The sequence below is a fragment of the Tauraco erythrolophus genome, chromosome 9 (assembly GCF_009769465.1).
Source record: "Tauraco erythrolophus isolate bTauEry1 chromosome 9, bTauEry1.pri, whole genome shotgun sequence".
Classification (NCBI taxonomy): Eukaryota; Metazoa; Chordata; class Aves; order Musophagiformes; family Musophagidae; genus Tauraco; species Tauraco erythrolophus.
The window spans coordinates 19,200,704-19,261,651 of record NC_141473.1 but is presented as its reverse complement, the minus strand read 5'-3'; the positions used below and the strand labels follow the sequence as shown (position 1 = coordinate 19,261,651).

Here is a 60,948-nt window from a genome sequence, read left to right as displayed (position 1 = left end):
ATCTTTGCCTCTACTGTACTGGAAGGAGGGACAGGACTGACATCCCTCCTTCACTGGGGGAATCCTTCATACTGTAAATGTGGTAAATTTTGTTTAGTTGAAGCAAATAACACTTGAACTGTGACACTCCTCTGCTTGTGGAGGTGCTGCATGAGAATCTTAGCTGAGGCCAGAGTTAATTCCTTTAGCTTTTAAACTTGACGTTTTAACTTCATGTCTTTCTAACACATTTAACTGTGAGCCACCAGTACTGGAGTCAATTAGATAAGGAGGTTTATTTGTGCTGTTGTTCGTATCTGTTGTGATACTTCATTGGTTTTCTAGGCTGCGTGACTGGGAGGGAGAGGTAAGGTCTGTCTGTCTCCTGCCTGCATGTTAGCTATGCCAGGATGGGACTAACAGCACTCAAAATTATTACTTCAATAATATCTGCAAAACACTTTGTCGTCATTGCTTGGGTATGTTGGAAATCATTATGGCTTGAAGCAGAGACTCAGGGCCTGGGTTTCCTTTTCTTTTTTCTACATCTGCTACTCAAAGTCCTTGTATTGCGAGAGTGAATAATCACCCCTAATGATCTCTGCAGACATGTTCCTACTTGCTGCCTATGTCCTTCTAATGTCATAGCCCAGTATTGAGTTAGTTCCAGGATTAACAAGCATTTCCTTAACATGGAGAAGTGGGACATCACATGAATATTATCTTTGAATTGCCTCTGGCAGTTTTTGCCAGCCATCTGTCTAAACTGTGCAACAACAGTCATTTGTTTAGGCTGAATACAGTGCTCTGGTTCAGATCTGTGTTGCTGTTCCTTTCCATGGGATCTGACTTGCTCCCTCCACTCTGACCAGTGCATCCCAGCACAGAGCTCTCTCAAGACATGTGAAGTGCTTAAATCACATTTTTGCTGTATGTCAGAAAGAGACGGCTGTCACTCAGAGAGACTTGCTCCAGAATGGCCAGCAGCCCAGTGCTTAAGGCTTATGCACCAGGAAGGCAGCAGACCTAGGGCGAAGCCAGGGCTCTGCCTGATGGGGAATGAGAACTTGGCCTGGACATCCCACAAGTACCTTGAATGCCAGGCCACTGTTGTTCAGAAGGTTTCTCTCTTTATTTATACCAAGCAGAGAAGCTTTTTTTTTCTCAAAGCTACTCTAAAAAACAACCAGAAAAAAAATAAATCTACCTTTCTCTGGCAACTAGTACCAAAGAGCCTGGCAGTTTAAGTTCCCCTAATAACATCTATGGGAAGTAGGGAAGTCTGTTTGATTGCCACTTAACAGACCAGGAGATGAAAACAAGCATCCTGCAAGATAAAATAGCCCTAACAAAACAGAGCACTGACACAGCTCTTGTCCTAGCTGAACCAGACCATACGTCTCTTGGTCTCATAACCTGAGCAGCACAGGCTATATGGGCAAACATGCTAACCACTGAAACCTTTATACCTGGTCCCCCTCTGAGGTGTACCCCATCTGGATGGAAGGTCTTTCTAACTTCTACCCCTGCCCACGTAACTGCCAGTCTGGCTCTGCCCTCTCATGTCTGAATAGGGATTCAGCAGTCAGGTTTGTACATATGTTTTGAAAAGATGCTTCTCAAAAGTCTCCTAGTAAGGCAAGCTAAAAAGGCTACAATTTCTACAGGAAAAAACACAAGAAGTATGCTTTTTAAAGGCCTAAATATAGTGAAGTATAGTAGTTGCCAACATGTGTATCTTATTTTCAAACTGTAATCCAGCCAATTTCAGTTAATAAACTGGATCATGTATTTGTTTACAGTACTCTTTGTTTAAAAGAAAAGTCACATTTGTAATAATCTCATACACATGGAAGTAATTTTATTCCTGTCTTATCAGTTGTTCACGCTTTTAGAATATTCCTTATTTCAGTTTCACTGAAGCAAGAATTATTTTAGTTCAGAAGCTGATTAAGGAAAAATTAGTGAAACAAGTTTGTTTGCTAAGCACCATAGATGAAGTGAGAATTCTTTCTGCTCAGTACCAGATCTATCCTGGGGTTTCTGCTGATGTGCAACACTGGTATACTCTTTACCTGCCTTAAAACTCAGCCACGTGCCAGGTAAGACTTCGTAGCTGCAGCTGAATGACCAGCATCGCCTTATTTTCCTCGTTTATTCCAGTCTTTCGCAGAGTGAGTGCATGTTTCAGGCATTTGACAGATCAAAGTGCTGCTGTCACCCAGCACAATCTTGCAAACAATGTCTTTCAAACACTGCTCTCCAGTTGTCCAGATTGCATCACTCCCATACACATTAAGCCAAATTAATGACTTTTTAAAGTTCCTATTACAAAAGTGTAGAAAGTGTTTATGTAGGATTTTAAAGGAGCAAGGACTTGCTGCCAAGACCAAGGGAAAACTTAACATCATATTCAATTGTTTTTAACAGTTGCAAAACAGAATGTTCTTTTTTCCAGTTCATTTAAGTGTTATGATCGGCTTAACATAAACTGTGATTATATTAACAGAAGGAGGTAAATAGTGGTGGATTTTCTGCTGGAATATAAACTTGTTCATTGTTGTGCTTCAGCTTTCCTGTGAAGAATCATTTTCATTAATCTAGTCTGTATCAAATTAATATATTTATGTTCCCTGTTTTCCTGTATTTCGCAATCCCAAAATAAGTGGCCAGCAGATTGAGGGAGGTGGTTCTGCCCCTCTACTCTGCTCTCGTGAGACCCCACCTGCAATACTGCGTTCAACTCTGGAGCCCCCAACACAAGAAGGACATGGAGCTGCTGGAGCGGGTCCAGAGGAGGGCCACGAAGATAATCTGAGGGCTGGAGCACCTCTGCTATGAAGACAGGTTGAGAGAGTTGGGGCTGTTCAGCCTGGAGAAGAGAAGGCTCCAGGCTGATCTTATTGCAGCCTTCCAGTACTTAAAGGGGGCCTACAGGAAAGCTGGAGAGGGACTTTTCACAAGGTCACGTAGTGACAGGACAAGGGGCAATGGATTTAAATTGAAAGAGGGGAGACTTAGATTAGATATAAGGAAGAAATTTTTCACTCAAAGGGTGGTGAGGCACTGGAACAGGTTGCCCAGAGAAGTTGTAGATGCCCCATCCCTGGAAGTGTTCAAGGCCAGGTTGGATGAGGCTTTGGGCAACCTGGTGTAGTGGAGGGTTTCCCTGCCCATGGCAGGGGGGTTGGAACTAGATGATCTTTGAGGTCCCTTCCAACCCGAACCATTCTATGATTCTAAGTATTTGACCATACAAAAAGGCTTTTCAGTATTTCTGTCTGCTGTTGCTCCCCTAACTTCCACATTCCTAGGAAGTGGATCAACTGTGAGATACCCTTATTCCCTTTGAGCAGTGCCTTACTTCACAAATAGCTTCACTGACATCAGTGGATGTCCTTGTTATGCCTGGCAGCAGCTGTTGAACTGCTGTTTATCAGCCCAGTGAGACTCTGGCAGTTCCAACAGGGTGACTAGCCTGGCAGAAGTAAAGTTGTTAATATAGTTTATATCATCACAAGACTAGCAGAAGTAGGATAAAATGGAGGAAATTTTGGGAGTGGCCAGCGTAAAAGCTAAATAGCTGTGAATACAGATATTACATTCTGGCCCTTGGTCCTAAACAGTACTGTTGAATGCTGTAGAACAACTGCAAATGTTTTGTGATGCAAAATAGAGAAGCAATCTTTTGCATTTGAAGATCATCTGTGCATGACAGGATACTTCATACATACAAACATCAAGTTTGCACCCCAATGGCTATCTGCAGATACCATTTCAGCTTTGTTGCAGAAATTGTTGAAATTGCTTCTATGGACAACTGGAAAATTGCCTTGAATTTTTCTGCTACAATGTCATGAGGGATTTTTCTTTATAAGAGTCAATCCTACTCACACCATGTCTCCACAAAGTATCCTATTTGTTTTGCTATTTCAAAAGAACGACCTTACAAGCATTTATCCTTGTATTTGCTAAATAATACAAGAGCTCAGTTCAAATACAGAGACAATTCCACAACATTTCCTTTCGTTTCAGCTAGTTTATTGTTTCATCATGTTTCTTAAGTGTTTAAGAGGCCAAAGTCACTATTGTAATAGTCAAGGAACAGGAGTTAGTTAAGATCCATATGTAAAACTGATAAGGCCTACAGGGCCTGATAATAAACAGCAAGTTGTTTTGTGATGATGGTTCCATCCTTACAGAAATCCTGCACTTCATAAAACCGGAACGGAATTGTTAGTTTCATGTGTCTGTGAATATGGATGGTGGGTATCTGGTAAGGGCAAAACCTTCTAGTTCTCCTTCAGAAAACAGTGTGGATGAATAAAGGCCATATGTAGATATTGAGGGAAAAGCAGCCTAGAGTATTTGAAGTAGTGAAGTGTGGTTCTTGTGAGTATCAACATTAGAAAGTCCAAATTGATCTAGGTCATTCAGCTCAGAGGTTGGAGGACAAACAGTGGAAGTCTGAAACTCTGGGTCTTTCCTCCTTTGAGGTGTTTCCTCAGCTTAGGGCTACACAGTGACACAAAGAGTAATACGGAGAAATTATTGCCACTGTTGTTCGTAGCAGTCACTGCTTTTTGGCTCCACTGGTCTTACTTTACGCTGCTCTGGCAACACAGAGCAGCCATCAGTCCTTAATGCTTTCACCTGGAGGATTACACTAGCAAGCGGCAGGCAGAATGCCCCCATGACCTCCCATGCTGTTCTCTTGTAGGCCGTTCCCAGCAGCTTTTGTTATTCAGGTTCTCAATCTGAGGGTCCACCTGGATGCTCAGCTAGACTTCCAGAGTCAGGCAGGAGCCAGTACAAAGGAATACATTCTTTCTTAATTGCAGCTAGTGAAAGATGGACTGCTGAAGGCTGAGTATGAGTAAAGGAAGAAGAGGGAACTTCGAAGGGTGAGATGAAGAGCCTGGATGTTGCCTTGCACACGTTTACCTCTGTGCACACAGTGCATGAAGGAACTGTGGCAAGAGCTTCTGAAAGTGTGTCTGAAACACTGACAGGTTGTACATGGGGTTGTCCTGACCTTGGCCAAGGTACACAGAAAAGATTTCCAGCTTTACACTGCACATCTTTCCATTTGATTAAATGACATAAGTGTTCGGTTTGAGGGGGATTATTTTATTACCTCTGGGCCCATCAGATTGTGAAACGAATACAGGTGGAGGATTGTTTGGGTTTGCCTTTTTTTCACTATGACAAGAAAAGTGAGGTCTAGTGGAAACTCTAAGTTTCTTAACTCCAGACATATAGGTATCTAAGCAGACCTCGCTTCCTTGCTCAGGCAATACATACTGTTTCAGTCTGACTGGGAGGATTAAACGTTACTTTGTTTATGGATACTGCTCTGGGATTTTCCAGTACAGGAACTGAAGGTGGCTTGGGCTTGAAAAGAAAGGGAAGTAAGAATTAAATTTTAGTACTCTTGCTTTTTTTAGTAATGAGGCCATAGCTGGTTAACTGCAGGGTTTCCAAACTCTGCATCTCTTCAAACTGTGTCACTTCTTTATGGGAGACACTAAAAAGTGAAAATGAGACAATACCAGAAATGAGAACTTTAACTGTCATATGAAGCTGGTTTTCTAGTGTTAATGCAGACAATATAGAGAAGTGACAGGATCTGCCTTTAGTATAGGTCTTGTTGAAATAATTAGCAGTAAAGAAATGAAGCTTTGAAGAACAGAGTCCTGATATGCCATGAAATATTCATTTGTAGTAAGCCATTTAAATTAGAAGTGTTGAAAAGGAAAATTGTTCCAAGACTTCTCACAAAGTCTGTTGAACAGTTAGATGAGAATCAGGAGGGGGAGAGGGGAAGAGAGAGTTGTTTGGTTTTGTTTTCTTTTTGAACTTAAAACCTGAGATGTAGCTTACTGCTTACATTATTGATGAATCCTATGACGTTTCTCTCATGTAGTCATATGATGCTAACCAAAACTAGGAAGGAAATGTTTGAAATGTGTACCTAAGCCCCTTCTCCCACTTCAGCAATTTGTATTGTGGGATATAGAGTAACATGAACAAGCGAAACTGCCCAAAGTGTTGGTTAACACTGTTCCGGAAGATTTATTACCACCCAAAACACAAGAAATTCTTCTCGATTGACTGGCTTTATAGTAATAAGATCTCAGCTGAAAAAAAAAACACCACCAACAACAAAACAACATGTACTGTGGCAATGTTTGAAAAAATTCCCTTTGTACTACTGTGTTGTAACAGGCTGCCAGACAATGTCATCCACATGTCTGCTTGGTAACAAAAAAAGATTTTCAGCATTTCTTCTTACTAAAATGAAATATTTTATATGTATTTCAAAGCCATCTTGTAATTTAAAATTAAAACACATACATTAGGTTTTACTTTGAAAAGGAAAACAAGGTTCACACCACTTATAGTTTGGCTCCACTCATATCACTCACTTTTCTCTCCGTTTTCAAGCATCTCTCAGCAGAAACTCCACTATGTCAACCAATTTTAAGCAGAATTGCTTAGATTAAATGGGCTCAAGTTTATGCAGCAGAGAATAAAGGGCACAGTGCTACAACTCTACTTAAGGAAATGCAATCAGTGGAGTTACTCCCACAGACTGTGAGTGTCTGGAGTCTTACTTACCATGTGAGCCGAGCTCCCATGAACCCCGAGTTCATCAGTTAATGCTTTGCCCACAAGACTAGAACAAGCCAAGAGAACAGTCAAATAGTCATTGGAGACGTTTGCATCATGAGCAATGGAAAACTACTGAGGAAAGGGCGTCTTGTGTCCTTGACCTGTGTTTTCAGTTGTACAGCAGTATGTTATCATTAATAACTCTTACTTGTATTGTGGAGCTCCAGTTTGGATTGGGACTGTGTTATCCTTGGTGCAAAGACCCAAGAGATTTTTTCTGCTTGAGATATATTTGCCAGGAGCCACAGACACTGGCAGCAGCCTGGTCTCTTGCCTTATGCTCTTGATAAACGTACACCAGAGCCAGAGGTGCTGGATTTCAGGCTGCAGACCACCACCACAAGGTACCATTATGAACTCTGGTGGGACTAGATTCAACCTTAGGACAGATCCCTGGGGTTTAGTGGTCGCTCCTTAGTCCAGAGAATGCAACTTTGTGGCCACCCAAGAGGGTTCCACAACAGTTCATCAAACATGCATGAAGTATAAGATGAAGTACTTTGAACTCACTACTCATCACTGTCAAGAGGAATTTCCAGCTAGACCATAAAAAGATACTGAGCAAAATCCTATGTAGAAAGTCTTTTTGCTAGAAAACAGTAAGTTTTTACCCCCTCTCACCTTCCCTGCATACCAACTCTTCAGATTGTAACAGAATTATTTCATTATTTCCATCCATTAGCATTCATTTATTTTCTTTTGTGTTACACACAGATTGCCAGCTTCGTTTGGGCTTGCCTTTTTATTCCAGTTCTATACAACATTCAGCACAACGGATTTAGGAGCTCCAGAGACAGGGATGAATAACGCCTGTACACAACTTCTTAAGTGTGACTCTTGGAAGTGTGGATAAAAATTCAAATAAATATCATTTTACCTCACTTTTCCCCTTTCATAGGGGCAGTAAAGTGAAATGTCTCCCTCCAGAGCTATTGCACAGCTAAGCCATATGCCTTCTCAGTAATGCTCCTGAGAAGAACAAGCACAAAGAGAGTCTTCTGGAGTGTCACTTCTCATGGACAGAATAAAAAAACGCCAGCCACTTCCTAAATGTACCATTGTTCAGGAAAGAGATGTCACCCACAACTTCATACAAAGTTCTGCCAGCTCGTTTTCGCAGAATAAGTCTTGTACACATGCATATTAAAGATCATAATTTTTTAGCTAGCTATTCTCCTGAATAGCCTTAAGTACTCCACGAATAGTATAAAAGAAAATACAAACAACTCTTTTAAAGAAAACTCACTGCACTAAGCCATGCATAGCCACCCCTTTACCTATGTAGCATAGAGTCACTATAAACATAAAAATGTGACAAAACAAAAAATATTTATAAAACACTTCATAGATGTCACTCAGTACTTTACTAAAATTGGTACATACAGTATAAGAAAATGAAGAGTAACTTTTTCCAAATTAATTACTAAAGTTACAAAACCTTTATCTTTGTACAAATTTTGGACTGTTAATTTGGGGAGCACACCTTTTAGATGCAATTATAAGGCACATCTGTTTTTATAGCAAACAAACGTTTACTGTGTACAAACCTAACCCCGCTGGTGTTTGCACGGTATTATGTTTCACAAGACATGCAGTTCTGTGTGCTCAGCATCTCTCTGGCACATATCAGATGTTGTCAACTTTTTGGCATGGAATTCACTCAGTCCCACTTTCTGGATCCCCACTCATGGTCCCGAGGTGCCACATTGCTGCGGTGGGCAGAGTGAGCAGGGAGTTGCATCATCCTGCTCGTGCACCTGTTCTGGGTGTATTTACTTCTCCTCTGCCTCTTCTGTGGATGCTGTATTGACACAGACAGAAAAGGGAGATCGAGTGGTTTAACAGTGATGTGAAGAGTACTTTGCAACAGGGGAATATAAAAGCACAAGTTTTAATGGTTATGACTAGAATTATTAAAATGCTTACCAATAGAGAAGCAAAAAAACAAGTTTAATTGTTCTTATTATAACTGGCAATTTACTAAGAAGCAGATTGTTGTTAATGAAACTATTCATATGGGTAAAATGGGCAGAAGTTGTCTCTACATCTCTCTAAGGCTGAAAACTAATATCTTTGGTTAATTTGTTATTTATCTAGAACATTTTGTTTATTACCTTATTGTCCTTCACAACTAACTCTGCCTATGAATTTCTCTGCTCCCTCTCTTCTGATTATATGATTGTAGAACCTGAATGTATCAATTTAAATAATTCAGCAGATGCCACTGTCTGTAACCACAATTTCAAAGAGGGTCATGGGTACTTCTTCTAAAAAAGGTTGTCAGAACAACTCTTCTCTTCTGGCTGCTCTCTTAAATCACAGTCGTTGTGTGCCACCCAGAGTTGGGATAGCAGTCAGGGCACAGAGAGGGTTTAGAGGGGAGGATGAGTCACCACAGTCCTTGCGTGTCAAGCATCCCCTCCCGTGTTTCCCTAGAGATGAGTGACTTTAAATACAGCTGAAAAATAAATGCATCTTCCCATGACAAAACACAGGGAGGAAAACAACATCTTCAGTAGCTACATAGATATGATGTGTGGCAGAAAACTGATACGTAATTTGGTGCAAATGCTTACTCATATTATGTTTTATTCACCTATGACTCACTTCTAAACAGATCATTTCTCATCCTGTGAGGGACAGAGGGGAGGGATAAAGAATGGCAACCCAGTCCCAGCTTATCTTGCTGGCAACACAAAAAGGCTCGCCTTAAAGTGTTCAATGCTACATTTTCCCTCTTCTGTGGTGACTTCTACTGGGACTGACATTCCATCTCCCTCTCTGCGTGCAATAACACTCTGCATTTCCATGCTCCCAACAGTATTTTTAGCACATATTGCAATTCCCTAGATGGGAAGCAAAGCCACAGTGTTGTATCTCAGTCCAATGGTATCACTTCAGACCGCTGCCATGAGCTGGTACTTAAGTCATACATCCTTAATTACATCAGATACATACTAGGATCGCATTCTTTGCCCTGGAAAGTTGCTGTGGTGTGTCATATGTCAAATCACACCACGAGCAGAAAATATTCACTGTCCAGTTTTTTGGGCAGTTCTTGCAAAATATAACCTACATGCACATTCCCTTTCTGTGCTGTAGGCAGCCGGGCACCAGAAGTGAATGTGGGCTCTGAATCTCAGGGGTGCTCTGTTTGAGTACCCCCCCAGGGGTTGATTTAGTCGCCCTTTCCTGTACAGCACCTACATCAATGTGCTGAGTTCCAGCCTTGCAGCTGGTGCCTGACCTTCAGGCTCTGCACCAAGCCGCAGCTAAGCCCAGGCCCTGCTGCTGGCCCTAATGGTCTTTTCATGAATGATTCACCAACCTTTGTCGTTTTTTCCCTGGTTTAAGCACTACCAGCTCTCCATGTGACCACACAAAATGCTCCTGCAAACAGCAGGGCAGGGGAGCGGTGGGATGACAGCAAGTAGCTGGAGGCTGGGGAAGGGTGGACGGCTTCTTTCAACATCAAAACTAGTTCATGTTGCCTGAAAGCATTCACAAAATCATAGCCACTGCTGACTATCAATAGGATGAGCAACCCACCAAAAAACCCCAGCTTCTATTAGTTTCACTTGGAGACAGGTACAGAAGAAACTATCGGGAGCTAGAAAGCTCTGGCGTCAACCACAATGTTTCCTTGAGGGGAAACGTTACAATGCGACCTGGGGTTCGTGGGTGCTGAGGAGACACAAAAAGCTTCTGACCAAGCTATGCTTCTCCGGCCCCTTCCCCCCATATGGCTCAGCTCTGGGAGATGCGTGGAGCTACCGCTGGCGCACACCACCTGGGGCACATGCAGCAAGCACAGGTGACACGCTCAGGGCTGCGGGCTGAACCGCGTGTCCCAGAGAGCCGTGCTGACCTCTGAGAGTGTGAGCATTCCCTGCTCCTCCCTAACTGTGCCTAGGCTTCCTGAAAGCTCTTTCAGAGGACAGCGCAGTGCTAAAGAAACACCAATTTGTGCCCACAGAGCAGCAGCAGCAGATGATGTACGATGTGAAGATCCCTGCATTCACAGAGCTCCAAGAGGTGGACACAAACACAGATTCTTCTGCCTGTATTTTTCTGGGCTGTTTCATTTTTATGCATACTAGGAAAAAAAATGCAATCTCTAAATTTTCATATGTCTTTTCAATAGCAAAGGATTGATAAAGAAGAATCCATTGTGGGTTTGGGGTTTTTAAGTTTCTTTATTTGTAAAATGAATTTAACATTAAGAAATTATTCAAAAATATTCAGATTTGCACCACACTGAGGGTTGTTTTTTTTTTAACAAACGTGGTTTTGTTCAACCTCCAGATCTGTAGAGCTAAGAAATGGATCCCTGAGTTTTATGGAAATAAGCATTTAGAGAAATAATTCACAGAGCATACAGTGACCAGAAAACATTTGCTATTTCACAAGCACAACTGTAACAGGAGGGGAGGAGACTTCCTGACAAAGTTCTCATCAAATGATGACATAAGGTAGGTGACCCTCCTAACAGTATACTGGAGCATTTGTTTGAAGAATAACTTCCTGCTGCTATGATCTCAAAATTTGACCATAAATTAGTTCTTATCCACAGCTGTCTGAAACCCAAAGAAATTAGCTCAGGTTCTTCACATTGCTTCATTCTGACAGGAAGGACTAAAATCTTTGTATGCCATGAGTACTGTAGGTGTGTGTTTTTAATCTTGGTTACTAAGTAGAGCTTGATATGGTACCATTATCTATTATTTTGATACAGCTGAACATTATATGGAGTAAATTTTAGAGGAGAAATTACTGATTAAAAACCTCTAAGAAGACATATAGCCAACGAATGTTGAAATTCTACCATTTCTCAGACAAAAAAATGATTAAGTAGTGAATATATTGTATTACATATGAGCAAATGCTTAAAGCTTACAATCTTGTGACTGGTTTATTCATATTTGGGTCTAGTCAGATTCAGTGGAATGAAAGGATCTAAACTTAAAAATATTTGTCTGCAACCATTGTGTCAAATTCTCTTTGTTTTATAAACAAACGGAGCACACTTCCCCAAGATGGGGTAGAATAAAGAATAGTCATGCACATTAACTTGGCATGACTATTGGCATGTATTGGCACAAGTGCTTCTACCAAAAGTAAATTGCTCACTGGAAAAAATATAGCTATGGATTTGAAGATCATGGTAAATTAGTAAGTTCAGTTGAAACCTGATCACAATCTTTGCATCCTGCAAGTATTCTTAGAAAATTAACAAAAACCTACATATCATAATATGAGACACTCTTTCTTTACATTTAAACATGCTTGCAAATAATTATGTGTATTTTACCTCTATGTGTTATAAACGGGAACTTGTGCTGCAGACAGATCTCTGACTAGGCAGCATCTCCCTGGCATTGTTCTCTCTCCCATCCTGTCTTTCAGGGTACTTAAAAAAGAAGGAAAGAAGGAGAATGGGACACATGCCACATTTACATTGATCTGCCCTCTCCTGCAGCTGTTTGCAGTACATTTTGCATGAAGGTCCCGTGTTTTATAATCTCCTGTTTTTATTCTGTAGTCTACCAGAACTCAGGTTTATTAACTTCAGGATATGACAGAGGGCACTTCTTCACCTGTGCAAAATGGAGCAAATGGATTCACCTGTGGGTATATATTTGGGTTTGTTTACTCTGTGAGGGGCGGTTTTTTAGCATTCAAACAGTGGTGTAGATGACTGAATGCAAGTTATGAGTTTTCTGAATTGTGATGACTTAGACTTTAATACACATACTCAATAAATACCATGGTGGATGTAGAGCTGCTCTCTACAGTGATTACTGCAGAGGAGGAGGTTGCTGTGATCATTGGGAGGATTTTCTTCCTTGTCTCAATGGGAGTGTCAGTGACCTCCCCACAGTGCTGAGTGTCTTCCCTTTCACTATCATCATTCTGGGTAATGTGTTCACTTCAGGTATTTTCCTAATTTTTTTTTCTTTATTGTGACTCTGTTCTATTTCACCAAAAACGACTGTTACTTACGCCTGTTTCCAAGGCACACCGTCCTTGGATTATTACTCCAGTACAATTACTTGTCTTTTTATTCTTCGCTGTTCAGGACATTGGAGAATGGAGGAGGGAGGGAGGCGATAGAGTAAGCTTTTGTATAGTTGAAAAAACCAGAAAACTAAAGCATCTGCAACCAGTGCATAAATAAGCCTTTTGACACCTTTAAAAGCTTTAATACGCTCTATTTTTGGAATAAAACTAGCATCTGTGCTGACAGCTTACATACCAAGTTTCAGCTTGATGCAAATTTGAAAAGTCCTGAATAAAAACTGCTAAAAATCAGGAGTGTATAAACACTACCTGATCCTAACCGCCATTTAAAATAGACAGTAGTTAAGCTGCAGTATTTATATAGTACACGACTTCATACCCTGGAACGATGGAAAGTAAAGTAATCTCCTTCTTTAGAAGTGCTGTACTAAGTAGATGATTGGGTCACCTGAAACGTTATTATAAATAGAACTACTTGGCTGAATACAAATGACATTATAACTTGGCTCCACTGTCTTGGGAAGGAGCCTGTACTCCTGCAGTGCTCTCCAGCAAATCAGACACCTCTATCCTCAATAACAGTAAATTCTGCAGTTTCAGCTCAAAGTGTGGGAGACTGCTATAAGCCTTGCTCAGCTTCCTCTCTGCACCCTGCTGGAGTGGGCACCCCTGCTTACCCCTATCCAGGTTTTGTGGCACAAGGAGGATCTATACACATCTTATTGCCTCCTCTGCTGAACAGAGTGTTCACAGGAAGCTCTGCAAGACCTTTCCTCTGCCTCTTTTCTTTTTCCAGAGAGGTCAGGTGGAGTGGTGTGGGGTGGAAGACTTGGGATGAGCCTATTTCATCACTCAGATGGAAAAGGAAAGGGATGTCCTGCTCGCACTACCAGCACTGGCCAACAAAGCCAGGAGCTGAAGCCAGTCTCAAGAAAAATGATTCCAGATTTATTTTTAGTAAACAGTATTCAGTTTAAGAGCTGTAACAATTTATACAGGGACCTGGTACAGCTGTTAGTTTTAACATCTCCTATTTATACATGAAAAGTTTTTTGTAACTACAGGATTGTCTACTGCCTTACTGTGTGTCTCGGGGATTCCAGTGAGTGTGACCCTATTAGAGATTATGTAGAGGTGAAGATCTTTGTGAAAAATTTGGAACATTTATTTTTTAAGGAGAGTAAGTGCAGGGAAAATACAAAAGGAAAACGTTTCTTAAAAGAATTATTCAGGAAGAAGTCAGATGTACCAATCCTATTATCTAAACCAGTGCTTTGCTTTTGTAAAGTTTCTACCACTAGAGTCAAAGACTGGTGGGTTTTTTTTTAATACAGGGATTTTTGTGTGGGGCAGGGCAGTAAATGTGATTATTAACCACTTGGTGAACATCTCTGAAGACGACAGAAGCAAAACAGTGTTTTTTGTTCATTTATTAAGCAAATTCAGTTGCCATTACATTAGTTGTGTTTGCATATCTCCTTTCCTTCCACTCATGCCAAGGGGAAGTTTTTGTGCTTTATGTTGGACAAGGAGGCTTTACTAGAATAGACACTGTTTAGGAAGGAACAAGTTTTGAATGAGTATGAGCCTTTATGTAAAAGAAGCTAGCCAGTATCTATAAAAAACATCTAGATCTTATATACTTACTTGTATGCATTTATTTTAAAAGGCCTCTGGGGAGGACACTAGTGCAACCTGCACTGGAGCGCCCTGTTTGCAGCCACGTCCAGCTGTTCAGGGTGTTCGAATGGCATCCACGCTGCACAGCACAGGGACGCCCTTGGCACACATCTGTTCCCATAAGCACTTCATGACAGGGAGGTTGGATTAGATGATCTCTAAGGTCCCTTCCAGCCTATGCCATTCTATGATTCTATGATTCTGGTCCTCCTGGAAAATTATGAGTTGGGTCTCTTGCTGGTATGCAGGGAGCTTCTGGAGTCAGAGTCCACCCTGACTAACGATATATCCTGAAGCTGCTATCTTCCCCCAAAGCTGCTGTGAAACGTCAGGTGTGCTCCTCAGAGGCATGGTGGTCATTTCAGTATGTACGTGTGATGGGCCTATGCTGACACTACAGCACAGTTTGGGGTCTTGCTGGGAGTTTTTCTCTCCCTTCTGTGGTTTTGGTCTGTGGCTGCCATAGCACAGCACGATGTTCCTCATTTCCAGCCCCTCTCACAGCCACTCCAGGCAAGCTGTTGTAAAGTGGCCAGTGGGTCTATAGCAGTGTCCAAGGGGAAATTTGCAACTGATAGCACTGTAAGAAAGTTAAGAAAATCTTGTGAAAGTGGAAGAGTTGGGTTTAGAACTGATAGTGTTTATAGGAGGCAAGGAGGAAAAAAAAAAAAGAAAAAAAAAAAAGAAAGCCCTGGGACACATTTTGAAACAAGGGACTTTCTCAGAGAACTTACCCTGAGCAGGGAAAAAGGGAAAGTAAAGCAGCCCTGGAAGAGGGAAGGCTGAGCCTGGGAAGCCAGGTACCTGCCTGTTTGACACAGCACCTGACAGCCAGGTGCTGAGCTGGGGCACATCGGTGCCTGTACTACAGATTCGCAGGTGGATCCAGGCCTGGCTCCAGCTGCATGTGAAGAAATGCATTTCGGGAGAATTGTCCTCAGGGCTTGCTCTGCTGCAGGAACAGCCCCACTAGCACTGTGGGAGAGGCTCCCCCTCCACTGTGGGTTCCCACAGGCTTTAGTAACAGGTTAAAAGCAGCCCTGGTTTATCTTACAGACTGGTCTGAAAAGTGTGGCAGGAAAGGAGCAGATTCATTGGCAAGAACAGCACCGTTCCGTTGGTGGGGGCAGTAACTGCCCCAGTGCTCTTATTTCAGTTACGGTTGTATGTCTGCCAGAGGCCTTTCCTCCTTGGGAGATTCAAGACCTCTGTAAATTGTTCAGACATCACTCCTATCTAGCTAACCAAGATATTGGAAGAAGCAGGCACTGTACCCATCCCATTTAGACATCACAAAGGAATACCACATACTGCATCAAAGATATGAAATTCTCAATAGTCTTCAAGCATCTCGCTCTTAATCCTGTCCAAACTAACATACGAGATTAATTTTGTCTATGCCGTTTGCCCTGCCAGTTTCCAGGATACTCATGCAAATTAATCTATACATGATCGGATCCCACATCTCTTATCGTTAAAGCTCTACGAGATCAAACATGTCTGCGAGCTAACAAGTACTTTCCAAACGCCGGGAACGCGGAGCGCAGGCGTGTGCGGTGCCGTCTCAGCCGGGGCCGGCTCCCGTCCCGGCGCGCCTCCGCGGCTGGAAACGCCGCCGTGCCGGCGCTGGAGGGAGCTGCAGCCCCGGTTACCGCCGCCTCCAGCGGCACCCCTCCCTTCGGCGAAGCCCTCTCAAACAAAGAGGATGAGCATCTTGAAATTATTTAAATTTTATCTTTCACTGTCACTTCAGCTCAAGAATGTTCTCGTTTTAAAGAAATCAGGCTAGTTTGTCAACCCACAAGTAAGGAAATATTTGAAAAGCCATGCTAAACAGAAATGTGAATTCTAACAGTATTTTACAATTTTATAGGTTATACGATGACAAAGGTACAGAAGCAACTTTCTGAATTAAACGTTGTATACTGCCTCCTCATTTGAACCTTCTTTAGTATGGCATACTTGTTTCTTATTTCCAGCTTCACTAGAAATTGGATAAAATTCTGTGTCTAATATCTGACTATCTCATTTTAAAATAATTTCCAGATCAGACGCAACAAAGATAGAGGGTTATCTCCTAGCCTTAAATTTTGTCCTTTGCTATGCCTTGGGGAAGATCATGCTACTGTTATATCTTGTAAGACTTTAGGTGAAATTAACTGAAGTTTAAAGATTTAATAACCAACACCAACTTTCTGGAGAGAACAAATGGAAACCTTAGTAAAAGTTGTGTGATCACTAAGTTTATTCTCTTCACTTGGTGAATTTTTGTCTTGCCATGTCTCTCCTAGTGTTTGCGTACACTGCGTTATCACAGTCAACCTCACTCTGGACATCACTAAAATAGCCATAGTGTTTCTAAAATAGAGGCTAATGATATCTTTCAACCCAAAGACCCTGTTCCATGGCAAGGGGTAATATAATATTCAGTTTACTCAGGCAGACAAAAAAGAGTTAATCACTAACATAAAAAATCAGCTGTTGCCTAGGCACCAGCATCCACGAGCCTTTCACAGTTAGCTGGTACAGCTGTATTGCACCAGTCAGTGATGACAAGTAACCCAAAATGCAAATGTAATGATGCGGATAAGACAGAACTGCTGATTACCTCTTCCTTCTCAGTACTAGGAATTCCCAAGAAGGATGCATGCCATCTGATGATGTACCTTCAATCAAAAGTTTACCATTTGCCAAAGAGAAAGATACTATTGAGTATCTGCCAAGACAAAACAACAGCTGGGCAACTTGCATGTAAGTGCCTCAGATGAATTGGCTGAGGAACGATTTTTGCACCACTTTTCTAAATGTTTATAAACTCTTTAAAAAATGGGGCTTTTAAAGTACTGGATGACAGCCAAAGGGTAAGTGAGAGCTATAGATTCATTCATCTAATGTTAGCCATAGGAGAAATAATATGGACTTGGCTCAGGAGGATCCGAGTGCACCTTGCACGTGTGTTCCTGGGAAAGAGGGAGTTTTTCTCCCTCGAAGATGAAGGCATATGATCCAGAGCCTGACAGACAGAGTAAGACAAGCTCAAGTTTGACATAATTTCCTATTCTCAGCAAGAATAATAAACATAATTGGACTAACTGGTCAGCAATGGCAGACAGATTCATAATTGTTTGGATCCTTTAGGACAAAATTCCCCAAATGTATACCTTAGTCCAACTTCAGGGGAAACGGATGGCTGCCATAGGGGAGGTTGGATGAGGCTGGGGTCATCCTTTACAAGCTCTGAGACTGTGCAGTCTCAGAACAGTCATGACTTGTGGGCAGACATGAGCTTCCATCTTCCCTAATGGCTGGTGTGGGCAGGTGGCACAGGAGGGTAGAGCAGCTCAGGAGTTAGCTGGCTAGGGAGTCCAGAAGTCATGTAGTCTCTGATTTTGATGATTCACACAGCAAGTGTGGCGAGCTCTCCAACTGAGTCGGCAGAGTAACAGGTGGATTTTGATGGCATCTTGCCTGAGTTTTGCTAAAAGGTCACTGAAAAAGATGCTTCTTTGTAAAACATTTCCATTTCAATGAATCAGGTCTTTCTGTTGAAACCGAAATGTTTTGCCGAAAACCTGTTGTGTTGGAAAACTCCCAAACATCTATCTCTCTCCCACTCCCATAGAGAGGAAATGCGTTGTCTTCAGGCTTTGCTTCCCCTTTCAATGTTTCAGCCATTCTGTGCTGCTTCTTGTGCCCACTCAGGGTCCATCTCACAAAGCACACATCTGTTAAATGGTCCAAATATTTTGTACTGAGAAGTGTACGAGATCTTCAAACAGTATGATGAGAAAGAAATAGTACTGCTTAGTAAAAGAGAAAGACACAGTATAGCTGTATGATGAGCGTGTATCACCAACTGAACAGGAAATTCAGCCTACCTTTTCTAAAGGACACAGGCCACTTCAATTCCTGAAATGCCAGTTTGCATCAGGGATCTTTGATATTCTTTGATTGCAAACACTAGTAAAGCATTTGAGGGCCAGGGAAAAAACCCGTAATGGATCAAAACCACCCCTAACGTTACTGAATGAAACCCGGGCTGGTTTTGGCTATGGCTGCATTTTGACTTCTGACCGCAGAGGAACGTCTGAAGTATACTCAATTATTCATCATGAAAATACTAGCCAGGGAATTTATTCCTTTTTAGTTTTTCTCATTTGTGCATCACTCCCAAATGCCAGTCTCTGCGAGTGTATCTATCACTTGTAAGCATTTACTAATCATTTGTGAACAAATGTTAGCATTTGGTTTGTTTCCATCTGTCATTCCTAGTGGCGGTCTGTGCCTGGCCACGTCATTGCACAGAGATGTGCCGTTGACTTTTTCCCCTTCCTGACAACTCAAACTCTTTGGATAGAAGAAATATATTTCTGAACAATTTTAAAACAAGTTGTCAAGGTCTTTTTCTGGTTGAAAGGACTAACACCTGCTAAGGAAGGATTGTTCTCCCATAAGTACAAGAAAATACATTCAGGGTCACATACTGCCTGTAGTCATTCAGCAGTGTACGTACGCTTATCTGAGCCAGCAGCGTGGCATGCCAGCGTGGGGTCCAGCGCAGGCTGCAAACTCATCCAGGAACCAGGGTGGCTGTGTAGGCCTAGGCAGCAAGTACTTGGCAGGAGCAACAGTTTTTGAGTGAACTTTACCTTTCCCCCACTCGCCAAAAAATACTGTGAAGTAGCTGGCACCATGTGATTTGAGATTTTTAAGCAGCTCAGAAAAGATTTAAAAAATAAAGGAAAGGGTCTCTGGAAGGATAAAGGAGGGAACATAACAACAGTTGAGGGTGGAAAAGCAACCACTGAGGTAAGCGAAAGCATTATCAGCCTCAAAGAAAACTGGAAATATAATGAAAGGTGATGCGAACAAAAAGCCTGCAAGCACTTTCAAAATAAAAGGTGTTGAGTGTGCATGGCCCTTTGTCAAGGCTCCCAGGCCATCTGGCCAACAAATTCGAGAAGTCTTGTAAAATGGCAATTGCATACCTCCGTTGAGTTTTGCAACATTTTGTATGTTGTATATCCTACAAATCTTGTCTGGTAGAAGACAGACTCTTTCTCCTGTTTTCTGTCTACTCCATTGCCCACTTCCCTGGTTTATCACTTTGGCAATAAATGATTGCAGGTTTACATGCATTGCCTCATTACATGCAGCACTTCTGAACTCAGCTAGCACCCATCTGTGCAAGCAAAGTGAAAGACAGTTTAGACATGCCTTTCCCAGCTGTGGTTACGTCTTTGACTGCCTTGTAGATCTATGAATTATATTGAAATATTTTTAGTTACAAACCCTAGGCACCAGATGTATGCTACCTTTGTCAGAAGTAGGAAAATGAATCTTTCCTCTCCTTTAGTATGGGATCCTTTTACTCTCTTATAAAAATAGGAAGAAATGTTTTTTAACAGTACTTTTGTGCCTATTTTCATAATTGTCATGGGTAAAAATATTCCCTTGAATTAGTTTAGTTCAGCAGAACACTTCAGCTCCAAAGAGCACAGGTCAGTATGGACAGTAAAAATTGATGTCTTTGATTTTGCATTAGCTTTTTGTGAAAGAATCCTGGTAGAAGGCTATTTCAGTGTTTTTAAAGCTATTGAAAATCAGGCCTTTATAGCTCAAGGGAGTTGGAAAAAAAAAAAAAGCCTTATGAATTAATTTGTATACTTGCCTTTCTACATTTCTATTTCCCTTTGCTTGATCTCTGCCGGCACAAGGGAGCAGATCCTTCCATGTTTCAAGTTGGCACAGCTCCACAAAACAGCTGCGCCAATTACTTCCAGTTGGGGACTGCCACTGGGCGTATAGCTGCTTGTACTGAAGTTGTTGCAATTACTATCATTATGTTATTTCTTGGCACATAGAGAAAAAGATGAGTGAGTGTTTGGGGGGCTTTGTTTAAGTGCAGCAGGCCACTTATTCATGCAAACCACTGAGAGCAACTGGGAAGTAAGCACAGTGAGGAATGAACTTTTTGGAAAACCAGCTCTCTCATTTAACTCTGTAAGGAGACAAAGCAATTTCTTAATGAAACCTAATAAACTCCAGGTCTGCCAGTTCCTTCAAAAAGGGAAAGCATTTTTCAATGTGTTAGATTAACACTGCAGTACCTATTATGCCCTTGCTTTTATGCAGCTTATAGAGATCTTTACTGCAGCTCCAACCTGCAGGAGCTACTTGTGTAATGCCAATGCTAAGAAAAACTATCACGTGGCTTATCTCCATCTGAAAAACAATTTTGAAGATTTGTTTCAAGTGGTCTGTAACACTATATGCACTCCTTTGATCCTGAAGCTGGGAGGGGAACTCTTCTCCAGGCACAAAATCAGAGTGGTCTGAAAGCAACCTGTTTCATTTGGCAGCTAATGGTTTGAAGGGCTTAAATTTTATGTAGCTTAGGGTACATAAACCTGACATCCTTCGCATGCGGAAGGACTCTCATACCTTTGTATACCAAGCCAACTGGTTGGGGCTGTACCCCACAGACAAATGCTGCATTACATCTAGTCTAGATGTTGTATTGCAACCATTTCAACATGGCATGTCTTCTGAAGATGATTTTTTTTTTTTTTTTTTTTTACATTACAGCAAAGCATCAGCAAGCCCGGGCTACCACCCAGAGGCTCTCACAGTGGCTGTTACCTCAGTCTTCCCAAGACCTGTCCGAACAAAGGGCCAAGACCTGCCATCACACAGGCTCCGGCACCGCTCCGGCTTTGCCAGTGCAACAGAGACAGTACTAAGCTTTTGCATTCCACTTCTATATATTCTTCATTAGCGCGTGACTCGAAGCCGCAACGGTGGCAGTGTGTGTGAGGTGACAGGGCGGTCTGACAGCTGCCACTAACAGCCCAGTCCCAGCCAGTGGTGCAACACACACGCACCGGCCCGGCGTGAAGGAGGAGTGGGAGCGCCGTGACGGTAACCACCTCGAGGTCCCTTCACGGCAGTTTTATATTTATTATTCGTGCATTCACCCGCTGCCATGCCGCTGCCCGCCCTGCCCGCCGCGGACCGACAAAGCCCCGGCGAGCGATGCCCCCACGGGCGCGTGGCCGCCGCGCAGCGCTCGCCCACCGGCTGCGCTCCGCGCGGGGCACGGCCGCGATTCCCGTACGCCCGGCGCCGCCCGGCCGGCACCGCAGCTTTTCCTGCGCTACGCAGTTGTCGTAGCCGTGTCCTCCGCTGCCCCCGCGTGGCGCCCGCGGTCGCCAAGCGCGTTTCTATGAGCCGCCTATAAACAACATGGCGGCGGCGGCGGCGGCCCCTCTTCCTGCCCGCGGTCTGTAGGTGGCGCGGCGGCTGAGGGGGCGCCCGGGCAGCGGGGTCCGGCGGCGCCGGCAGCCTCCGCTCTGCGGCGTCCCGCGCTTCCCCCTCCTCGCCGGGGCCGCGGCGGGGGCGGCAGGGCCGCGCTCCGCCCCGCCGTGCGGGGGTGTCTGAGCGCCCGGGAGCCGCTCGGCTGCTGTATTGCCGCGGCGGCCCCGCGCGGAGCGGAGCGGCGGCGCTGGGGTTGCCGGCGGGGGCTCCTCGGACGGGCGAGAAGAAGAGGGCGCAGGGTCTCGGGTGCCTGCGAGAGCTGCGGGGCGGCCCGGAGCGGGGTCATGTCGCTGCAGAGCCCGCCGGCGGCTACGGCTGCCGCCGACCTTCCTCCCGGCCCCGGCGCGGGGTTCCCGCCGGGCGCGGAGCTGAACCAGAGCAGCGCGGCGCCCCCGTCAGCCGAGGACGGCGGCGAGGATGAGGAAGAAGAGGAGGGAGAAGGGGAGAGAGAAAAAGAGCGAGAGAAGCTGCCGCCCATCCCGTCGGTATCCAGCGCGGCTGCCGGGGTAGGTCTCCTGCGGTCCCCGGTGGGGCCGAGCGACCCGTCCGCGCCCGGGCTGCCGCCCGCCGGGCCGCGGCTCCGGGAAGCGGGGACGTCTTTGCGCTCTCCGCTGTCATTTGCTGTGTTTGCCGCTTTATTCGTGAAGGGAGGGAGCATCGTGTTCGTTTTCTTTCATGTTCTTTTCCGTTGAGAGGCTTTCATTCAAGTTTCTTAAAAATAACAAGTGCATCTGTAAGCGGTGACATAATGAAGCTATAAATTCTCCATCTACTTATAGTTCTTTAACATTTTGCAACGGTCTGCTCTTTTGGGTTAGTCATGACTGAGGGTTTGCAGCGTTCTGGATGTTCCTTAAGGGGTTTTGGGGGTGGAGGGTTTCAGCTCTTAATACACTTAATAGCAAGAGAGCAGCTGGGAAATACTTCTGTATTTTTAACTTGTTCTTAAAAGGCCTTTTCCGGTTTTTACTTTGTGTTGAAGCAAAGACGACAAAACATTTCAATAACTGATTAATGAGTTAACACGGGTAAAAAAACTGTGAAAACGATATTGCCAGAATAATTTCATTTCAGAAACCTCGTTTGAGATTTTTTAATTTTACTGGAGTTATGATTTTCTTTCTGCTGACCATACAATATTACAAAACATAAAATTTTCCTGGCATGAGTTGAATATCTTACATAGCTCAACGTTAAAGCTTGCTGTAACTTACTTCAGTCCAACAACAGAGCAAAAATTTTACCAATCCTGTAGTAAGTAATACAGTTAGGAGATTTTAATTCAACAGTTCTGATAAGTATCTGACTTACTAGAAATTACAATTTTACATAATTTGACTTTAAAAGATTGAGCATCTAATGTTTATGACTGTCATGAAATAATTGTAGCATTAAACAAAGTAATCCTAGGCAAACTGCGAACTCCTTTGAGCAATTCTGCCAATTTTGTGTTTTGCCTGTAACGTTCCAATCTTCTGAAAGAATTTCAGCTTTGCTAATCTGTCTGAATGTGGAAAAATGTGTTTGTTCCTGTTATTCAAATACAGATTTGGTGGGAGAAGTCTGTAATGGACAAGTGCCCAGGAGTTATTTTTACCTTTGAAAATCAAACTTTGAATGGCAAATGCCAGTCCCTTCCAAGCGCTGGTCTAAAATGTGTCAGGCTTAGCTCAGCTAATGAAAACTGTGTGCATCTGGGCAGCCATGTAGAATTCCCACTGCCTTAAAGAATCAGGAGAACTTGTTTGTAGCTGGACATCTTTTATGTGCCTCTAAGCTGTTGCCCACAAGTATAAGTTGACCTGCTACAGAGGAGCTCAGGTCTGGCTAGGTGTGATTGCTTGTCAAATGCATGGGGGATTTTGAATTTACGAAGAGCCGTGTATGGGCTTTAATAATATGTTACAGAGAGAGAGTTTGGTGGACAGATGTAATAGACATTTCCATAGCCCTGGATTTCTCTGTTTGTAACCGAATACAGTTTTTGATCCAAATATGCCAAATAAGGAATGCAGGTATGCTTTTGCAAGACCTTTATGAGTTGTTGTAAAGAAGGCATTGGACTGTTGGTCTGCTAAGCCCTAGTTGTGAGCAACCTACACATCTAATTCCAGGGCTTTATGAAGTATGTTTTGAAATTCATTATATATAGCGTGATTTTAATACAAATTCTTGTATTAAAACTTTTGATTGAACAATGAGTGTTACTTAATCAAATCCTCACAAATGCTTTTAAAGAGAGGGACATGTTCTCAGCTTCCTTCTCATTAAACCTGGGAAGAGTCCGTAATACGATATGATAGCAAAAGGGGAAATTGTCTTTAAAAAAAAAATCTTTGCTTATTCATATTTTTTCCCATTAAAATTCCCTTCCTTTGAAAATACATGCCTGACACAAATACAGTGATACTCCAGATGACCTTAATTTTTGTATTTTCTCTGCCTATTACTTCTAAATTTGTAGCCAACATATGATGACTATGGTGATACAGACACTATACCTTGTTTCTGTACGAAGTGAGCCTCAAGCTATCTTTGTCTCAGACTATCTCCCCAGATTTTGTGTAACTGACGTTTTCTTCAGTGCGCTAAAGACCCACCAGAGATTTGCGCAACTGATGTGGCCTGACTAGAGCTTCCTCAAAGGCAACTCCAAGGTGTGACACATCCTTTAAACAGTTTCTGTTTTCCGTAATAGCTGTGGAAAAGGTCAGAATTTTAGTAAGTCAATAGATAACCGTGGTATCCTTTTTCTCCTCAGGGCATGTGCATGAAAGATGTCTCATCTGGAGTTTAAACTGGCTGCAAGTTGGAATAAAGGGATTATGGGACTATTGCTATTGTCATTCATATTGTGGTTTTTCCTAGCCAAGGGCCATGTGGAACTGTGAAAGAATGGTTACTTTTTGTTTGGGTTTTTTTTTGGCTTTTATTTCTAAGGACAGTTGGGGAGATTAAATTAGTCCAGGAATAAATTAACATGATCCTGCAGGAGTTCAGGCTTTTCTTATGGGACAAATGGTGATTAGCGATAATGCATAAGGAGTAATGGTTTGGAGATCAATGTTCAGATTCTGAAAAGAAACTTGTGGGAAGCTAAATTACTTGTTCCTGCTTACTAGGGGGCAAGTTGAGGCTTCTGTAAAGCAAAACCAGTCCTATGTTACACCTTTCAAGGTGTGAATGGAAGGGGAAATCGTATTTCTTGCATAGACGGTAGCATTGACAGCTGCCTTTAGGTAATCTGAGTGTCCTCCATGTCTTCTTGCACAGGGAAGAAAACCTTTTGCTCCTCACTGTCCTTTGCTTGCCACATACATATGGGTTTTGAGTGAGTTGTCTTAGGGCTAAAGAGTAGGATTTTCAAGAAACTCTTCTAGACGGCCTTTTGCCTCTTCCCAGAAAGCACTCTGTACGTGCTTTTTGCAAACAGTTTGACTCATTTTCGCCATCTAATTTAACTTCAGTAATGAGAAACATAGATTTGTAAAGTATAGTGCTAGTATCTCTCCAATCTTATAGAGGGGCTTAATGCTTTGGAAAACTTCCACTAAGGAGCAGCAGAGCTGTGAGTTATTAATATGCATTTAAAAAAGAGGATTAAAGATTACTTTGATCCACTTATTTCCTCTAAGCATACTCGTTCTTCATGTGGGGGTTCAGTTTTCTGATGGCAGTGTGTGTGTAGAGCCTTAGGCTCTAGAGGCTCACTGACCTCCTACAGAATTTTTTAAGTATGACATGGTGCTGTACACTTGTCCTAGATTACTCTCCCAGGAGATATCAGAGATCCTTATTAATGAGCATGTAGTTTCCCAGTATTTCTCCTGGGCTTTCCAGTAAAGCCTTTGTCTATACATTTGTTTAATATTGTTGGAACTGCACTTGGAGCAGGATGATGGAGTTAAATAGCACATGCAATTTTTGTTCTTTCTAATCACTGCTGAAGGAGGTGGCATTAAGAAGAACCTTTTTAAATAACTGTTCAACTGTACTATTTCAGTGGCATGGCTTGAGTAGAACCTAGAAGGCTGAGTCAGTCAAAAAGGTTGTCACAATAGGCTGTTTCATAAAAGCTCCTCTTCTCTATTATCTGTGATACCTATTCTCTATTAATTGTAATTAGACTAGTCCAAGTTCTCAAGGTTTTCTACCTAGAGCATGCGTTTTGTGACACAGCAGGTTAACCTCAGATCTGGATTTGTTTAAAAGCCCTTTTTCAGTCAATCATGTCTTGGCATTTTTGTTCGGGGTCTGTTTTTCTCTAGTCATGTGCCAGGTGATTTTTAAGAAGTATCTTAATGATATTTCAAGGGTTATAGAATAAAAGAAAAAGTTAATGTGAAAATAATAGTGGTAATTACATTTTATTTTTTTAGTGTTTGTTGCATACAATGAATTTGGAGCTAGATATTGAAACTTTGTATTTTTAGAGCCAGTAGTCCTGCTGATTGTTCAAATTTATAATTTGCTGAGTTATAAGCAATGGAAAAATGGCTGTTTGTGCCACAGTTATTTTAAATTCCTGGCACTGTACCAGCTTGCATACACTACAGCATGGTAGGTTTATTGGTTGTGTTACTACCCTCCTGATGGTATTTCAGGATGTTGTGGTGGAAGTGAAGTGCTTTCCTCAGAACTCTGGCTGCATGTCTTAGTCCAAATTTACTGCTCTTAAGGGGAAAGAGAAATGTATGAGTTTAAAAAAATTAATAGAATATTAAGTTAATTATTCTAGAATTGTTATTCCTGTTTGAGTGTTTTGATTTGCACAAAAACATTTTTTTCTAACTGAGAGCGCAGATACAAGATATCAAGCAAATGAACTTTAGGTTAATGTGAGGTGGAAAATCATGATGTGCGGGGAAAGTGTGTGTGGTTTTTTGAGTTGATCTACCTTTGCCTGATATCAACTGATGACTTGGAGCTGAGATGGAAATTAAAATCTCCATCATGCAACTTCTGTCGTCTTGGGCAAGCCCCTTAACACATCTATGCTTTGCAAATTCTCAGGAGTAAATAACCTTTGTGTAATAGCACTCGGTGTTAAACAGACCGACTGGCACAATCCTTTGGAAGTCTGTTGCGTGATTTCACTTCACTGTTAAAACACATTAGCACTCAACATTGCTTAGCAAAGGCTTGTGCTGACGCTCCTTGGTGACAGCACATACAGGTACTCAAGCAGGGTTTTTCTGACACTGGGTTAACAAATGCTTGTTGGCTAGCTTTTCTTCAGCTGATGCTGACGATTTTGAATCATTAGGGGTTTTTACCCAGGTAGCCAGTATTTAAATTTTCTTAGCAGGTTAGCTCACATAGAATTTTTAGCCCCACATTTCAAGTCGTGGGAAATTTGTCTCGACTATTGTAGTATATTAGAGTTATGTAGAAAAAGGAATATGTGACACTTTCATTTGTTTAAACTGAGCTGGAGGTAGTGAGGAGTACAGAAGTAGTTAGAAGTTAGGATGTAGAAAGTTAGGATATTGTTGAAAGCATTCTATTCGTATTGTGTTTTCCTCATAATAATCCAAGGATATCTTCATATCCTGCAAATTAATACTTGAGTTTTGAATGTAGTGGAAAGGAATTTCATGGTATTTCTCCTGATTCAGCTTGAAACAAACTTGCAGAATCATTATTTATGTCTTATTTAGGTATTACCAATCTTATTTCAAAATAAAAGTTATTTAAGTATCCTGTGTAATACCTCATGAATAAGATTACTCTTTCAGTAGTGTATTCACCCTTTATATAGCATACTGTCATCTTAATTACAGGGGTTGGAGAGAGGAGCCAAAAATCAGTTTTCCACTTTCAACAACTTCATCACAACTATCAACCAAAAGAAAGAAGGCATCGGAAACAGAAATTCACCTACGCAACTCGTTATACCCAACATCAAAAATGGTAAGAGAATAAAAGCCCCGTGTTACTTAGTTACCAATTTGAGAAGGTGCTCAGTGTTCTGCCAATATTTGTATTGCGGTAGTGCCAGAAAATCTAGAAATCTAAACTTCATTAAATTATGCTGTCCTGTACCTTGTACAGGCAGTGATATATATGATAGTCCGTCCTCTGTAGAGGTTATGTCATAGAGACAAGTTGGATAAGAAAAACAAATAGACCTGGAGGATGAAATGATCATCTGAAGTTTAAAGAGAGTTACAGATTCAGTAGTCCATCTGCAGGTACTGTCTAACTACAGTCAGATGGCGGTTTCTCTAGAAATTGTGTCAGAACTTTGTGGGGAAGATTTTTCTATTGCCATCTGAAGGATGTGGGGATGAGGCAAGCATAGAGCTTTTAAGGGAGACAGTTGCTGAGAGTTTCTGTTTTTCAGTGAAGATGAAGGCCAGTGATGACACAAAATAAAATTCACAGGCAAAGATTGTTAAGTTTTGAAGAGCTTTAAAGGCAGGAAGGAAGGTTGTTGTAGTATGATGAGGTAATGATAACTGTTGAAAAGATAGAAAGTAGACCTGTGTATTCAGTGTTGTAGGCTAGAATCATGGAGCCTGATGAGATGACATTGTGATTCAACCTGAATTTTTTATTAGATTTTTGGGCTTGGGTATAGAATTTCAGTAATTTGGGACTTTCGATTAAAAGGCTGTACAAACATTTGTCAGATTTGTACTGACCTTGCCTCTGAGCAGGTCCCTCTCAGCCTTGTTATTCCGTGGTTCTCAAAGTGTTTATAGCACTTGATGAGTTTGACACTAGAAATAAAGATACTGCATTACTTAAGATATCTCAGTAGAGTGAGTTTGAAACAAAACTACAGACAGGTATTGTAAGTTTCAAAGTTGTGCAGAAAAAGGTAGTGTATACCTTGCAGGAGTATTATTATACCTTTTGTATTTTGTTATTATACCTTTTATATTTTATATTATTATTATACCTTTTGCCTTTTGCAGAATTCATTTCACTAAACAGAAGAAATCTTGCCTCTCCACCCCCCCTTTTTTTTTTCTTTTCTTTTTTTGAACCTGACAAGAATGGTAAACTCTAAACACCTCCCTCTCATGAAGTACCCTGAGTTCTTGCAGCACATACTGTCCCGGTTGTAATTACTGCCTCATAGTACTTAGTTGTTAATTTTCACCTCACTAATGGATGGCAATATTTATTATAGTCAAGGTCTTGAAGCAGAGCTCTGTATAAAATTGAGCAGATGTTCTGGTAGCTTCAGGATCAGGGTAACCTGCCTATACAAAACCAGATAATTTTTACTAACAGTCCAAGGTGCCTTCAAAATTTCTTGAAGAGATATGTGTGTTCTATAGAAGAATAGTCATTGAAACAAACTTGGCAGTTACAAATGCTTCTTTTGCTATTCTCGAATTTGGTAGTGATGCTTGGTTGGTGGGTTTTTTTCAGTTTACCTATAGACGTGCTACCTCTCTGAATATGTGTGTGAATATGCTACCTCTCTGAATATGTGAACATATATGCATATACTGGTAATACTTTAGGCTTGAGTTCAAAGAACGTTAATTTCATTGAAAAACAGAAGTGTTGAAAAGGTAATGCTGGTAAATACAGCAAGAAATCTAGGCTGATATTTGTTTGCTATGTAGCTGCCACAGAGATGGAGTTTATATAACAAGTCTTCCAATGCAACAATGATGTGGTATGAAATCTATATATGAACTAGATTGTTCTAGTTCTTTTGCAGTGTTACAAATACAAGTAAGATTTGTTTGCTTTACCTACTTCGAAAATTTTTACCTGCCAGTAGCTGTGTTGGTCACTGTGAAAATAACTGCTGTTCTAAATTCATTCACCTTAAATTTCCTTCTACTAGTCAGTTCTGCTTTGTATCAATGAGATTTTCTTCCTCAAAGTCTTTGATCATTCCCTAAGCAGTCATGCCTTGCTGAGCCTTTTTACTTGATGTAACTGGGCAAACAGCCAGAAATTATTTCTTTTTCTTGTCTTGTAATTTCATGTTATTGCTGCTTATCAACTCAGTACATAAAGTTTCAAGTTTCTCCTCTATGGAACTCAAGTGACAGATCTTAATTAATATTTTTGAATGTCAGGTGAGGAAATAAGTCTATTTACAAATAAACTTCAATTATGGCAAAACATACTGACACTGACAGTATTTATTAAACATTATTAAAACCCAGTTTTAGTATATCTAATTTAAGCTGCATATATTTCAAAGAAAATTGTATCACTGACAGAGTGCAACTTACCAGCTTAGCACCTGCAGCCTCAATTTACTGAAATGAGAAACAGCTTCTGTCAGCAGCTGTCTCTTCTACAGATGTGGAGAGGATATTTTCCTCGTTTCAGTGGTTATAATTCAATGTTTAATCCATTTAAAATTGAGAAGACAGAATGAGAGCTAAATGAAAATGACTTGTCTTTCTCAGAGTATAAAAATAAGACATAGTTTCTTTTAAGTCAGTCCATCCTGCTTGCAGAGAATGATGTGCAATTAGCAGAGCACTTGCATGGTGGGATTGTTTGGCACCTTGGCTTGAATGTCTAGTATCTATGTCTCCACTTTGTTTTTTAAATTAGTACTCTTCTTTTTAAATAGCTTTAAATTCCAGCTGTGAGAGCGGATGAGGTTCCATATCTATAATCGATGCCATACCAAGGGGATTGAGGGCAGCTCTGATCTATTATCATCTGATGAATGGTGGCTGAGTTAAGCCACAATGACAGTGTCTCTGTCATTAGCATGAGTGAAAAGAATCTGCATTAGGGTTTTGGGGACTTTGTTAGCATCTGTTTCCCTGCTGTGATAAATGGAGTAGGCAGTAGAGTACCGATACTACTTTGATGTTTAGTTAATTTTAAAAAACAGCTACTCTTGGAAAAGGCTTAGAGGGTTCTTAGACAATTCATAGAGGATTTTAGTTTAGTCTGTTTGACTTTTGAAGACACTTTTATTTTATATAGTGTCTTTTGTCCCAAACATACATTATAATTGATATAAATTGCTTTTAAAATCATGCAGTATAAGTCAGACTAAAAAAGCATTTTAAAGATATTTGAGAAGACGCTGTCAGTAAAATGGATGTTTGTGTATACTCTATTAGAATATTTTTTTTCATGTTTTTAGTAGGTTTACCTTGGCTGGCTGCCAGATGCCCACCAAGCTGCTCTATCACTCCCCCTCCTCAACAGGACACGGAGAGAAAATAAATTGAAAAAGCTTATGGGTTAAGATAAAGACAGGGAGTCCACTTTTCAATTACTGTCACAGGCAAAACAGATGTGACTTGAAGATATTAATTTATTGCCAGTTAAACAAAACAAAACTCAAAACACCTTCCCCTGCCCCGCCTCTTCCCAGGCTCAACTTCACTCCTTCCTTCCCCACTCTTCTACCTCCTTTCCCCCAGGTGGCACAGGGGGATGAAGAATGGGGGTTGCAGTCAGCTCATAAAACTTCATTTCTGCTGCTCCTTCTCATCGTGCTCTTCCCCTGCTCTAGCGTGGGGTCTCTCCCATGGGATACATTCTTTCACAAACTTCTCCAACATGAGTCCTTCTCGTGAGTTGCAGTTCTTCAAGAACTGCTCCAATGTGGGCCTTTTCCACAAGATACGGTTCTTTAGGAACAGAGTGCTCCAGCCTGGGTCCCCCATGGCCCACTGTTCCTGTCAGCAGTCTGCTTGGGCATGGGTTCTCCATGGGCTGCAGGTGGATTTCTGCTCCACTGTGGTCCTCCATGGGGTACAGTGGGACAACCTGCTTCACCATGGTCTTCACCACGGGCTGCAGGGGAATCTCCATTTTAGCACCTAGAGCTCCTCTTCCTCCTCCACTGACCTGGGTGTCTGCAGGGTGGTTTCTTTTTTGGGTTTTTGTTTGTTTTTTAATCTCTCCTCTGTCTCAGCTGCTGTGCAGTGCTTTTTATCCTTTCTTAAGTGTATTGTCACAGAGGTACTGCCAGTGACACCAATGGGTTCAACTTTGGCCAGTGGTGGGTCTGTTTTGGAACTGACTATGTCTGACATAGAGGCAGCCCCATCTCTACTCTCACAGAGGCCACCCCTGCAGCCGCTCTCCTGCCAAAACCTTGCCACATAAACCTTATACAATGTTCTCAGATTAAATATAAAGCAAGGAGTAAAATAGAAAGAACTTGTTAAAGAACTGCTATTTGTATTTGTATTTAGAATAGGCAGCCAAATTTGTTGAGAAGAAATGTTTAAAGATGCTACTGTTTCAGCAGTAATTCTCTGCAAGACAGAAAACTTGCATTTCCCATTTAATTTATTGGAGACATTCTTTTAGGAGGCGGTGGATGGTTCATTTTTCTTAGGTGTAGGGCACGCCAGTGTTGCAGTGTGTATATTACAGTATTTAGAATATATATTGCAAATAAAATAGTGGACAACACTACTATTTGTGACTAATAGCTAGCAGTCATGGACTGCTCAGTTTGTTTTTCAAACAGCAAATATAATAGGATCACTTGGGTAACTCTGTAATTCCATGACATCCTTTGACTTTTTTTTTTTTTTTTTGAATTGCATTCCAACTTGCTTAGCTTGAGTTCCTTGTAGGTTCAGGTGGAAGTGATGTTCAGAATAGGCACTTTCATTATGCATCTGACTTTAGAAGGCACTTGGCTTAGTGTTCAGAAGGTTGAGAATTTACAGCTACAAATAGATTTAATGAAAATTCTTCAGCACTCATTTCTAGAAATGAAATTATATATGAACTTGAGATTTGCTTGTGTGATGTAAATGCTGCTGTATGTATACCAGTGCATTGTTACTAATGTAATACCAGAGCGTCTTATGTAAGTACAATATTTTGCTATTTTCCCTAATAATGAGCTGGAATACAGATCACTGGCTTTTTTTGTGTGTGTGTGTCAGCAGTACACCAGCAATTCAGTTGTGAAATTCTGTTTTGATTTTGTTTGGGTTTGAAATAGACAATTCGTTTGCAACTTTGTCCAGCAGTTCATTTGTAAAATAGTAGACTCTTGTCTTTCAGAAAGCCTTAGATAGGAGACAGACTGGACAATTTTCTGCCTCCATTGGCAGAAGGAAGCACTTTGCTCGCAAAGACTTTGTTTACAAACTCAGGACACAGTTTTTGTTTATAGAGTTTTATTTTCCTTCAATTAGTGGAAGTTTCCATCCTGTTTGGGATGAACATATGATAAGAAAAGTACTTGGATGAGTAGGGGTTTAAAGAGGTAGAATCAGACAATGTGAGTTTTATTTTCCCTGCCCCACTTAGTTCCTATATATCTATATTTTACCAGCTGTTGTTTATATGATTGCATTGTATTTGTTGTTTGTTTGGGTTTTCTTTAACAAGTGAGAGACCTACCACCTATTTGCCTCGATGTACGACAAAAGCAGCGCATCTCTATTGATACACTACCCCAAGAACTGAAAGCACCAATTCCTCCTGAACCTTCCCTTCCCATCCGAACCAAAACTGTGAAAGATTTTCAGTAAGTTACACTACTATTTCTGAAAGTGTACTTTCTTTCTTTGGACTTTCTTCTTTTTGTCCTAATGTATACATTTGATTTTGTTAATCTCAAATGAGGGAATAATTCAGCAAGACTGACAAGTAGTAGTAGTTAGTCTGGTTGTGATGGTGGGATTGGTAACACTGTTACTGTGAAAAATTATCAAAATACTTTCTCTAGCTTGAAGTGTTCTGTTCAAGAAATGGCAAAGCTTGTACTTCAGAGACAGAAATTCAGTTCCTGAAATTCAGCGGATGTTTAGTTTTGGAAAAAATTATGTATGGCTTATTGTAGGCTGGAAAATCCGTTTCAATCTTAGGTATTTTATTTGTCCTGCCCATTATGGTATGTCCTGTCCATCAAGGTACTGGGCATTCTCTCAGTTTTCTGAGAATGAAACACTGCACGTCACACAGTTAAATGTATTTCAGTGTGATGTATGAAATGTATTAAGTAACATAGCTATGTTCCCCAAAATTGCGATGCTGACACTGTCCTTTGAGGAAACTGCGTAACTTTGTTGAAAAACTAATTGCATGAGGTAGGGGATTCTGCCTGCAGTGTGTGACTATATATTGGCAGAGTGTTTCTCTAGGGTGGATGTGCTCTTGGAGGGGTATTTACCAATTCATTGAAAATGCGACTTTTTTTTTTTTTAACCTTAACAGCCGCAGAGCAGGATTATGCTGCTGTAATACCATTGAGTGTATTACAGTAGGATAATCTTGGTCAGGAAATGGGGAGAAGTATTCCTAGGAAGAAGCCCGATTCTTCTATTTTTCAAACAGATGGGAAAAAAAAAAATCCATCACAGCTGCTGCAAGAGACGTATGAGCATATACTCTTCATTGCTCTTTTCCATGTTTGAAATTTTGTGTGTTCAGTGAAGAAAAGGAATGCTTTTTGATTAGTCAGTATGTGTGTTTGGTAGAAAAGGTAACAGATAGAGAATTTGACAAGAGGTGATCCTTTGTTGGTATTCAGATGATCTGAAGAGCTGAATTTTTTTCCATATTCACATTTTTGTTTGTACTGCTGCCTAATTATGTAATTATCAAGAATTTTATTTTTTCAAGTAAAGTATTAAAAAGACGTTAGCATGTTTGGTATGCCCCACTGGTAACTTTTTTTAAAATATCTGGTACAAAAAAGTTATCTGGGAGGGGAGCAAATTGGGATTTGTATCACCAGCATTGTAGATAGCTAAAATAAAATTCTGCGTCAAAGATTCGTTGTTTTTTTTTGTTGATGGATTTTTTCTTTTTTAAAAGTATGATATTGTACGAAACTTATACAGATACTTACTTTAAGGATCAATACTTAAAAGAACTTTAAGAGTAAATCCATAGATTTTGTTGTCCCCTTAAGGAACATGTACAGTCACATACAAACATTGAGTTTTATTTGGAAAATTTGAAGAGAAATTAAAATTTTGTACAAATTATAATGAATATGACTAGTTTAGGAGCCTGCATACTCAAATAAATCAGTCTCAGAAATTTTATTATGTCAGTGTATCTTCAGCGTAATTCTGTTCTGCTAATTATTTGTCTTAACGTACTGAACTGTGACACCGTGAATTAACATTTTGAATAGGAGACATTGCTCGGGTGTATCAAACACAAACTATGCTTTTGTTCTCTTGTAATACCATGATCTTAAAATGACAAGGAAGATGTTAGAAAGATACTAATATTTGTCTGTCTTCTAAGTGTTCTTAGTAAGGAAAGCTTAGAGTTACAGTGCAGTCTAAAGTCTAAGTGATTAGGAAGATTGAACCCTTATGTTAACAATATTTTAATGTATTCTTTCTAGGGATGATGTGGAAAAGGCTAAGTCATCAGGAGACTGGAAAGCTGTACATGATTTTTATTCTACAACTTTTGATTCTTTCCTGGAGATAAATGCTGCATTTAAGGTAGAAAATAATTCATAATACTATTTAGTACTCACAGTTCTTTGTGTCTTCAAAATGTTTACAGGAATATCAATTAAATGCTTGCAGCTAATTATTCAAGGCCACTAAGGATCATTTTGTCATGATCTCACCTGCCTTTGGCAAACAATCTGTTAATGCATTGATTTATTCATTCCAGTTTGGGCAACTATATTTTAAGTGTATGAAATTCGTTTTATGACACTAGGACTGTGTAGATACTTTCTACACAAACTACAGTTTTAAAACATGCAAGCTAATGCAGCTAATACGGAAGACCAGGCAAATCTGGAAACAGAAATTCTCTGTCCCTAAGAAAACACGTGATATGGGCTCAAGTAGTATAGCTGTTCTTGTGTTGTGGTGGTATACTCAGGTGTGTGAAAACTTTCTGAATTCGTACTAAATTAGTATTTTCTGCCTATTACAGAGTAAAACATGCTTATGATGTTTAATATCAACAGCAGGGCCTGAACTTGTGACTTTTAGTTACTTAACAAATATTGTATGCTTATGATTTTGTTGCTTTAGTATGATGATGGCTCAACAACAAAGATGAAAGATGAACATTTGATGTAATTCATTATTTGAAACTCTCTTACGTTTCTAAAATAGAACAACAAGGTAATGGTGTTACATGAATATTGCCAATGTGTAGGATTACTATTGTTTAGCTTCATCTTTCACATATTAATAAAAGCAACTTAGATTCTTATGATTTGATAAGGAAAAGAAATAGTTATATCTGTATCTGTTTTGTTTAAACTTCCTGTTAAACTTTTATTTTCTAAGATAGCTAAAATATTCAAAACATTTCAAAACCAAAATGCTTCATGTATTCTCTAACTTACAGAAAGATACCAATTCTCCATTTAATACCGTTGAGGACTCTGGAATCAATGCAAAATTTGTGAATGTTGTCTATGATGCCTTATTAAATACTGTAAGTAGAAGAAAAGAATTCATGTTTTCAAACATTCTAACAATTATTTCAGCAAAGAAATATGCTAAGAAGCAATTTATACCAAAAGTTTTTCTCAGATAGGCACAATTTCTGAAGAATCTCTCAAAACATACCTAAAGTGGTCCCATGAGAATTGCCATAGAATCATGAAAACTGCTCTGGTAAAAGAGGAGGAAATTTTTGCTACTAGTAATACAGTTTATACTGTAGTAGATCTCAAAGACTGCTTGCAAGATATGACATGACTATGGTAGGACACTGCATGGTGGGAAGTCAGGACAATGTGAGGATGGGGATAGCAATAAAGTAGGTAGTGTGCCTAGTAAACAGGATGGGAGTAATTTAGAAATTATATTTACATTTTTTAAGTTGTTTAAAGTGTTGAAAACCACCATTAACACAACTCCAGGCCTCAGCTAATAGTCTGTGAGGAAAGATACTTGGGAGCTTCACATCATAACACAAAGATTTCTTAGCTGTCTTGAATCACAAGGAAAACAAACTTGCTTGTTCATACAATATCTTGTATAGAATATGTATAATTACATCAGATATAATTTTTCCTCTCCTTTTTCCATAGCCTCAAGATGTTCAGAAGTCTGTCCTAAAGGGAATAATTAATGGTCTGCTACAAGAATGGAAAGGGTAATTATAAAAAATATTTGCATTAGTGCTGTGCCAGCACTTACAACTAATATACTTTTTGTCTTTATTGTTTTAGCCAAAGAAAGAAAATGTTCCGATACAACTTATTTAATGTGTAAGAACTTGTCTCCTTTTGGCAGACAAATCTACTGAAATATATCTTGAACTCCGTAAGCTGATATTGAACCTCTGAGAGGCAGCCCCAGCCCCAGCCATGCATTCCCCTACAAAATCTCAGTTGCTTGTTGCCAGGGCAATCTTTTGGGCGTCTGAACTGTGAGATGAATTAAGGAATTTGTCTAGAGTAAAACATATTCTCCCTGCCCACCCCTCAACAGCAATTGGGATGTTTTAACCTAGGGGATTCCTTGATCCAAAGTTTACTTCACAGTACCGTTCATGTGTGGCAACAGCATAGAAAAGGCAGTACAGGATGCAGAAAGCGACAGCCCAAAGGCAGGAGGTTTGGAGAAGACAACATTTTAGCAAGAAGTAATGGAAGTGGGAAGGCATAGTTTGATTCACAAAAAGGTATAGTAAGAGACAGCACCATGTTGTGACTCACCTATGACCCAGCCCTTGGCTTTTCCTTTCTCCACCTTATAATACCTTTTCTGTGCTGTTGCTGCATGTGTGTTAAGCAGATAAACAGCAAGAAGTACAGAGGCTGCAGTGGTAGAAGTGTATGGAGAATTCTGGCAGGAAATATCAAAGATGGCGCAAATGAACTCTTCTGTGGTGTCACCCAAGATAGACAACGGCATTAACTTCTTTCTTTGGAACACCTCTTACTCTTCAATTCTGACCTTTTTTTGCCTTCTCTCCTGTGTTATGCCACAAAAGACAGGTGCTAAAATAGCCTACTGCCTTTAGAGAGTACTCAGAACCTTTCAGTGTCCTTTTCAGTTTCTGAGAGCAGTGAAGATTCTTAAACATGGTATTCTACATATATTGGCAAAGCAAAGTTAAATCGTAGGGTGCATGATTTCATGACTCTTAATGTGTGTGTATGATGTATGCATATTGTTCTGCTTATTATTTCATTCATTCACAGGCCACGAACAAAAGATGATCTTAGAGCATACTGTATACTTTTACAGGTAAGAAAAATACAGTATTTCTATTTAAGTATATGTCAACTTATAATCTATAAACCAGTATACTGTGCAAACAAGATACTTCCCATTTAATTTCCTGTTATAAGAATGTATTAAAATATGGAAGAAGTGTAGAATGTGCATGATGGGAATGGGAGCTTAATGGAAAATAGTTGATGGGGTAAGGTTGCATAGATTAAAACTCTGAACTAACAGTTAGACATGTAATTGTTTCCTATCATTTTCTGGGTTGAAAGAACAAATGTTTTAGCAGGTTATTTGTTCTTATTTCTTCCTTGTTCCCAGATTTGCTTTATTGGTCTAATGTAACTGGTCTTTCCAGAAAGTTTCAGTGTATGCACTTTTTTATGTTGCAATAACTTTCTCCAGTGTTATGTTTTATCCATCAGACTCTTTCTAGTCTATCTGACTGGCTACGTTGTCTGATTTCTGTCTGTGTTAACCTTTGATACTATAGTTGATTTGCATTTGTAGCAAATTTCTCCTTTAAATTTTGCCACTGTAGATAACGCCTCTCCACGCAAGGAGAGGTTTCTGCTGTTATTTGAGAAGATCAGATGGTAATTAAATTTTTTGAGACAATAGTTTTATCCTCTGGGGTGGTATGCTAGCTGTGAATTATAAGGAATATATCCTGCTGAAAAGTGGGAATGTGTGAACTCAGATGTAAGAGGGAAAATAAGTTTGGATTGATGTGCAGGAAGAAAGGAGCTGTGAGAATCCTTATTACTGAGATGGAAAGCATATCACTCAAAGGAGTGTAATGTATATTCTACACAGTAAATGATAATCCAGAAAAATATATTGAGTATTGCCTTTATTACCTGTGGGCTTTCTTTTGAAACAAAAAAAACCCATACTTTTACAATATAGAAGTATTTTTATTTGACTAGAAGTTGCGAATAATTTTTTTTCATAGCTTTACCACTGTGTCAGCAATTTTGTGAATTCCTTTCCTGCGTAATTGTATTGGCAACAACAAACATAAGAAAAAATCCTAATGACTTTTTTCCCTTTATGCAGTTTATTAACCTAACACATTTCTTTAATCTTTTTCAGAATCCTCAATTTAGTAACACTTCTACTTATGTCATCTATGCTCACTTGCTAAGACAGATAGCAGCCTTAACAGAAGCTGACCATCATTTCCTAGTGCACTGGTCTAAAAAGTAAAAAAAATAAAAAAATAAAATTAAAAATTCCATTTTTAGGATTACATTTGTTACTGTATTTCCATTGATGTTGACTGTTCTGTAAATTATATGAAAGATAATTTGATTGACTGAAGTTGTTTTTGTTGTTTTCAAAGTATATTTGGACATAGTCCACTAAGTGATACTGATTTATAGATGCAAACTGTATATAATGTACAAAAATGAATATCTTCATGCAAAAAAAGCCTGAACTGCAAAATAACATACGTAAGCTAATTTTCCATAACACATGCAAAGTAAATTATGTATGTAAATTTTCAAAATATATGTTTAAATGGTATTATTAGTATAAGCATATTTATGATCTTTAAATAAATTATCTTGCATAATTTGTAAAAGATACTGTAACTTTACTGTATTTTATGAAAGCCACAAATGAAATTGAGTCCCTGCTTCTTAGTGTAATAGAGGTGATGAGTGTAGTTAGTGCATTAGATTTTTAATCAATTGAAATAACTCTAATAGCACCTCATTAATAAAGTCATATGGGGGTAACTGCCCAAAAGAGAGACTTTTAAGTTGGTATCCAGGTTGCCTTCCTTGTAATGACTGTACCAAAAGTTCAGTCTGGGGTTAAAAAAAAAAAGCTTGAATGGCCATATTCACAGTTCTTTTATCTCCTAGGGAATCCGTTAATAAAGGATTTTCTTCTCTGCAAGGATGGAAATTATATTTCCCTCCCCCTTATCCTGTAATATGTCTAGATTTGGTTAAAATTGTGGTAATATATGACTTCATTTGAATCTGTCTTTACAAATAAGGTTTACCCTCTTGGTTAAGGATGCAATAGGCATATTGACGTTTTTATTCTTAAAACATGTATTAGAAATCTAAACCATTAAAATAAGATAGCTCTTATTTAGAAAAGGAGGCTTTAATATATCTGCACATATATGTGTATTGTGATATTATGGAAGTGGTGCAGCACATAATTTAAAATGTGCACTTGTCGCAAGTGTATGAAGTACTTTCCACTCTATTCAATAGGGCTAAGTATCTCTCAATAAAAAATTCAGAATTCCTCAGTTCAGACTGTGAAATAGCTAAGAATTTTTGTTTTCTTTTTGTTTACTAAAAGTCAAGAATAAGTAATTACTCTATTGCTTTTTTTTTTTAATCACAGACATTAAAAAGCATAGTTAGGGGTGCACTGAAGAGCATTGCTGTGTGCCAATATTTAAAATCATGCTTCTTCAAACTTTACATTTTGAGTTTTGTTTTTATGTGTAGGACAGAAGCATTATTTAAAAAAAATAATGTTGAAATCTGATAATATGAACTCTAGTGTGAACAGTGATCAGATAAGATAACTATAGCATGTTTGGTTTAGGATTTCACAGAAGAGGTTCAAGCAGCTGGTGGACAGGTTACTGCAATTTATTTCTTTACGCCTGTTTCCTGCAAAACCTGAAGAGTTCCCACCTATGGTGAAATGTACCTGGTGGATTCCATCAGCAACCAAAGTCCTGGCTTTATTTAGTAGGTATTTTTCTTGAACTGTGTGTGTATATATATATATATATACACACACACATATGGGGGGGATAGTTTATACCTCTCCTCTTTTGGAGGAGCCTGGCAATGATAGTGGCACAGTACGAACTACAATAAAATGCCCAAAAATAACGAGCAACAAGAAACATCTTCTATTGGCAAGTCTTCGTACTTGGTTTCCAGTAGAGGATAATTGCTATGCATCATTTCCTGTAACAACCACTGAAGATCATGCAAACAACAATCCACAGAAGTAACTGATGGTTAAGATTTCCCTTAGATTTATAAAAGAGACTGTTTTAAATGTGTAATTGCCAGAAATTCTTCTGTAACTGGCTTACCTCTACAGAAGTATTTAGCGTCTAAGAGAAGTTAGGAAATGCATATGCCTCTTAAGTCCAAAACGACAGCTTGAAAGAAGTAAATCCTGTCCAGTTCAACACAGAGTACAGCAAATTTGACCATTGCAAATGCAAACTTCTCCCTACACTCATACACAATAACTTAGTGATTAGAGAATTTACTATGGAAATGGAAGGCTTAAGATCAGTCCTGTTTACTTGAGGGATAAAAACCCATTCTCCTCTCTAGGAGAAAATGAAAACAACAAATGAAAATTAAGATTGAAATGAGGATGTTTTCATTTTGCTGTCAACTTAAAACTTTTACTTATGAGCATTGTGCACAGCCCTGCCTGTCCAGAGCGACAGTTTAGACACGTAAGCTCAACTGTATCTAAAACCAAGACATGTATTGTCTAATCATCTATGAGAGTTTCTTATTCCTTAATTCTGGGAAAAGGGATATTTGGTAATTCAAAATACACTACTTTCTGTCTGACAGATCAAAAGTAAATTATTTTAAGTGCAAATAGAGAAAACTCATTAGCTGTTTGACATTATATAAATGTTACATAATAAGAGGCACCTTAAATGGGAATTGGTTGTCTTCGTTTGATCAAGTACTTAGTTTTTCTGCTAGTGAGTCTAGATGGTGTGGTAGTTACCTGAGGAAATAGATGTATCTTTACATACTATGTTTTGTACCCCTCCCAGCCCATCCCTTTTGCAAATGGGCATCAAACTCAAACAGATAATTAACTGGAAAGCATGTAAATGTTATATCTGTAGCTATGTTTGAAATTAAATGAAGATGTTTTAAGAAATCCATCTATCAAACTGCTTTTCATTGATTTCAGCAGAACATGGCATTCTTTATCCATGAAACCTTCCCTTAGTGTATGGCATTAAGTGGACTAGAGTCCAATTTTATTATAAATGGGCTGAACTAGGATTTACTATTTTCTACAGCAATTAATATGATGTCATATGGTGTTACGTTGTAGTATAATCCTGTAGCTAAGACTGAGATAAAATGATTAGTAGCTTATTTGGCTTGAAGTTTCTGAGGTCACTGATACTCAGAATGCCTAGAAAACAGATGTGCCAAATCCAGGCAGTATTTTAAGAGACTTTTGCGTTTTCATTGTAGATGCTGCAAATAGTCTGATCAGTCCTCCTATTATTTCATACACGGATTTCTATAATTCTACACTTGATCATATTGATCTTATGGAAGAATATCATAACTGGCAATGTTATGGAAATTCTCACAGGTAAGAGAAGGTTGTTTCTTCTTAAGTAGTACTTCAGAGCCCTGTATCTACACTGTGTGTATCTGTCTTGTATATCGTCTGTATATAGTGTGTGTATATATGGTATACATACCCTTTGTGTATATATAGCCACATTAAATACTGTATTTTGTTGGAAAAACAGTATAGCTGCTACTTGCTATCCTTGCTACTGCATGGATGTAAGATGACTGTAATAAATCTCATTCTCCCTTTGCAAACTGGAGAAAAGATGTAAAATATAGATTATAATGATATGAATTTATTATTTATTGGCATAGACTTCTAATTGTGTCATACTGCAAACATATTTTAACTTCCAATACGTTCATAGACAGTGATATTGTGTGCATACTTACCACTTAATGAGGAAAATTTATCTAATTACCTGTATATATGTGACTCTGATCATATTTGTTCCAGTGAAATCAATTGTGCTGTTTCTGTGACATGAACATAATCATACAAGTTAAATCTCTACAGACTGAAAGCTTACAAAGTTATTTCTCTTCTTGTGAGTGGCAGCCAGCCGTATGATTTAGAACCATATACAGAAACAGGCATTTCATCTTTCTGCTAAAGTTTAAAATCTTATTAACGTTTTCTTAATAAAAACGTTCTTTTGTGTAGCTGTATTTTTCAGCATATCAGTATGTATCACTCAGTCTTTACAGCTTGAATCACAAGATCAATTAAAATTTCCCCATGTTTCAAGACTTTTCAGTAAACTCATTTAAGACAACAGCCATCCAAAGGTAGCTTTTTGTTTATTGCATGTGCAGTTTTCCTTTCCTTTTGCAGCCATTGAGGAAAACTTGGAGAGCATAATTTGCTCCACCAAAGCAGGTATTTTAGTTTAGGTTTCTATCTGATTCCTGATATTCTGCTTGAGAAGGAAGAAGAAAACCAAAAAAAACCCAACCAAGCAAACAAAAAAAACAACCCCAAACACCAAACCCCATGACATATAATAGCAATAAATGTATGATAGGCTTTGTATGGTCTTAGTCAAAGCACTGGAATCTGAATACTGCTGAGCTTCAAAAAAATATTTTTTTTCCATTAGCACCGTCTGGCTGTTTTGGCACCCACATCCAAACTTATAAAAGGGCTGTGAGATTTCTACCTGCTCCAGTTCTTTTCGGTTAGCTGGTACACTGGGAATTCACTATGTATCAAAACAAAGTTTAACTGATAGATAATTTTTGGAGTAGCTGAAGTGCAGACTAGCTATATTATTCTTAAAGTAAATTTAATTCTTTTACTTTGTTACAACCACACTTTTTTCCAGTTTTACATGTTCTAACTCTGTGTTGTTCCACTGGAAAAACAAACAAACAAAAAACTACCAACCACACACCAAAAAAATCACTATCAAGACTATATACTTAGTTCTAAGAAGGCTAAATATGAGCAAGTCCTTTACTTTCCATATTAAATATTTTGAAATATGTAATTCTTTGAACTAAGTCAACACTCCTTGATTAAACATTTTGGATTAGAATTTCCAGGAGACCAAGTGAGAATATTTTTCCTCATTTTTCTTTCTTTCCTGAAGACATTAGAATTCAGAGCTTCTCACAGACAGGATTCAGGGTGCACATGCAGTCTTGACTGAAGATGCACACGTAGAGTCTGAAGCTCTGGGTATTTCAATATGAACGTCTGCTCGGTGACGCATGAGCTAAATCAACAAAAAACTTAACAAAATAACCAGTAACAAAAAAAAATCTTTTACCTTGATTTCTGAAGTTTTTCGGAATTATTTTTACTATTTGATTGCAGTGGAATGTTGCTGTGATCTAATATTTTAGAAGTCCTAAACACTTGTAAGCCCGGGTTAAATCTAAAGGACCTATGGAAAATCAGTTCCTTTGAAAATCAATTCTGCAGCAAACAAGCCAAACCAGAAATATTTCTCCTCTCTACTTAAGAATGCTCCACTGATAGCTGTTTTTCTTGTATTTAATAAGAAGGCATTATCATTGTCTTTAAGTCAGTGTAGAAATTAAAATCTGATATTTAAAGCAGAAGATGACTGCTTTTTATTACATCTATTGATAATGATAAAAAAAGAGCTTTCTTGGGGATAGGTATTATTACTAATTAAAATTTCTAGTAGTATTCGCAAATAACAGTTTGTTCTACTGCATTGAGTGTCTATCTATACAACACAAAAAACACAGCAGCTATTTGCAAATTACTGTCAGTGGAGGGAAGGTAGTTACTGAACGAAAATGCAGAGATTCATTCCTGTATTCTTAAGAAGAAAATAATATACTAGATGCTAAAAAGGAAATATTTTTATCTTCTTATCTCTTGCTGTTAGGTTTTCTTTCTGTCAATACCCATTCATTATTTCTATAGCGGCAAAAAAAGTCATTATTCAAAGGGACTCAGAACAACAGATGATAAGTATTGCACGGGTAAGTCATTTAATGATATAAATGTTTTTGTCTCATCCATTGGTATTTTAAAAGTTTTTGTTAGATCGATATTACATACAGCCTTTCATCACAACTTCTAGTATTCCAGACTACCCTGAAAAACAACCGGAGCCATTTTCCTATTACTAGTCTACAAATGCCCATTCTGGATTCTCTCCATGTTTTTTATTTTAATATGCCTAGTTTCAGGATGCTTATAAATACCAGTGTTGTGGAGAAAGAGTTACAGTAACATTATTTTTTTTCTTTATTGAGAAACCAGCAAAATTTGCTAGCATCTTAAATTAACAAGATAATTAAGGATGAAAAATTGCATGAGAATTTTGAACTGTTTCCTGTTTTATTCTGTGAAGATATGTTGCCATGAAGACCAAGATGCAACTGTATGTTCACAAGTCACAGAAGAGGTACTACTTCTAGGTGATCTCTTCTGTTTTGAAAGAGGCATTGTCTGCCTCCTTCAGTGATAATTTTCTTCAGGTGCTAGGTGATACTGGTTTCCTTGGTGCTCAATGTGGCAGCACCACCAGCACCTATCCATTCCTGTCTTGCTGGATGTGTCTTCTGAATAGCTAAGTAAAGCACAAGCCAGTCTCCAGAATCTTATAGGTATGTTTTTAACCATTTGCGGAGTTTAAAAGGTTGCTGCACAATTGCCACCTTCTTGATAAACTTCCTGATAAGTTAGTTCGAATATGGTGTAAATGCTATCTGCAGCAGAAAAGAAATTGCTCTCTGTCTCCTAGAAGATAGTGAAGCAGCCATCATATTAGGGGAATGTCTTTAATGCAACACACTAAGGACTTTTTACATTTAACAAGTGTGGCATTTTGGTTTTTAAATGGAAATACTGCATGTATGATGCTTCTTTTTCATTCAAATAGCAAAGCCTTGTGGATAAAGTCTCTCGCAGACAGAAACCTGACATGAATATGTTGTTCCTAAATGTGAAAGTGAGGAGGACGCACCTTGTTAGTGATTCACTTGATGAGGTAACAAAAATTGTAATTAAATCATGTGTTGCTGCAGAATAGCTATTGCACTTAGATTTCAGTTTGATAAGTCATATTTAAATCTTTCTGCACTAAGAGGTTGGGAGTGTAACCATATCATACTAAATAAAAAGAATTGAATTACTGTCACAATAGCAGTGCTGCAGGATGGATTGGGTTAGATGTTCTGAACTTTATTTTCCGTCATCATAGTGCTCCGTAGCTAAGCCCATAAACACGTTTGCGTGCCATGTAGTATGTACTTGTGTTTGCAATTTTTGTCTTAAGAATATAATGCATAATTATCAGGTTATGTAGGACTTGGTTCCATGATAGGAGCATGAATAGTAAGTGACTAATGACTAATGAGTTTGTTCTGTTCTAATTCTTGGAATATTTTTATTCTTCTTCACTAAGTTCTCTATCCTGTAAGAATTATTTTAGGCTTTCTTTTATTAAATTCTTATCTTAATTTTAACTAATTCCTCATATTCTTGAACATAATTTTTCCTTTTTTAGAAATGAAACATATGTTTCCATTGAAGTAGGCAATTCTTCAGTATCCATTGAACTTTGCTAATGAACATTGTTTAATGAAATCTAGTTTCCTACACTTTTTCAACATTAGAAACAGCTTGATGATATTGGAAAAATAAGTCCAAGTGATGAAAACAAGATCAAACACATTTTGATTACTCATGTTTAGAAAACATAAGTTTAAACTTTTTTTTTCCTAGATTAAAGCCTATCTATTTTGGCCTTCTTTTCTAAGATAGAAGAAATATGAGTGATAATAACTGCTTTTGCTCGGGCATTGTAGGGTTTTTTTTTTACCACACTGAAATAACTAAGAACAGCTTCAAGAGTTCTGACAGCCAAAATATTCTCCTATTTATTCCGGATGTTTTCTTCTGCCCATATCACTTCAGCTAATAAATACTTTGTGTCAATAGTGGAAATGCCTATAGTTATAAAATTCACGCAACAGGAATTTACTTGAGCAGCTAAAAACATAGAAATTATTTTATCACATGCATCCTCCTGACTAGTTTAAACACTTTCTTTGAAGCTGGCTAGTAATTAATGATTTAAAGAAAAATTGTATAGATATTAGATCTGAATGATCACTGCTAATTCTGAAAAGCTATAATCTAATTCTCTGCAGGTCTTTTGCATACCTGGATGAAATGCTGACTCTTAGGAAAAAGGAATGAAAAGAGCTTGTTACCGTTGTCTAAAAAAAAACGTTTACAAAACAGTGATACTTGCTGGCAGGTATCTTATGCTGAAAAGAACAGTGTCCAAATATTGAAAGTTTCAGCTACCTCCTTATTTCTAAATATCTCCAAAGAATGTCCAATTTTATTTTTTTAATCTGTCATTTTTTCCTGACACAATGTCATTTGTGTAGGTAAAAAATTATATAAGTCCAAACTATTCCAGACAGACTCAATTCATTGTATCTAGTAACTTAAGTCTGTTTGCATGCCACCTAACTTCTTTTCAAGCTGGAGAGTGGCACCATGTGCAAGGTAGTTAATGATGTCAAGTAGTCAGGAGCATCTTGCTTCTGCAGGTCAATCATTGTTTTAATATAGTTTCGACCTGTTATTAGGAGATTGTGCAAATTACTTGTTTAAACAAAGTTAAGAGCAGTGGAGACAGAGGTGTGTTCTCTATGGCTAGAGGTAGTGATAATATGTTAAATCTTTGTTTTCTTATTCCCTACCTGTTTTGCAATAGCTAGCAAGGAAGAGAGCAGATTTGAAAAAGAAGTTGAAAGTCACATTTGTAGGGGAAGCTGGTCTTGATATGGGTGGCCTGACAAAAGAATGGTTTCTTCTTCTGATTCGCCAGATCTTTCACCCGGATTATGGTGAGTCCTCATATGTTCTTAAGTACAATGTGAAAATTTGTCAATTTTAAATTATCAAAACAGTGATGGATAGGAATTCTTCATTAATCCAATATTAGGCAGACCAGTTAGTAACATAAAAACAAAAGCAGGCAAGTTGGAATTGTATATAGATGAGAAGTTTTGCCATAGAGGAAGGTGGAAGAAAGTGGGAAGTATTTGAAGAGCTTTGAAGATCTTGGCTTTTGACAAGGAGTTTCAAGCATTGCTGAAACACTGAGATTTTTCATCAGTGTTATGGCAAAATTAGAGGGTGAACAAATCTCTGATCAATAGAAAGGTTTAGAATTAAAATAACGCAGCTTTTTAAGACTTTAGTCATGCTAAACCTCATTTCAGAAACTGGAGGCTCAAGGTTATGGTTTGTTAGTATCCCTAGACTAGTGAGCATATTGGATACAAAGCAGGAGGATTCAAGAGTAGATTTTCCTTAAAGTTCTTCCTCTGATGTATCTGTGTTGTTACAGTCTTTCCAACTCTATCCAGAGACAGGATCTTGATTTACCTCTGGCAGATGGGAGAAGGCCATCAACTATTTCATGGAGTAGGACAAGCATAATTTAAATGTATTATAACCCAAATGGAGTGGGGCCTTTGAAAGGGTTGTTTTCCATTTCTCTGAGTGGAAAACTCATGAGAGTTTTCTATGAGTGTTAGTAAACTGCTAGACCTGCTAACAAGCTAAGAATAAGCCTAAGCTATGCAAGCCATTGAAATACTGACACTTGTCTGCCCTTGGGAATTTTCTAGAATTCACAGAAGTATATGTGTGAATTTGTATATTTGGATTTGAGAATAAGTTTCTTCCGTTTAGCTCAATATGTTGTTTGGTTGTGACTGGAATATGGTATTCCTGTTCCAAAATAGGAAGAGATATATTAGAATAGAATTAGATGGTTTAGATTCGAGTGGAGATAGGCCAGATGTATTTGTTTGTCACTTGTCATCCTTTGCCTCTTTCTTCTAATGCTACATATTCTGGTTTTTCACTGCCCTCAGCTGTCTTCATATTGCTAGTTTAGAGAATTTTCCTGGTTTTTGTAAGTAGCTACAGTTGGATGCTGTTACTGTGCTCATTTCTGGCAAACTGCTGACTCTGGCCTCCAGTGTATCAATGGTTTCCATTTGCACTGATAGTGTCTGCAAGTTCTAGCACTATTTCTGTGATTAGTACAGGGAGAGATTAGTTTTTACTTGAATCTTTGTCATCATATGTTTGTTTCGAGTATCTCTGTTGCCAGTATTCTTAAAGTGGTCTGAGATGCTCTCAGGAGAGAAAGGTGCTTCAGTCAGGTGTAGAGACAGTATAGGCAGATGTGAGACTGAATGAAATAGCCTGTCTCTGCTGTTAGCAGGACGTGTGAGCCCATAATGATATTTGCAGGCCCAAGGGGGAAAAAGAGGAAGATTTATTTTGAGTAAATAGGAGGTTGGAAGACATGAATAAGCATTCATAAACAAGCAGTTCAATTTACTTATTTTATATTGCTGTAGATTGATCTGGGTAGGTTTTTTCCTCCACTCTAATATTTCTCAAATGAGTCAGCTTTTCTCAGCTGCATGTTGGATACATTACTGCTGTTATAATGGGTTAAAATGTTCCCAAGCTGGCTCTTAAATTAGAAGCATTCCAGGGACTTCAGCCTAACACCTGATAGTTGTTGGTAGAATGAAAGAGTTTGTCTGTTTTTGCCTGGAAGTGTTCATGTCAGTTAAATGTGTGGTCCTCTTGCTTATAGGACTCCTTCTAAAAGTCCAGAGTTTTAAGTCATAAATATGTCCTCAAATCTGCTATAGCCCTTTTTCTAGTAAAAAGGGCTCTGTGTGGAGAGATGACACTTGATGATAACAACCCTAATCGGAAACAATTTATCCTGGAGAAAGTATTCAGTAACTTTGACAGTTCTGTTAGTAGAAATGTGTTGTCAGCAGAGCTTTTTAACTGATGAGTTTGGAAACATTCAAAACTAATTTTTTTTTTTTTTCACCAGCTCTGGCAGGCTTCCTTGCTTCAAAGTGTAAATTCTTTCATTGATATGTCTATCAGTCAAGTGTGGGAGGAGTTTAGAAATGTTCTTGTCCCTTGGAAAGGGATTGTATACTCTGCTGTCTTTAATGTTTAAGTTGCAAATAATTTATGTCAGAAGCTTGGAAGGAAAAACACAGGAAAACATCACTGTTATTTCCTTTTCTAGGTTAGCTCATCATGCAGATTTAACACCTGAAATTAAAGAACTCCCAATTAACTCAGTTGTCTGACCTCCTATGTGTGGTACAATGATTTCTTCATCACAGTACAGACAATAAATGAGATTTGAGACCTATTTTGTTCCAGCATTACTGCCATCTTTCAGTATGTGAATCTTGCTTTGCCTTACATGCAATTCTTCTGTTGTTTCTGATAAAGGCACTGTCTAAACATTTTGTGATGAGCACCTTTTTGAGCTAAAGTTCAAAAGATAAAGTTAGATTGTTCAGGAGAGTAGAGGGGAAAAATATGAAGGCAGAGTTTTGCCTGTAAATTTTAATGAAAACTAGATGTCCCTGAGACATCAGTTGGATTTTTATTCTTTTTTTTTAATCCAAAGGAGTTTGATTTTTCTTTTAAATATTATTTTTCCCCAACTTCATGTTCAAACACACATGCAGTGGGCTACTGCATACAAGATGTCCTTAGAACTATTCAGTGCTTTGGTTTGTACACTGACTGTGGAAACAATAATAAACTGTTGGCCCATCCAATCCCAACAAATTAAAACGAGTCATCGTGTTTTATCCAATTTACTTCTGCATTGCTGTAATTAATTTCACTGTTAGTGCACACTTAAGTAGAGAATGTAAGTGTCTTGCTTCTCTGAGCAATACTTGCTAGGCATCTTAAAGCTGTTATGTGGTTTCATTATGTAGATTTTTACTTTCTATCACTCTTTGAAACAGAACAGTCCATATCTGATTCAAATACCAGTCAAACTAGTCTATAGGCAAGATTTCAGTAGGATCTAGTTTGTCACTTAGTCCCAGTGAATAGCTTCTTTAGAGTATTCATGTTTTGGGTTTTTTTTAACTTCTCTGATACAATTTTTTGGCAGAAAATATGAAACATACCCCTTTGCTAGTGTGTGTATAAGATAAGCCTTTTACAGCTTTCTGTTCTAAGAAGGTAAAGCTTATGGTATTGTATCATGGGATTCATGCCAACATTTTTAAAGACAGTAATCTGCTATTGACCCAGGAAGTGAGGAAGAAATGGGTTTATATTGCAGGAAGAAAATTTTTGGTTAGAAAATTAACATTCTGCCTGTATAGATCATGAGGTACAGTGAAGAAACAGATTGCACAGAGCTAGCGCAGAATATCCATGACTGGAGGCACTGAGAAACGCATTGCACCAGCACCCAACAGGGCTGGTGGGCTTGAGCCTGCTTTGGGCTTGGCACTGCCCTTGGTGGTCCTTGCCCACGCAGCTGCAGGCTCCTGCTGTGGGTGGGAAGGTGGGGCTGAGGACAAGTGTGGAGGTCGGAGTGCTCCTGGGAGCGCTTTTGAGGGTGCAGATGTGGGAAAGCCGAGGTTTTGTGAGACTTTTTAATGAAGCTCAGGCTTTGTAAAGCCACTGTTCCCGTTCTGCAGGCATGTTCACCTACCACAAGGACTCGCACTGCCATTGGTTCAGCAGCTTTAAGTGCGACAACTATTCTGAATTCCGATTGGTTGGAGCTGTATCCTTTTATGCCCACTAGCCGGTGCTACACGAACAGCCCTTCCATGAGTGGGTGCGGGGATGAAGTAAGGTGCCGAATAAAGCTCGTTCAGGCGTTGTATGGTCAAGTGTGTTCCGTTTTATGTGTCTAAAAAGCACGTCAGTCAAGCAAGTGAAACAAAAATAGGAAGAAAGTGGTGGTATGTGGGTATGTGGTACATTTTACAGTCAGAAAATACTAGAATTAAGATTAAACAAGCAACTTCTTTGTGTAAAGTTTATTTCCTAAGTTTTCTGTTGTGCTCGTTTATGAAGTCCTCAGACAAATGATTAATGATAATACATGCTTATAACTCCGCTAAGATGAGATGATGATGTCCCCATTTTACTGATTGCAATTGGGCGAGATGATCGTTGCAGGTCTCTTCCAACAGAACTATTCTATTCTAGTGAGAAGCTGAATCGTGAACTGGATTCTTCTAATTTTTGGTATCATTTCAAATTTGTTTCACAAGATACACTTAAATATGCTAGCTGATGAGTTGTAGTGCCAATGCAGGTTTGTCTTTATGCTTTTAGATTTATTTTAAAGAAAAATTGCTATATTGAGCTCTCTCTAGAGTTGTTGGATTAAAAATATATATCTAAAGTTCTCTTTATAAACTTTTTTCCTAACAACGCTTTGTAACAATTTATTCTAGAAGTGCTTGTATAGAATATTATGATGACGATTCTCAAGTGTTCTGTCAGTATGCATCATTTGACCATTTTAACTACGACTTAGTTGCAATATGAAACTGCATTTAAAATCGTTAGTCCAAAAAAATTAAATAATTTCCATTCCATCTGTTTGTTTAGCATGCATTACAGTATGCAGAGTAAAATCTTAAAATGTTTTTCCCAAGTTACTTAAAATACTAACTATAATAAGGATGTATGAGGTTTGCCCTTAACATTTGACTTGTATAGCTTATGGGACTTGCTGTATATAACAGCATCACCTTGGATATTCGTTTCCCACCTTGCTGTTACAAGAAATTACTGAGTCCTCCCATCGTTCCCTGCGATCATAACACACTTGTAGGCATCTGTGATGTCCTGTTAGATGACCTGTTTCAGATTATGCCTGTAAGTCTTACATTTTTTAAGAGGCTAAATTACTGATTTAAAACCTGTTTTATTTATATTTAGTGTTTGAATTGTGAACTGTTTGAAGACAGTTTTTTTAGCACAAGATGATAGTGTCTCTCTTCTGTTGAAAGCAGAAATTCTCCAAGTTTTCTAGCATAGCAGAATCTTTGTTTATCTACTTTGAAGTTAGAATACCAAAATTTGATATAAGCATTCTAGACACATTTTCTGTAGTAAAAAGAAAAATGTAACAGTTTATACTGAAATAAAAAAAATATATATGTGTACGCACACATATTAATTAAGTAGTGAGTTTTTCTTTGTGTACACATTTTGAATACACAGCTTTTTCCACGATACTTTGTGTATAAAGTAATGGTTCTGGCACATCCGTGCGAAGTACATCACTTAGTTTTGTAGATTTACTAAAGAGTTTTTATTCATATTGTAGGAACTGGCCCATGGACTAAGTGAACTTCTATCCTATGAAGGCAATGTTGAAGAAGATTTTTACTCAACCTTTCAGGTCATTAAATACGCAATCATAAGTGATTCTTAAGGTCTTTGAGTAATTTTTACAGATGTTTCTGTAATGGAGTGGCCTACTGTGTGATTACTGATTGTTTGGAATACAACTGCATGGGCATTAAAGCTTGCTTCAAGAACCAGTCTAGTCCTAGTGCCTTGGGGCATACAGAGGCTGGCTGCATTACAGGGCTTTAAGATGTTGTCCCCTTCCAGGGAAGGTGGATCTGAGTGTGGGCTGCCAGGGTCACATGGCCAGCTGCTGGTGTGTTTCCAGCTCTTTGCTTGTTCTGACACCATCACCTTGAAATCAGTGACCTAGTTTGTGGAATTTGGCTGCAAAACAGCTCCTTTTCTGTCTAACCCAGATGCTAGTCAAACCTTACTCTAGTTGTTTTATACACTTTGTCCAGGAAATCTCACTTGAATAGTTCAATACCTTGTTCAAGTTTTGCCTGACATGTATGTCTAACTGCTACTTCAATCTAGAAAACCTTTTTCGTTTATTCATTGTTTTAGAACACATACTAGTTAGTAAAATTTCATGCTGGTTTATGGACGTGTATTGGACTAGTACTGACCTTTTCTCTTCCTCAGCTTTGAATTACATTATTGTCAGACCATATGAGAATTTTTGTAAAGTGGGTACTTTTGAGTTCCTAGGTGAGCTACAGTGGAACAAATACCTTCTTAATTATAGTTGACGCTTTTGTATAAAAAACTCTGTGGCTCAAGAGCCTGCAGGTCAGTTTGATATGCCACTGTGCAACAGGGTCAATTTTTCTACTTTGAATACCAATTTCTTGAGCAATTTGTTGAAAATTGTAATATTTAACTTTTAAAAACCCCACAACCCTCAGAATTACAGCATGTGCTCAAGAGAGAGACAGGGGAAATACATGAAATAATAAATACAAGCTTTGTAATTGGTGAGTATATGAATATATTTTCAGTACTGACCATGGTTCCTCTTTTTCTCCAGGTTTTTCAGGAAGAATTTGGTGTTATAAAATCTTACAACTTAAAGCCAAATGGAGATAAAATTCCAGTCACAAATCAAAATAGGAAAGGTACTTCAATACATATTAACTACACATATTTGGCAGATTTAAATTTGTCCTTTTTTTCCATCTTATAAGCCTGGGTTTTCTTTAACCAAGTGTGAAAATGAAATTGTTGTAGTCCTTTCTGATATGCCTACCAATTTAATACTATCTAAAATGAACTGCATTCATTTTTCTTAATTCGGTACAATTTGAGAGAGCACAGCAAATGATTATTTAAAATTATTATGATGTAACAAAATAAAATGTTTTTCTTTTTTAGAATATGTGCAGCTTTATGTTGATTTTCTTCTCAACAAATCAATCTACAAACAATTTGCAGCTTTCTATTATGGATTTCATAGTGTCTGTGCTTCATATGCATTACTGGTAAGAATAAAATGAAACACAACACTTCTTTTCAAATATGTGACAATGACTTATCTAAATTAAACAAATTATGCTGGGTGATTTTAGGATTTGTGAAGAATCTTGATTAATCAATGTAGTTGATAAATCCAACATAAGCAGATAATCATCTGTTCTCTGTAGTGTTCCCTTGAAACAGATAAATAAAGCTCCACAAATTAGGTTTCTCAGTATGCATTCACAAACACTTCACAGGCTCTCGTGTGAACCTTTACAAGGATTCTCTGTATTCCCTACAGTTATAAGCAGGAGAGCAACTATGTCTGCGTGCTCTTGAGTGACTCCTCTGAAAACGCTTATTACTTTTTGCAGGAAGAACACTCAGTGAGGTTGAGATTAAACATTCTTCCGTATTCGGTCCCATTTGGCAGTTGGAATGTCTTTTGTAATTTACATCATCCCTTGTTCAGTAAGAAGAGAAAGAGGAGGCAATTACAATTTGCATGAGATTTTCTTTATTCCTGTGAAGTTAGCCAAGTGTGACACAACTGCAGCAAAGTGTCACGTGCCTAACTGCAGGGAAGGTTCTGGAAGGAGAATGAAAATCCATTGAAATGCTATTACATACTTTCATGTAATTTAATGATGTTATAGTAAATGAAGAAGTAGGTTCTGCATGTGTAAGTTTAGTGATTGTTAAATGTGGTTTGTTGTTAAGTGTATTTGCTTTGCACAGCAGTACGTACAACTAAGGGTCAAGTTCTGTCAGCCACTGCTATTCATCGACCTACATTGAGACTTTTTGGTGTAAATGGAAGTTGTAACCAAAACTGAGATCAAGACCCTCCCTCTGAATTCCATACATACAAACTTAATTTTCTGCCTGACCCATTTGTAATTTAATCATATGACAAGCAAGTCAGTATAATAAATGTTAGAATGAAAAGAAGTGAGGAACAAGAGTACGTTAAAATATGATGCTGTTCAATAATTTTCTTTTTACTATACACAGTAGTAACAGATTCTTCAAAATACTGAGGAATTATTTTTTCTAGAAAACAGTACGTATCTAAGTTATAAACTTGTACTGAATGATATCCTGTTAAATTTTTCTTTTGTATTATAGAAAAATTAATCTGAATCTAGTAGCATCATTTCTCATCTTTAAAAAAATTAAATATTCTCTACTTAATTTCTGGCAGCTACTTCGTCCAGAGGAGGTTGAAATTCTTGTCTGTGGCAGTCCTGAACTGGATATGTCTGCCTTACAGCGAAGTACCCAATATGAGGGCTACCAAAAAAATGATCTTACTATACGGTAGGCTTAATTTTTTTCATTCTAATTACTGAGTTCAAAAACATCATAGAATGGTAGACTGTTGAGAATAATCTCTTCAAGGATAATCAGAGAATGACTGAAGTTTTAAAAACCTATTTCCAAATAAGACAAAGAAACTATTAAATGATTTGTAAGTTAAGAGTAAGATTCTTAATGGCATAATGTGTTGCGGAATACCTTGAAGAGGTTATGATCAGATTGAAATGGAGATAGTTTAAAAAGAGTAGCTTCAAATGCTGCGTAGTGAAATCTGAGTATTTTTATTATCCAATCTTTACATTTATATTAGTGAGTAGAAGGCATTTATATTTTTATAGAAAAGTGGGTTTGGGCATCATTTGACAAGACATCATTCCAGAATTCATAAAACATCGTACATGTCAAGTCCTTAAGAATTTATTTAACCTTGCACATTAAGATACTACTGATGTCCTATATATTACATGAATTAAGTTCTCAGTAAGTTACATTCGTCATATAGCATTTGCGGTTGTATTATTGTCCTTGTACTGTTTTGGTATGATATTGCAACTTACACAATTTTCTTCTCCCTCTGCTGTGAACATAGATACTTTTGGGATGTAGTACTGGGATTTTCTCTTGACCTTCAAAAGAAGCTGTTACACTTTGCTACAGGAAGTGATAGAGTACCTGTGGGAGGAATGGCTGATTTGAATTTCAAGATTTCAAAGAGTGAAACGTCCACTAATTGGTAAGTAGTTTTCTAGATTTTTTTAAGTTTTTTGTTAAATTACTTTCTGAGAGCCCTTACTGCTCTTGAATGTCTTTTTAAACAAGAATAAACTAATGTATAAGGAAGAAACTGCATAGACTCCTTTAATTTGTATTCAAAATATGATAGCCATTTATTGCTTGCATAAATTTTGCAGGTAACCATCTAATACAAAATTGATTCTCCAGTCAATGTTTACATTTAAGGCCAGGAATTCTTTATTCATAGAGATTCTTAACATGTTTTCAATTCAAATAAATTGTTTTACTGTTCCTAACATGACAGCTGAGCTAATGAATATATACTGTGAATTACCATGAATTTTTCTGGGTTCGTTGAATCCGTCATTATGCATATCTGCCCCTGCAGTTGCAGAAAATGCTTTCATTCTTTTGTGATGGTCTAAATAGGAATTTTAACATGTATGGCTGAGATGATGTACCATTCCTTTAGGGTCTCTGGTGAGTAAGTATATGTCTGATACAGAGGTTGCTCAGAAGAAATAGGAACAAAGCAGCCTTGTAATTTCATTACAAAGGTTAAATTGTTCATGCCAAGTTCTTATGTTTTTCGTAGTGTTTTATATGTATTGAATTGATTTGAGAAATTCCACATGCTTTCCAGATAGTATTTTCCTTCTCAAGATTGGAGAAAGTCTGTTTAAATGATTTGGAAAGCTCTATAGAAAAGCTTACTGCTCTGAAGCTCACTGCTAAGCAGTAATTGCTGCTAAGCAGTAATTACTGGCTTTACCTAGATTTCTCAGACATTTAAGGTAATCAAAATACTTAAATGGAACTGTATTTCTAAAGTCAAAATTTTATTGTTTTTTTTTGTGGAGAGCTGAATTAAATACATAAACAAAGTAAATTTTGGTTTTGTTTTTAAATTTAGTTTATCTCATTACTGTGGTATTTCTAATGCTTTATTCAATAAGCTAATAACAGGTTCCAGTAACATGTTAAAGGAACACAAGGATCTGAGGAAAAATGAAGAAAAATCAGTCAACATTGAATCTCTGTTTAAGTTCATTCTCCTCTAAATTGTTCTTTTTCTTAAAAATGGGAAAATGTGTTTTGAAATAGTGTGCACTTCAAAATTATGTAGGTCTGTGTTTTGCAAGATAATTGTTGCAGTCGGACTGCCTGCACAGGGGTGAATGTAGACATGTTGGCATTGCATTGCTCAGACAATAGGATCAAAGAATATAGATTCATAGATTCATAGATTTCTAGGTTGGAAAAGACCTTAGAGATCATCGAGTCCAACCGTCCCTAATCTCCATTAAACTATATCTCTAAGTAGATCATCCACCCTATTCTTAAACACATCCAGGGATGGGGACTCAACCACCTCCCTGGGCAGCCTATTCCAGTGGCTGACAACCCTTTCAGAGAAGAAATACTTCCTAACATCCAACCTGAATCTGCCCTGACTAACCTTATACCCATTTCCTCTTGTTCTATCACCCATCACTAATGTAAAGAGCCCTTCCCCCACCTCCCCACCATCTTTTCTCAAGTATTTGTAGGCTGTAATCAGGTCTCCCCTCAGCCTCCTCTTCTCCAGGCTAAACAGCCCCAACTCCCTCAGCCGCTCCTCATAAGTTTTATTTTCCAGCCCCTTGACCAGTTTAGTCGCCCTTCTTTGGACTCGCTCCAGGAGCTCAATATCTCTCTTAAAGCGAGGGGCCCAAAACTGGACACAATATTCCAGGTGCGGCCTCACCAGTGCCGAGTACAGGGGCAGGATCACTTCCCTATTCCTGCTGGTCACACTATTCTTGATACACGCCAGTATCCCATTGGCCTTTTTGGCCACATATAGTAGCAATAAGAATTGCCAAATTAATATCCAGTTTCCCAGCTTTCCAAATTCTGAAGCACATGACTCTAGGCTGATCAACAGACCTTTGCTTGCTTGTTTAAAGGGTGGGCAGAGGGAAGTAGGCTGGGTTTCCAGATCTGGGGGATTCCACCCCCTTTCAAGAACATTCGCTGATGACTGACTACCAATCTGCTGCCATTCAAAAGACCCTTCAGTGAAAACAGAACTAGAGAGCTTTTGAGTTACATACTAAAATTAAACTTTTAAGCGTCCAAGTTTTAGAAATTTTTCAGTGTGTTGGGTTAATTCCAAATGTCCGGTTGAGCTTCAGCTCATTGTCTTTCTCTCTCTCCCCAAGTAATCAGTTGTAAGACAAGTCTCTGTCCTCAGTGCTGTCCTGCATGTCACTTAAGAATATGAAGGGCAAAAAGATCCTGTAGCTTCTTATTGCTTGAGGCTATGAGGCAGGATGTTAGTGGCATCTCATACTGATGACGAAACAAATGTTTCTGCTACTAGAGAACGGTTCTCATCAGACTATTCCATTGTAATGAGGAGTAGAGTTTCCAGTGTTTCAGCTGGACAACCCTAAGAGGTATCTGCAATATGTATTAAAACTCAGCTCTCTGAAGAAATTAGCAACTGAAAGTGCGGGTATGGCTAAGACCAAAATTTGTGAACTGTTGTTTTTCCAGGGCTTCAGTCAGCTCCTCAGGGCTCTGCACTGAGGCCTGTGTCTGAAAGGATGCATTTTACCAGGCTGAACTTTGAGTTCTGTATCCTGACAGTAACTGTGGTTCATCTAGGTATCTCTGTACCTACTGCAGCACCCACCTTCTTTCTTCGTGTTGTGGATTCTGATTACACCCAGAATTTGTATTTAGAGAAGTCATGTGGTACCTAGAGTTTCTGTAACCTGGAAGGAGATGTTTCCGACTTCACAAAAAAAGAAAGATGGGGAGGGAGTTGCAGGCAAACAAATTCACCTGAGGTGCATATGACCAACACTGGTGTTATTTGTTTTCAACAGAACTTGAATCAACAACATGAGAATAAATGTTCCTTTTACAGAGTTTCTTATTTAAGTAACGTTTAACTGAAAGTCTGTAGACAGTTGGCAGTGTTCTGCTTCAATTGTATTATTATTAAATGTGTTTTGTTGGTTTGGTTTTTTTAATTATTTTAGGTTACCCGTGGCTCATACCTGCTTCAACCAGCTTTGTCTCCCTCCTTACAAGAACAAGAAGGAACTGAAGCAAAAGTTGATCATTGGAATTTCAAATGCAGAGGGTTTTGGTCTAGAATAAAATGAAATACTGCAAGAACAGCATTTTTATGTAGCATTCACTCTCTTCTAATTGTGCCTTTAAGCTTTTTGTTGTTATGTCTCTTGATACTGTGCCAGTCTTACCCAGATTAGGTTTCTTTTTTTTTTAATTTAATATGAAGTGTATGTTTTTTCCTGAATGGCAATACATTTACTGCTTGCTTTGTCACAGACAGTAGCTTTCTTCATACAAAAAGCTAGTCTATTTGATAACTGAAACCCAACTAAGACTATTTCTAAGTTACAGTTTGTTTCCATTTTTTCTTAATAGCACTTTATCATTAATCATAATTCCTTTACATCACAGGTATCCCACTGGGAGATAATACAGAGAATATTTCTTTATTAGCTAATCTCAGTGGTAGAATGTTTTCAATTAACATGAATAATAGAAAAAAATATAACATACAGCATGTAGCCATATTTTCACAAAGGCAAATAGGAATTTTAGTCTTTATAAAATGTATGCAGTTTTAATATTCTGATTTTCATTCTCAATGAAACAGGCTGTCTAAGAAGCATGTAAATAACTGCCTGTGAATAAATAGGGTTTTGATAGTGCCATTTACTGCTAAAAATTTATTTTTTATGAATAAGAGGTTTTAGATGTTCTATATTCAGCTTTTACACTTGGCTATACAAGAGTGTTAAAAGGTACTTTTTTCAGCTTGAGGGGATTCAAGTTCAAACTACAGGTGTTAAGCAACTTGTATGTTCATTCTTTGACAGCAAACTAACCAGATCTACTGTAGCGTCTTAGTAAATAAAACTAGATATTTAAAATAAATTTCACATATGGTGAAATATTTCAGGAAAATAATTAAATCCACAACACATGGAAAAGTGATACACTATATCATGCTATCATTTTTTTCAGTAACTTTGTTGAAAGTCTTAAGTAAGCTGTGACTAAAGTGAATACAATAAGATTTCAGAAGAATATTGAAGCTTTGGTTAACTTACAGGCCAGCGTTTAAAGACAATGTTTTGTGTTTTTCACTGCACAAACTACATTAAAAGAATTATTGGTATGCCTGCTCTGAGTTAGTGAATTAGGAGCTCGGAAGGAAACTGGTTCTAAAATGCAGATGTAATTATAAGTCTGGGTTTTATTCATTAAATGGAAAGAATTTATCAGCATGCAGTATAGTATTTTTTTAATATGAATAGCCACTGTGTGTTCTATAGATTTTTCTTTCAGCTGAATGAGGCCCAGATGGTTCAAGACACTTTGGCATCTAATTTGTCAGCTTTCCCCATTGATTTCTGCTGGGGCATGGATGCTTAAATATTTTGTAGTGTCTGTACTCAATTACTTATTTGCAATAAGAGTAAAATATGGTATTATTCTTGTTTGCTCTCTCTGTATTATTTACATACAACCAACAGATTTACACAGGATGAACACAGTAATCTGCCTAATCCGTGATTTCAAAACTGTTGTGGATTTTCTTCAA

General features: G+C 38.6%; 1 protein-coding gene across 1 annotated transcript; it reads left to right on the top strand.

Annotated features, from left to right (window-relative positions):
- Nucleotides 1-21,956: 21,956 nt before the first annotated feature.
- On the top strand, nt 21,957-59,471 carry HECTD2 (HECT domain E3 ubiquitin protein ligase 2). Its single transcript, XM_009980354.2, has 21 exons — nt 21,957-22,178; nt 27,456-27,585; nt 32,983-33,121; nt 34,958-35,060; nt 35,932-36,021; nt 36,623-36,687; nt 37,742-37,787; nt 38,865-38,974; nt 40,350-40,498; nt 42,005-42,128; nt 44,476-44,572; nt 45,478-45,585; nt 47,329-47,461; nt 51,128-51,216; nt 52,167-52,325; nt 52,780-52,854; nt 53,836-53,923; nt 54,180-54,286; nt 55,468-55,583; nt 56,173-56,316; nt 59,351-59,471. Exons 1-21 carry the CDS (start codon nt 21,957-21,959, stop codon nt 59,469-59,471), a joined length of 2,415 nt encoding a protein of 804 aa, XP_009978656.2.
- Nucleotides 59,472-60,948: the final 1,477 nt, after the last annotated feature.

Coding starts and splice junctions, on each gene's coding strand:
- HECTD2 (XM_009980354.2), top strand. CDS start 21,957: ATGTCGCTGCAGAGCCCGCCGGCGGCTACGGCTGCCGCCGACCTTCCT. Junction 40,499..42,004: donor CAAAGTCCTGGCTTTATTTA/GTAGGTATTTTT, acceptor TTTTCATTGTAG/ATGCTGCAAATAGTCTGATC. Junction 47,462..51,127: donor GATCTTTCACCCGGATTATG/GTGAGTCCTCAT, acceptor CCCGTTCTGCAG/GCATGTTCACCTACCACAAG.